Raw genomic sequence first — 69969 nt, 5'->3', positions numbered from 1 at the left:
AATGCACAGTTCACACAAGTGTTTGCTTCTTGAGGTAGAGAGAAATAGGTGAACTGACTCAACATAAAAGTAAAAGAATGGTCCTTCAAAGAGGAAAGCATCGATTGCTATATTTGTGCTAGAGCTTTTATTTTGAAAACGAGAAACAATTTTGTCAACGGTAGTAACAAAGCATATGAGTTATGTAAATTATATCCTACAAGTTGCAAGCCTCATGCATAGTATACTAATAGTGCCCGCACCTTGTCCTAATTAGCTTGGATTTACATGGATTATCATAGCATAGCACATGTTTCAACCAAGTGTCACAAAGGGGTACCTCTATGCCGCCTGTACAAAGGTCTAAGGAGAAAGCTCGCATTAGATTTCTCGCTTTTGGTTATTCTCAACTTAGACATCCATACCGGGACAACATAGACAACAGATAATGGACTCCTCTTTTAATGCATAAGCATTCAACAACAGATAATATTCTCATAAGAGATTGATGTTTGTTGTCCAAACTGAAACTTCCACCATGGATCATGGCTTTAGTTAGCGGCCCAATGTTCTTCTCTAACAATATGCATACTCAAACCATTTGATCATGATAAATCACTCTTACTTCAGACAAGACGAACATGCATAGCAACTCACATGATATTCAACAAAGAAATAGTTGATGGCGTCCCCAGGAACATGGTTATCGCACAACAAGCAACTTAATAAGAGATAAAGTGCATAAGTACATATTCAATACCACGATAGTTTTTAAGCTATTTGTCCCATGAGCTATATATTGTAAAGGTAAATAATGGAAATTTTAAAGGTAGCACTCAAACAATTTACTTTGGAATGGCGGAGAAATACCATGTGGTAGGTAGGTATGGTGGATACAAATGGCATAGTGGTTGGCTCAAGGATTTTGGATGCATGAGAAGTATTCCCTCTCGATACAAGGTTTAGGCTAGCAAGGTTATTTGAAACAAACACAAGGATGAACCGGTACAGCAAAACTCACATAAAAGACATATTGTAAATATTATAAGGCTCTATACCGTCTTCCTTGTTGTTCAAATTCAATACTAGAAATTATCTAGACCTTAGAGAAACCAAACATGCAAATCAGATTTTAGCATGCTCTATGTATTTCTTCATTAATAGGTGCAAAGTATATGATGCAAGAGCTTAAACATGAGCACAACAATTGCCAAGTATCACATTATTCAAGATATTATAGCAATTGCCACATATATCATTTTCCAATTCCAACCATATAACAATTTAACGAAGAAGAAACTTTCGCCATGAATACTATGAGTAAAGCCTAAGGACATATTTGTCCATATGCAACAGCGGAGCGTGTCTCTCTCCCATACAATAAATGCTAGGATCCAACTTTATTCAAACAAAACAAAAACAAAAACAAACAGACGCTCCAAGTAAAGTACATAAGATGTGACGGAATAAAAATATAGTTTCATGGGAGGAACCTGATAATGTTGTCGATGAAGAAGGGGATGCCTTGGGCATCCCCAAGCTTAGACGCTTGAGTCTTCTTGATATATGCAGGGGTGAACCACCGGGGCACCCCCAAGCTTAGAGCTTTCACTCTCCTTGATCATGTTGTATCATCCTCCTCTCTTGATCCTTGAAAACTTCCTCCACACCAAACTCAAAGCAACTCGTTAGAGGGTTAGTGCATAATCAAAATTCACATATTCAGAGGTGACACAATCATTCTTTATACTTATGGACATTGCACAAAGCTACTGAAAGTCAATGGAACAAAGAAATCCATCAAGCATGACAAAACAGGCAATGCAAAATAAAAGACAGAATCTGTCAAAACAGAACAGTTCGTAAAGACAAATTTTTAACAGGCACCAGACTTGCTCGGATGAGAAAACTTAAAACTAATGAAAGTTGCGTACATATCTGAGGATCACTCACGTAAATTGGCATAATTTTCTGAGTTACCTAGAGAGAATTAGACCCAAATTCGTGACAGCAAAGAAAACTGTTTCTGCGCAGTAATCCAAATCTAGTATCATACTTTTATTAGAGACTTTACTTGGCACAACAATGCAATAAAACTAAGATAAGGAGAGGTTGCTACAGTATTAAACAACTTCCAAGACTCAAATATAAAGTAAAATTACTGTAGTAAAAATATGGGTTGTCTCCCATAAGCGCTTTTTTTTAACGCCTTTCAGCTAGGCGCAGAAAGTGTGTATCGAGTATTATCGAGAGATGAAGCCTTGACATTCTTACCAGGGGTTTTGCTACCCTTCTTACCCTTTGATTTAGGGAATATATGATGGCATCTAGGTATGGAGGAGCCTAGAGTGCCTTTTTCCACATCTATGATTGCTCCGAAGAGCTTTAGCAGGGATCTTCCAAGTGTGATTCGTCCTGTACCTACACATTCAATAACGAGATAATCAGTGGATACCGTTTTTCCAAGAAGGTTTGTGAATACTCCTTCAGCTACTCCCTTGTGAATTATAACAGAGTTATCAACGAGAGTTATTCCTTCTCCTCCTTTGGTAAGTCCCCAGAGTGTCAAAGATTTATAAATACTTTCAGGCGTAAGGCAGAATTCAGTCATAATATCACAACGAGCATCAATTTTTTTACCATCAATAGTAACTTTAAGAGTGGGGTCCCACATTGAGGGTTCAGAGTTTATTGGAACATAATCAAAATGCTCACGAATTCGACCATACCCTTCTTTTAAGCAAGATACATTTGTCTCAAGAGTGTTCAATCTATTATAAATACTAACAAGGGATGGATCATAATTATTAGTGGAACTGGATGATGCAACCAATTTTTTTATGGCATTAAAAGCTCTATCCCCGTCGCAATGAAGGAAATCTCCTCCCACTACAGCATCTAAGGCATATCTATAACGAAGAATAAGCCCAAAATAAAAATTACTAAGAAGCAAACTTAGCGTCATTTTAGGTTCAGTTTTACTATAAAAATAAAAAATTCTAGACCAAGCTTCTTTAAAACTCTCTTCACCTCCTTGTTTAAAAGTGAAGATTGATTCCTTAGGTGATAGAGTAACAACTACGGGACTAGTCATGATAATAGAAATAAAGCAATTGCGAGTAACTAATTTTTGTGTGTTTTTGATATAGAGTGCAAGACAGTAAATAAAGTAAAACTAGCAACTAATTTTTTTGTATTTTGATATAATGCAGCAAACAAAGTAGTAAATAAAATAAAGCAAGACAAAAACAAAGTAAAGAGGTTGGATTGTGAAGACTCCCCTTGCAGCGTGTCTTGATCTCCCCGGCAACGGCGTCAGAAAAACTGCTTGATGGCGTGTAACTCACACGTTCGTTGGGAACCCCAAGAGGAAGGTATGATGTCGTATAGCAGCAGGTTTTCCCTCAGTAAGAAACCAAGGTTTATCGAACCAGTAGGAGCCAAGAAGCACGTTGAAGGTTGATGGCGGCGAGATGTAGTGCGGCGCAACACCAGGCATTCCGGCGCCAACGTGGAACCTGCACAACACAACCAAAGTACTTTGCCCCAACGAAACAGTGAGGTTGTCAATCTCACCGGCTTGCTGTAACAAAGGATTAGATGTATAGTGTGGATGATGATTGTTTGCAGAGAACAGTAGAAACGATGTGCAGTAGATTGTATTCGATGTAAAAGAATGGACCGGGGTCCACAGTTCACTAGAGGTGTCTCTCCCATAAGAAATAGCATATTGGGTAAACAAATTACAGTTGGGCAATTGACAAATAGAGAGGGCATGACAATGCACATACATGACATGATGAGTATTGTGAGATTTAATTGGGCATTATGACAAAGTACATAGACCGCTATCCAGCATGCATCTATGCCTAAAAAGTCCACTTTCAGGTTATCATCCGAACCCCTTCCGGTATTAAGTTGCAAACAACAGACAATTGAATTAAGTATGGTGCGTAATGTAATCAATAACTATATTCTCGAACATAGCATCAATGTTTTATCCCTAGTGGCAACAACACATCCACAACCTTAGAACTTTCTGTCACTGTCCCAGATTTAATGGAGGCATGAACCCACTATCGAGCATAAATACTCCCTCTTGGAGTTACAAGCAATGACTTGGCCAGAGCCTCTACTAGCAACGGAGAGCATGCAAGATCATAAACAACACATAGGTAATAGATTGATAATCAACATAACATAGTATTCTCTATTCATCGGATCCCAACAAACACACATGTAGCATTACAGATAGATGATCTTGATCATGATAGGCAGCTCACAAGATCAGACAATGATAGCACAATGAGGAGAAGACAACCATCTAGCTACTGCTATGGACCCATAGTCCAGGAATGAACTACTCACACATCAATCCGGAGGCGACCATGGCGGTGTAGAGTCCTCCGGGAGATTATTCCCCTCTCCGGCAGGGTGCCGGAGGCGATCTCCTGAATCCCCCGAGATGGGATTGGCGGCGGCGGTGTCTCAGTATGTTTTCTCGTATCGTGGCTCTCGGTACTGGGGGTTTCGCGACGGAGGTTATTTGTAGGCGGAAGGGTAGGTCAAAGGGCGTCACGAGGGGCTCACACCACAGGCCGGCGCGGCCAGGGCCTGGGCCGCGCCGCCCTGGTGTGTCGCCATCTCGTGGCCCCACTTCCTTTCCCCCTCGGTCTTCTGGAAGCTTCGTGCAAAAATAGGACCCTGGGCGTTGATTTCGTCCAATTCCGAGAATATTTCCTTACTAGGATTTCTGAAACCAAAAACAGCAATAAAACAAGAATCGGCTCTTCGGCATCTCGTTAATAGGTTAGTGCCGGAAAATGCATAATAATGACATATAATGTGTATAAAACATGTGAGTATCATCATAAAAGTAGCATGGAACATAAGAAATTATAGATACGTTTGAGACGTATCACATCTGCAGGCAAAGAACTGTCATCCTCAGTTGCACGGCCTTCATCTCTATCATCAACTGGAATGCCAAACATTTTGGCCATTTCAATGTCAGATATTGGTGCAATGACTAAATCTGTTTTTTATTTAACTCTACTACATTCCAGTCAACAACAATCTTCTGAGCACCATGGTTTCCCTCCTCTGCATCTGCATCAGCCCCTGTATCTTCAGCTAGTATTGTCGGTTCAGTGAACAATGCCAACATCTGCCCCCTCCTTTGTGAAGCCCACTCATCATCTTGCATCTGTGCAGCCATCTTTGATGGCACATAACCTACTCTGGAATTTTTTTGTAGATCAATAAGCTCTGCATGAAAACTTACTTGATTGCTTTCCCACCCTTCTTGACGATCAATTTCAGCAACCATATATTCTCCATCTTCAATTCTCACATATTCACCCTTATAGTTGTCAAACCGTAGCACAGACACCTCTTGTTCTGGACCCCAAACAATGTTCTCCCCGATCTTCTCCACCAGATTGCGCACGGCCTCCTCCTCCTTTCCCTCCAATTCCTGCGGATCAACATCTTCAAGATCAAGAGCCAACCTCACGGTGCTATTTGCAATGTCTTGGACGCTTCCATCACTCAACTTGGCTTTACATGGAAAAAATTCGACTGTAATTGCGAATGTGCTGGCAGAATCAGGCGCAGCATCTCCCCTGTCAATGGTGGGCAGCGGCGGCGTAAGCAATTGATCCCCAAATCGGCCCCAAATCGATAACAATAACATTAAAAGAAGGGGAGCATTACCGATTTGAAGCACCGTCTCGTCCCTCCATCCGATTAAGCCCGCGCTCCTCTCGATCCGCCCAGATACGCAGATTCTAAATCGGCAACAAAAAAGAAAATCAGGCCAAGATCCAGGGGTATGAGACTAGGGTTTTGCAATTACTCACCGGCAATAGCTCCGCCGCCGCCGAGATAGACGCTCCGCCGCCGCTGAGATGAAAAAGGGCCGCTGTCGGAGAAGAAGCCCAGGGCGCCGCCGCTCGCCGCCGTTCCCAGTTCACCACGCGCGAGTCGAGCAGACCGTTGAGACGTGCGGGACCCTCACTCGTGAACGGTTGACTCTACATGACCTGGACCATGGTGGACCCCACTTGTTATAACCCTCACTGTCCTAACCTAATCGCATCCTAACTAAGTTTCTTAACCCGCGTCAGCTGCCTATCGCATGCGAGCTATTTGAAGCAGAAAAAACGACGCATGGTAGCTATTTGAGCCAACAACGTCGCACCGTGGAGAATTTCACTCAACTGTGTCGCATAGGAGCTATTGGCCCGCATAAAAAGTGCAGCGTGAATTGGGGTTTTGGCTACTAATTGTTGGAGATCAGAGAAGAAACCTATAGAGAGGAAGAAGGAGGCATGGTCACGCCCGGCTGAAGGTATAACCAAAATAAATGTCAATGCAACATATGATATTGGTCAAGGAAAACGAGGTATGGGAGCCATAGCAAGGGACACCAATGGGAAATTCTTAGTTGTTAGTTGCAAAGAAATACATTTTATGACTGACCCATCTATGGCGGAGGCGTATGCGTTGAGGGATGGGTTGAGTTTAGCTTAGTACCTCGGATCAAACAACTTTATTATCCAATCGTATAATATGCGTGTGATTGATAAAATGAAGGAGGGAGGCTTTTCATCGACATCTTTAGTTGTGACTTCTAAAGAATGCATGATCCTCACTTAGGGTTTTAGGAATATTACTTTTGAGCATTGAAATAGGGAGGCCAATGAGGTATCTCATTCACTTGCTAGGTATAATTTTTTGATCATGTTGATTGTCTTTTGGACGATGATCCCCTTAGCTTTCTACTCCCTAAACTGAAAGTGGTGTAAGTTTATTTGACAATCAATAAAGTGCGCCAAATGGCTTTCCGTAAAAAAGTATTGTAACCAATTATGTCGAGCCATAGCAATTGCTGGTGCCAACCCTTTGTAGCGATACCGCTCGTTATTCTATATAAATGACACATTTATCAACAAACAAAAGCATCACCTCAACACGACTCATATAATGAGAGTAGGTGATAAAGGGAGCGCATCATTCACATCACTATAGGAGTAACGATAGTCCATAACAACCCGACGACACTAGGGATAGTCATCAAGGCCCTTACGAATAGCTTTACTAACATAAAAGAAAAAAAAGTGGACATTGGTTGTCCAAGCGGTCGACAAAAAATAGACATGGGTGGTTTTACCGCCAAATCTTTCTGTCAGACACAAGGCAATCAATCTTGATTTGATTAGGTAAGCTTTTATGTTGTGAATTTCTCCTAACATAACTTGATCGACATGTAGCACTGGCAGCAAGTGATTATAACAACGTGAATTGTAGTAAGGAATTGAGTGGGACTAGGAACACATAGCCATAAGAAACCCGGTCAAAAGAGGTTTTGTCATGTATGAGAGGAACTCGAAAGATGTCGTGTGAGACATCGATTGTGAAGAAGAAACCAACCGCGGAAAAGGAAATGATAGCAACACATGCGCTCAATTTATAAGAAAGCATATGCTGATATGCACACCTAATAGTGCGAATAAAACATCTTACATGGTCCATATATTCATGTAGAATTACGAGCATGCAATGCAAAAATATTATATGGGTGAAAGGCAACAACATAGAGAGAATCACGATCGTTGGATGGATTCTCTCATGTAATTTGCACCGTAGATTCCATGTTGGTTCTGCATCAAGAATACGCGGAGGGTAAGTCTCGTTGTTGGGATCACTTTTGTATAAATGACACTTTTAGCGGTAAATAAAAGGGTCATGTAAACAAAACTCGTATAAAGAGAGCATGTGATAAATGGAGCGCATCAACCATTCACATAAGTATAGGAGTAAGATAGTCCATAACAACCCGACGACACTAGGGATAGTCATCAAGGCCCTTAGGAATAGCTTTACTAACATAAAAGAAAAGAAAAAGCAAACTGGACATTGGTTGTCAAAGCGATCGACAAAAATAGGCGTGGGTGGTTTTACCGCCAAGTCTTTCCATCAGACACAACTAAGGCAATCAATCTTGATTTGATTAGGTAAGCTTTTATGTTGTGAATTTCCCCTACCATAACTTGATCGACATGTAGCACTGGCAGCAAGTGATTATAACAACATGAATGGTAGTAGGGAATTGAGTGGGACTAGGAACACATAGCCATAAGAAACTCGGTTAAAATAGGTTTTTGTCATGTATGAGAGGAACTCAAAAGATGTCGTGTGAGACATCGATTGTGAAGAAGAAACCAAACATGGAAAAGGAAATGACAACAACACATGCGCTCAATCTATAAGAAAGCATATGTTGATATGCACACCTAGTAGTGCGAATAAAACTTCTTGCATGGTCCTTATATATTCATGTAGAGTTACGAGCATGCAATGCAAAAAATTATATGGGTGAAAGGAAAGAACATAGAGATAATCGCGATCGTTGGATGGATTCTCTCATGTAATTTGCACCGTAGATTCCATGTTGGTTCTGCATCAAGAATACGCGGAGGATAATTCTCGTTTTTGGGATCACTTCTATGTAAATGACACTTTTAGTGGTAAACAAAAGGGTCATATAAACACATGTCGTATAAAGAGAGCATGTGATAAATGGAGCGCATCCCCCACTAACAACATCTTTATAGGAGTAAAGGTAGTCATAACAAATCGGCAACGCTAGGGATAAACATCGAGTTCCTTACTAATAACTTTACTAACATGGAAGTAGATGCACTTCAAAAATGGCATGCCTTGCCATTACTGAAAGACATTTGGTCATTGGGCAACCCAACTGAAAAAACGGTTGTTAAATCAAAAGGATCGACAAAATATAGAATGTGCGTGGTTTTACCATCAAATATTTCTTTCGAACACCACTAAGGAGAGCAATCTAGATTTCCTTAGGTAGCTTCTATGTTTTGAAGTTCCTCTACCATAACTTGATTGCCACGATTCTCTAGCAACGAGGGACTATAATGGCACGTGTGGTGGTAGGGAGTTGAGTGAGGCTAGGATCACGGGGCCATAAGGAGAAACTAGTTTTTTTTTCATGCATTCGAGAAACTTCAAAGATGACGTGTGAGAAATCGAATGTGAAGAAGAGAACCAGCCACGAAAAAGAAAACAACAACAATGGAGTCGCAACTTGTGGAACCGATTTATGTGAAAGCATATGCGCAACGAGTAGCATGGAATGATGGTTCTTCTATATATGTCATGCATGTAAGGAATTTAAAAGATGTCGTTTGAGACATCGAATGTGAAGAAGAAAACTAGCCATGAAAAATAAGCGACAACAACGGCGCCACAACTTGTGGAGCCGATTCATGCGAAAGCATATGCGCACCTATGCTCGTGGAATATATAGAACTTCTTGGATGGTCCTTGTATATATTTTCGTGTAGATTTTTACAACCGGGGTGAAACAAAATTATGTTCGGATAAAAAGGCAGCAGCATGGGAAGCATCACAGCTGTTGGATAGATTCCCTCACGCAATTCAGGCCGTAGATTCCACGCTGGCTGTGGATCAAGAACTCGTGGAGGGGAAGCCTCACCGTTGACGTCGCTTTTGCCCCGTTGGAATGCATGATGTATATCATAGCAGAAGCTCCACGTGATCGATTAATGGCCTGCTATACACACATGACCTGTAAAATTATCGCTTTTGTATGCTGACAAGATTGCTTATACAAAGTGATAACACGCCATGTCCTTTCCGTTGAACTTTTTCACTTGCTTCTTCCTCTCATTTATAGCCCAGTTTGCTTATGAGAGTGAGCGTAGCAACAGATCTGGAAAATGCATGGGGGACAGCACTGCAAAGATCGGATCTAGATACGAGTTAGCAGAGAACTGCGCTTTTCTATGTTTAGGTTGGGATTAGGACATGATGATTAGACTAATCGACAGCAAGCAAAGCTCGAATCTGATCCATCTCGTCCATGGAGGAAGAGGAAGCGAGTGGAGCCCAGCTAGCTAGCATCCGGTATCGCGCTGGCATGCATCCGCATCAAATAAAAGATGCCGAACTGGAGCACGCATCATTCTATGGAGAGTTAAATCGGAAGATATCTTTTGCGAGAATTTTGTCATCGTCCACCTGTTGCTAGGATGAGGCTGCTATGCCCTGTACGTATGACGATCGACTTGATGGATTCCATGAATGCTTTTGCGTGTGTGGAGCAGAATGAGAGGCGATCGAACGGAACAAAAGTTCGCGACGTGACACTCGCATTTGTGTTCGTTGGCGCTGTGGATTTTAGCAGTGCGTTTGGTCTCGTGGTAGTACACAAACTTCTAGTGTGGATTCCAGCAGTGCTTTTGCGTGTTTCGTACTGCGTTTCTAAAATAAAAGAGTAGACAACATTCAACATAATCAAAATTTTAGGTTTGTCCTAATTCAAACTACTCTAAGAACAATTTACCCAACACGATCATCCGGGGTGAACAAGAATTGGGGATCGGATGCGGGCGAAATTCCCGCCAATGGCTGAGATGTTCAGTCGACTCCCTCCCCCTTTGTGGGGGTCTGGACCCCTACGAGTGAGCAGAAAAGGGAGGAGGAAAGAGGCCCTGGTGAACCGTTGTTCATTTCTTAGCCACACATTTTTTTCCGAAAAAGTCAAAACTAAAAGTAATTAAAAATACAGAAAGTTTCTTGGACCACCTAGCGATGAAGGCGTGCCGCCATCCTCGTCCTCTCTCATTGGAGTCGGACAAAGCTTGTTGCAGTATAACTTGTTATAGTAAACATATATGTGTCATCATGCTAAAACCTGAAAGGACCAACGTGAGAGAGCAGCAACCATCGACGATAAAGATAAGCGTAGATGAGAAGGAACATGGACCAAATGCAGCCAGAGACAAACCTGCACATGCTCTTTGACGAAGCTAGACTCATCATCGAAACAGAGGATAGATGTAAATGGCTTTATTCCATTTTCAGGGAGTCGCCACGACCACGCCTTTCTAAGTAGGACACAACCCTAAAGAGACTAAGGAAAACAACAAAAAAAAGGAGCCCTCCCAAGGACCGGGATCCAACGCGGTGAGACAGATCGGCCATTGCGCCGGTGGAAAGCAAGAAAACCCTAGTCGCCTCTCAGATGTTTTTTTTACTTGGTTCTTAATTAGCCACACTTTGCCAAGTATAAGGTTGGCAAGTGTGTTTTTTAAGAAAAGAAAAAGTAGAGGTTGAGCCCTCCATTGAAGAGAGGCATTACGCCATTTAGTTAGAAATTTGGCAAGTGTTGCAGCTATAAAGAAGTGGTTGAGAAAATTGAAAGCCACATGCGACAAAAGTTGGCATTTCACGCTATAACAGGTGGATCACATATAGATAATGAAAGTGTGGCTTAAACCAAACACATACCAAACTATCACATTTTGGCTTGGAAAAATATGGCTGAAAACCAAACGCCACCTAAGTCTGATCAAAATTTACAAAAAAGAATTACAACACCAAATTAGTTGATTCATCCTACTATATATAAATTTTACGTTATAGAAATGGACACATTGCCAAACTAAGAGAAGTTTGACTTCAGAAAAACATTGGACTTTATTTATTTTGAAACGGAAGGGTACAAGGTTTAAACTATGGGTGCACACATATTTTTAAATATGAATAATATGATTTTAATCTTGGTGACACACGAAGACTGGTTTCTCAAATAAGTAGGATTTAAACTAAGGTGTTGAGTTTATACATTCAGTAATCAGCCAAATAAGCTAGGATCGCTTTCCTAATATATTTGAGAGAAGTAAAAATTCCCTCAACGTCTACATCAACTAGGATACACACCATTTTAAGCATGAGTACAAGAATTTTAATCTTAGCGTGTGTACTCTCGACTTCTGTGTCAATACACACTATTTTAAGCACGAGTACCAGAATTTTAATCTTGGTATGTAATTCTCTCGACCTCTTTGACAACTAGGATATACGCGCCATTTTAAACATAGTACCGGGATATCATGTTAGTAACACACCAAGACTAGTTCTTAGGTGATAGATATGACAGAGTACTAGGATTTTAATCTTGATTATACACTCAGCCTTGTTCTGAAAAGTGAACCCACATTCCCGCCATGAGAATTTAAACTCTGGTTTTAAGTTTGTACAGATCTACTCTCCACTCTCTAAAATGAACTACGGTTATATTAATATAAGAAAATTTAGCTTGTCAAAGTGTTTTATACTCCTTGAGTTGCTGCAGATTTGGTCAAATTAGTCTGCAATAACTAATTTGAAATGGAAGGAACAAAGAAAGTAGCGTGTTTCACGGAAATACATATGTACACGCAAGGATGGGTGTGAGTGCTATCTGTACCGTTGATATGCTAGTGGTGCTTTAAGATTTGGAGAAAAGAGCGGACAGGAGAAACATTTTCTATCTCCAGGTAAAGCCACCAATCACGCACGTCCATCAGACCAATACTCCAGCTAACGACAAACCCGGTCCAATCATTCCTACGAAGGGAGCGGAGCAGCTGGTGGTGGTGGGGCGGCGACGAGCTGCTTGTGGTGGTGGTCGGCGGCCATGCCTCAAGCTCGCTGCTGCCGGCCCCTCTGCCTCATGCTCTCTACCCGGCCGCCGCCGGGCACTCTCGCACAAGCTCGCCGGCGGCTCGCCCCGCTGCCTGAGCCCCGTCGACATGCTCTACCCGGCCGCCGCCGGGCACTCTCGCACAAGCTCGCCGGCCGCTCGCCCCGCTGCCTGAGCCCCGTCGACATGCGCCTCCTCTGCTATGGCGTCAACGGTAGGTGCTCTGGCAGTCCGGCTCCGCCGCGACAAGATCGAGAGCAGCTCTCTGTCGTGCATTGGACTCCCTGTCCCCGAATGACGAGCTCCCCATCGGCTCACCGACTCCAGCCGTGGTCTCCGGCGTGGTCACTGGGAGAGGCCAGGTCGTCCACCTGCTTGAGCGCGCCGGTGACGATTGACGACGCCATCCCCCGGACGAGCTCGCTCTCGCTAGGGCTGGCGAACAACGTGGACGCGGAGACGCTGAAGATGAGCCGCGTGATGTCCGGCGTCGACGCGCTGCTCACTTGAGTTGTGCTTGCTAGCTGCTATCCGCTGGTGTGCACTAGCAAACACAATGGCCTCTCACAAACAATTAATAAGAGCAAGCGAATGGACGAGCTCTAGTAGAAGAGAAAAACATCAGTTCACCATCGCCCTCGATCAAATCGTTAGTCCAAGAATCAACATTACAATGTGGTGAGCTGCCGGCTGCCGCCACGGCGCCGTCGCCCTATGCTGCTGCCTCCTTAGCGGCGCGTATATATGTACGCAGCTGGCTCGTGCCAGAGATGGGACACATGATGCCGGTGGCGGCCCGCAGAGTCCGACAACGACGTGCACCTTTCCTTGAGAAGCGTCAACAGCACTGGAGGCGGTGGTGGTGGCGGAAGCATCCACTTCAAGATGCTCTGCAGCTTCGGCGACCGCATCCTCAACAAGCGTCAGCAGCAGTTTCGGCAGCAATGGTGTCCACGGACTGGAGCCGATGGTGTCTGTCACCTGCGACGAGGAGCTGCTCCAAGTTCGCGTCGCCGCGCTTCCGCGTCTACGTCTTTGGGCCGCAGCAAGACGCGCTGCGGTACGAGCACAACACGTTCCCATACGGACAGCAACGCGGGTAAATGCAAGCTCCAGGACGGCCACCTCCAGGCACGAGCTCCAGGACGGCGCTGGCCTCCGATGGGGCGGGCCGGCGTGGTGGACTGAGGCGGCGGCGCGGAAGTCCTCGGTGTACCACACCGTGCGCGACTCCTTGCCGACGCAGGCCGCGCTCAAACGCCGCCAGTGCCGCCATGGACTCGCACCCACCATCGTACGCGCCGCACTTGCCCTCGAGATTGTCCTGCAGTGGCTGCACGCCAGCGCCTCCTCGTCGCCGACCTCCGCACACGCCGGCCGACGACGACGGTGTGGAAGTCCACTCTCGACGGGTCACCGCCGGCCTCATCACACAGCACCACCGTGTTCTCCGCCCCAGCCTTGAGGAACGGCAACGGCACGTGGTAGAACCGCTCCGACGTCACCCTCCGCCTTGAACGTGTCACGGACGAGGACGGGAGATGGAGCAGCCACGCCGGCGGACCAGCCGCATCGGCCAGATTAAGGGGCCGCGAAGCGGAGATGACGGGAGACGGAGCAGGCGCGCCGCCGCCGGCGACGGAGGACTTTGGAGTGAGAAATTTTGAGGGGAGATGGGCAGCAGTGACCGCGGCAGTCACTCCCTTTGTCTGGTCTGGGAAGGAATCTCCGTGTCGGGCGGAGCAAAGGCCGGGAAAAGACAGGACTAAGAAGTGCACACAACTGAATTCCTCCTCTTCTTTTCTCCGGATCTCAAAGCAACCTCATATTCTGTACGGTACAGATTACTTCCTCACTCATTGCTGCGTGTACAAAATCCACACTCCGTGTTTCATCTGAAAAATGTAGCACCTTTGTTCTGCCTCAAGCCGGCGTTGCCCCGCAACGGAGAGCTTCTAAGAGCATCTCTAAGAGATTCCTTAAACCAGTCAAACCTGTAAAGTAAACTAACTGCTATTTTACTGTTTTGTGTGAAAGGAAATCCATTTCAGAAGCTGAAGCAATATTTAAAAAAATTCAAACGCCCTTCAAAATGAGTCTCCCGCCCATTGTATCTAAAGTTTCGGGTACAATTTAGTCCCCATAAAAATCATTAACTGTTTGTTGGCACAAGGCAAATTTCAGCCATACCGTCAAATGGACCGCCACCAAACTCGCCGAAATCCGGCCATATTCCGCCATGACACCAAAATCTTCACCTTCCGCCGAGTTGGCTTAATTATGACTAATTTCCACCAAAATTGAAAGCTCGCACAAGCACATTCATGAATGGAAGCACCACAGAACGTGCAGAGGAGTAGAGTGCATCGGGGCCACGACACGGGGCGCCTCCAATGGTGCACCTCCAGAAGGATGGGCGGAGCTCGGGAGTAGGGCTGCAAAAAACCTAGAAACGTGCGAGCAGCTCAAGATCGTCTCAAAAATAAAATAAAATAAACCAAGTAAGAGTATTTTAGGTAGCTCGATGTAAGAACAAGCTGATCTTAAGCGACCACTATCTAGCAAGGTCCCAACGGAAAAGTCCCAGTTGAACCTGGGTGCACGTGAATTCAGGTGGGAAATGCATTTTCCAAATGTTAAAAAATTCTGAAATAAAAATAACAGGGTCTGTGTGCATGTTCTATGTGTGCGTAGAAAGTTTTCGCGGAGAAACCACTTTTTTATTTCAGAATCTAAAAAAGACAAAATACGTCACATATATACTGCTATATAGCCCTGCAAAATTTTACTTTTTTGCCGAGGCAAAATAAAAGATTTTTTCGTCACAAAACTCATGTCGAGGGTACATGTTTGAGATCACCTTTGCACGCCTTGATCTTCGCCTTGATCTTCCTAATACGGATTTCCTCAGCGAAAAACTGCCGTCGAAGACGGGCGCGTAAGCACAAAATGGCGTCGTCTGACGGGCCCACGCAGAAGCAAATCCGGCAATGACCATGAGCGCCCCAACGCCCGCCATCCACTCGCTCAGCGCGCCGTCGCCGGCGACGCCACATCTCCGGCGCGCCACCTGCGCCGCCTCCACCCTCCGGGAGTCCTCGCAGAGTCCGCAATCGCCTCTGAGCGCCTTCTCTCGCCGCGCCGCCCTACTCGCGCTCGTCCTGGCCGCCTCGCCGGCCCGGCCCGCCGCAGCCGACTTCTCCTTCAGCTTCCGTACGGACACCATAATCGTCTATTCAACCGCCGGTCATGAATCTTTCGACAGCGTACGCGCTCACTTCTCTGATTGCTTTTCTTGCTGGTGCGCGCAGCTGGGCCGAAGGAGATGCTGCGGGAGCAGAAGAAGAAGTCGGCGCGCTACCTCCTCGCGCCCATCGCCGCCTCCCGCGAGACCCTCGTCAAAGCCCAGGCCCTTCTCGGTATTCCGCCAATTGCTCAACTTAGTTCTTAGCCTAATGTGGTCCGCTACGCCAGTACGGTTCTCTGACAACTGTGACTTCGCAATGCAGCTTCGGAGAACGCGTCCGGTGCGGACGCCGAGGAGGTGAGGGGGCGGCTGAGCGCGGCGGGGAGGGACTGCGTGCCGCGGGAGAGGAACTCAATAGTAGCTTTCCAGTCACGGACCGGCGTCGAGGTCGGGAAATTTCAGTAGCCAATGGGTGGTTTTGTCTTTGCATTTCAAGTGTTTGATGGAATTGCCTTGTAGGTCTGCACATTCAGCTTGATTCTGAAGAATGCCGCGTCGCTGCTCGACAATAAAGATCCTCTCAAGGTTGAAGCTGATGCTAGGCTTGCCGAACTAATAGAGTAGGTTTATCGTCATTGCAAACATCCTCTTTCAAGAAACTTGTTGAATTGATGTATGTTTTGTTGAGTAAAACTGATGCCTTACCAACCTTGTGCAGGTCATTCGCTGACCTTGGAACTGTGGTGGATAACAGTAACTTTGAGCTCAGTGGTGATAGGTGAGTAATGTGCCCATGCCACTTAACATGTATTTTACTCAATAGGGAAAAAAATGTCCATAAACGACCAGCCACACCGGTTTAGCTGGGTTAAAAAGACCAACCAAATACCAGTTTCATTACTAATGGTTCTACTAGTGTTTCAATTTTTTTTAATTTGCTAGTCAGGTAATGGTTGAAACTGTTTGAAAAACAGTATTTGAACAAACCTAGGTCTCTATTGCCATCACATGCTATTTCACGCATTTTCTGTTTCTTTGGCGTGGAACATCTTTTCATGTTCCCATTGAATAATTTTACACTTTTGATCATCAATACTACATAGGAACTCAATAAAAATGGTGATATACTCATTCCTCGATTTTCCTTACAAGAGGAGTTTTAGAATGTAAATTATAGTTCTTGATTTTCTATGGAATCACTTTGGAGTCTTTGTAGCATTGCAAGTTCAGTTGACTTACCAAGTTCACTGCATTGCAGAAAGAAGATGAAGGATGACCTGCTGAGCACTATCTCTGCTCTTGATAAATACGAACAGGGTGTTAAGGATTGTTTAGGTGTATAGAGTATTATTGAATAATTTCCATTAAGTTCAGTATGAAGTACCTCTTGAGGCCTAAATCATTTCAGAATGGTAATTGTTTCCGTTCTATCTGTGTGGTAAGCTTTTGTTTGCCTCTGGCCGCCTTCTCTCATCAATGCCTTTTCTTGTCCAAAACAGTTTTTATATTTGGTTCGATATATGGTGCCTTTAATAAATAGAATTGATCCCCTTAAATAGTAGCGCAAATGAAATAAAAGGAGCGATCAGGGAGGTTCTGTCTGTAGACTGTTTGTTACTTACTTCAATGTTTTCTGTCTGCTGTGTTCCGCAATTATCGTTCTGGTTGCTTCCTCCAATATTTTCCTTCAGTACTCCCTCTCTCACAGTTTATTAGGCGTGCGCGTACCCCTAGGTCGCAAATTTGATCAAGTTAGCATTAGTTATATGTTATAAAAATTATATCATTAGAAAGCTTAGATGTTCTATTTTCTAATGATATAATTTTGTGGAAGTGTGTATCACCTTCTTTCACTTAGGTATACCACTTGCTTGTTTCATGCTCACAATTATTGATGTTTTTTTAAACTGCGGTTACTTGGAAGGTATTATAACTGGATGAAGAACTGGGCAAAACCTTGGCAGTATATTGTTTCTCTGACAAGATTTTGTGGATTATCTCAGACTGGGATGTATTACACAAAGTCACATATGTGTTTGAGTGCTAATTGATTCTCCAAGAAATCAGAAGAAAAGAAAGAGGCATATAATTATTTCAAACAGCGACCCAATGGACGTACAGTCCTACAAGATGGTATGATCATCTGGAGAAGCGGAGGCTTCTACTAAGTACAATCTGCGGCATGGTGTGCCATCCTCTGGATTTGTCTCCATTGATCTTGGCAATCTCCTCAGCTTATCAAACATATTTTGTGGGTGATTTAGCAGACCAAAATGTGCTTGTGGATCTCCAATTTGTGACAACATGGCCTGAGAGAACCCGATAGAAGGCAATAGGAGATCAGGGTTGTCATGGTAAAAATGGTACATCGTCTGAGACAGTGCGGTGGCGTTCTTGTTCATGAAGTCAGCCAGGAGGACTGTGCAGGCTGAGGCGCGACATGCTGCAATGGTTTCGAGGACTTGCATTGCATGCACATGATGAAGGTAATAGAGGATTCCTTCAAGAACCCATATGGTGTTTCTTTCAGGAACATATCCACAGCTCTGTAGCTTGGTCATCCAGCCAACATCTCGTATGTCGGCAGGAACCCTGATCAATGATTTTGCCATCATGGTGAGTTTCTGATGATTTGAGGAACTGATTGCTTCATGCAGAATATCAGATTTCATTTCTAGGAGCTCCGAGAAGTCTAGTTCAAATACCGTGCATTCCTTTAGGCAGCTCAGTCGATAAGCCCTTGCATCCATTCCTATGAAAACATTATTTATCCAAGTCAGTTTTTCTTAATCTCAAAGTAAAAAATGGTGTACATATGAATATATCTGCTAATGAATGAATTTCCTCCTAGTGCTTCATCAAGTTCTTATGCAATTCTTCAGAAAACATGAGAAGGTAGCTCACCAACATTGTTGGATTCATACATGTTGACGGATTATTGTATTGTCTCAATGTTACACATCCAAATGGAAAATGCTAGAATTTACTCGTACAGCTCGAATTGTTTCATCGGCTGAAAAATGCTCTATGTCTCTATAAGGTTTGGTTTTGTGCAATTCCTGAGAAAGCATTAAAATGTTTAATGATGAACCTCACATGCATACCCAAAATGCTGAATACATAATGATATTCAATGAACCATCATGTATCCAAATGAAAGTTTTCTTGTGTGACTTTGGATTTCTATAAATGCTCACCCATAGCTGATGAAATCGATGAATTGTCTTATCTTCGAACATTATATGTTTATCCTTTTGTCCCCTTAGATAGATGCCAGCAAAATATCTGGTATATTTTATTGAATGAAAAATAAAATATCTGGTCTACATGGTGCCAACTGATGATAGTATCTAACAACAATCCAAATGGCAATATTATGGAGGACATAAATGCACCAGGGTCTTGAAGACATGAAGTTGATAGTGCCATACTGCCATGTGCTCTCTGGAGTCTTGACAAATCGCACTCAGAGACTCACAGTGCTTATACTACCTACAATTCACATCCCCACATTGCCGGATAGCTTTATTCTTGCTCTAGTGTTGCCGGGTGTCTGTATTGCCAGCCACAATTGTATTTTGTTTCCCTTTGCGTCTACATGCACCATGATAACGCCTCTCGTGGTCCTTGTTTTTTTCTTCCAACCTCTTACGGTTAAGACCGGAGTTTATTGTTTGATCAATTATTTTCCATAAGTGGACCACATAAGTTTCTGCCACATGTAAGATGGCAGCGTGGAAAAAGACTAGCCGGCCAAGTCAGGTAGAACGGCACAAGGGAGGGACCGTTGCCTACGAATGAAACTCCTCTTTGAGATTTTGTGGCATAATTTTTCTATAGATTTTAAGTTGGTTTTGGAACTAGCATTGTGACAATCTAGTCTACCAATGGATTGTGACAATCTCGTTTACCTAAATGTTTTTGTTTTGTTTTTAGTACTATCTTAACTAAAGCACACACAATATTTTTGTATTTCCAGTGAGATGAATCATGAAAAACCTTTGGACAGTAGAATTTTAACAACTTTCATATGATTTAGTAAAATATGTTATAAAATAGGTGTAACTCTATCTTCTTTAAGAACAGACAATCAAATTATATTTCTACATTTTTAGCAGTAAGAAGGTAGGAAATGTGATTGCACACTTCCTAAATGCCATCTATTTGGGCGGAGGTAAGATTGCTCTCGGCTAAATATAAATGAATATTAGTAATTACGTACAGAGAATGGATTATGTACATACATGCATGCATGTGGTGTGTTCTAGACCGTCGATACCTTACTTTCTGAAACTCAATAAGTAGGACAACTTATCTTGTAGCCAAATGACATGTCGACACCAAGTCTCGACTCATTTTTTATTAGATTGTGTTGTGTTGAAGTAAATTGATAAGAAAAAAAAAACTCTAGCGCAGAGAGTTGGGTCATATTTTTCATAGATTTCCCCGCAAAAAAGTTACCGTAGATAATAATCCAACTAAAACCTAAAGCACCAAAATAGAACACTAGACTTGCCACGATGATGAAATATATTTCATTTTTCTTTTAACCGACATAAATTAATATTTTTCCTAACGAATCATAGACTAACTAAAAGTAATTAACTCAATGGCAAATCATGCAAAGGCGATACCACTGAATAGTTGAGTACAAAATAAACAAATAGTCGACGCAAGGGCATTTAACTAGTCGACTGTAAAATAAACAAATACAGTAGTATAAGCATGATCTGGTCCTCTGGATGCATGTTATCATCGATCACACATGCATGCAGCAATGCATCCCTATAATAAGCATGATCTGGTCCTCTGGATATGCATAGTGCTTATCAAGAATCACTGTATACTAGCTCAAAATTTTGAATTCGTGATACTGCAGCAAGGCATTTCGTGAATGCACGAACCTGCGCCGAGGAGGACGACCTGCGGGGCGCCGCCGAGGTTGCTGACGGCGGCCTCGATGCGGGCGTCGAACCAGAGCGTCCGCACGGCGATCATGACCCCGGGCACCTCTCGCGCTCCGGCGCGCTCGTCACGGCGCATCTTTTCGTGGAGCCCCCGGAGGTGTTTCTCCCCGGCCAGCACCCCCGCCGCCGGGTCCCTAACCGCGCTCGCCCACAGCGCTCGCGCCGCCGCTGTCTGGCACGCGCTCTGCAGCACAGGTCCCCACTCCGCCTCCACCCGCGCGTGCAGCGCCCGCACCCCCTCCGGCGCCTGCTGCTCCATCACCGCCTCAAGCTCCCCCTCGCCTTCGCCATTGACCCCGCCGTCCGCCACCAGCTGGTGGTCGCCATTGACGCGCACGTCCTCCTCCCTGGACGACATGATCGACCAGAGCTGGCGGCTCCCGGCGGCCTCTGCTTTCGTGGGCACGAAGAGGTAGCGCTGCGCGGCCAGCCGGCTCCGGCCACACAATGTCCTAGCTGGACGCACATATAGTGTACGCATAGACGCCACCAGCTTCCGGGCCGGCGAGCGAGGACGTGTGACGACGTTCAACCGGTCGGCCGATAAACCTCCCTCGCTTTACGTCGATCGCTCGTTGTATGGAGAGGCGCGCGAGGAAGGGATAAGGAAACAGGACCACTCGTCCTCACGGTGGGCTTAGCCGGCCAGCTTGTGACTTGCGCTCGCGATGTCAGATCAGATGTGTGTGCGGGTGGTGCGTGTTTTTCCGGGAGCTCGCTCGCTCGCTCGTACGGCATGCGTCGGCCGGCGAACTGTGGATCGACGGCGACGGCACTAGCGACGGCGCGCGTCGGGTTGCTAATTAATAGGCGACTGGAGCTGTCGTCCGGAGAGGGCATGCAGGCACGTGCGCGCGCGGGCGCGGCCGGTGGGTTGATCCGGCCGCGACAAGATCGGCGGCGCCCGCGCCCTTTTGTTGCCAGCTATGCATATCACTTTTCTTTCGGATGTGCATCTCTGGAAGTTTTAGTTTGACTAAATTTATAGAAAAAGCTGCGAATATCTAGAACACCAATTTAGTTTTATTATATTAAATTTTCAAACTATATAGATTGGATATTCTAAATATTGATAATTCTTCAGTTCAATGTTTTGTCAAACTTAGAGAAAATTGACTTCGGAATTTTTTTAAAGAAAAGGGGCCTCGATGCATTTCCTTTTGTTTCATTATCTCAGAATTCAAAAAACTTTACAAATAACGGGTCACAAAAGATCGATACATGAATCAACCATTTAAAACTAGAAAAAAAACATGTTGCACCTATGAATCAACTGGTAAGCATACTAACAAGCAGTCAACCACACTGGTTGAATAAATCTTGTTTGTTGTTTCCAATATATCGGCTGCATGCAGTCTCCATGACTGCCCTCTACTCCTCCGACTGGAGATATAACCAAATATGGATCCAATGCGTAGCTGATGAGTGCAGATTGCACACCGTTCGGAAACCCCAAGAGAAAGGTATGATAAGCACGGTAGCAAGTTTTTCCTTAGTAAGAAACTAAGGTTTACTCGACCAGTAGGAGAAAGGCGTGACTTCTGAAGGTGTTGCTAGCTGACTAGTGGTAGGGCGCACTACCGGCGTCAACAACAACATGGAACCTGCACACGATACAACCAAAATACTTTGCCACAACTTAAAATGAGGTTGTCAATCTCACCGGTTTTGCTGAACATAAAGTATTAAATGTATCGAGTGGAAGGAGATGTTTGTAGTAATTAAAGAGAACATAGCTTGCAGTAAGTAAACAAAGCATGATTGCAGTGGTTAAATTTATCAGTGTAAAGGAAAGGATCGGGTCCACAGTTCACTAGAGGTGTCTATACATAAAGATAAATAACATGTTGGGTGAACAAATTACAACTGGGCAATTGACAGAATATCGACCATACATGACAAGATGATTACTATGAGATTTGTTTGGGCATTACAACATAATACATAGACCGAATCCAACTGCGTCTATGACTAATAATCCACCTTCCGGTTATCGTCCGAACCCCTTTCAGTATTAAGTTGCAGGCAACAGATTATCGTATTAAGCAATGTGTGTAAAGTAAACAATAGAATTATCCTTGGATATAACATTGTTGTTTTGTCCCTAGTAGCAACAAAATATCTACAATCTTAGAAGTTATTGTCACTCTCTCAGAAAACTAGAGGCATGCACCTACTATCGAGCATAAATACCCCTCTTGGAGTCACAAGCATCTACTTGGCAAAAGTATCTACTAGCAGCGGAGAGCATGCAAGATCACAAATAACATATGACATGAATATATAATCAACCTCAACGTAGTATACAATATTCATCGGATCCTAGCAAACACAACATTTAGCATTACATAATGATGATCTTGATCATGTAGGGTAGCTCACAAGATCTAAACATGAGGCACAAATTGGAGAAGATAATCATTTAGCTACTGCTATGGACCCATAGTGCAAGGATGAACTACTCACCCATCACTTCGGAGGCGGGCATGGTGATGTAGATGCCTCCGACGATGATTTTCCCCTCCGGCAGGGTGTCGGGAAGAGCTTCAGAACCCCCCGAGATGGGTTCTCCGATGGCGGCCGCAACGGAACTTTTCGTGGATGGAGACTCAGGTGTTCAGGGTTTTCCCGAGATCGTGCTTAAATAGGTGGAGGACTTAGGTCGGTGGGGTGCCGGGGTGGCCCACACCACCCCTAGGCGCGGACCCAGGCCTGGCCGCGCCTAGGGTTGGCCTGGCCGCCCTGCTGCCCCTCTTCGACACCCATCCGGTCTCTGTATTCGTTACAGAGAAATAGGCACTTCGGCTTTTGTTTCGTCCAATTCCGAGAATATTTTCTGTACAATTTTTCTGAAACAAAAAATAGCAGAAAACAGGGAACTGGCATTGTGGCATCTTGTTAATAGGTTAGTACCGGAAATCATATAAAAGTGCAACGAAGTGTAAGCAAAACATATATAATATAAATTAATGTAAAATAAGCATGGAGCATCAAAAATTATAGATACGTTTGAGACGTATCAGTAGCCAACAGGATAACCTGCAAAAAATAAGGATTTAATATTTTTAGAATACAAAATCATTGTGTGTTCTATATGGCCTAAAGTAAAGCGCAAACTCCCACCCAAATTTGCACTTTATGTTTCTTATTGACCCATGCAACTTATCCTGAACAAGTTCATTATATTAGTTGAGGGTGACATGTTAAAGGTCTGATGAACAATACACCATATAAGTTTGGCAAGAGGCTATGCTATAAAAAGTTGTTAAATTGTTTCGTCCTGATTATTAAAACAACACTTCATATGCCCTCATCATATTCTCTTTGCTAAAAGTATTTTGTGATGTAGAAACCATATTAAAATCCTAATTATTAGTGACACTTTTATTTTCCAAATATATTTGTGGAGGAAAGCAGTATGGCCATTCATGTGGTCTAAAAACAAAGATTTTACTGTGAAAACACCTAAGCTAGTTAGCTTCCAAACAATAACATCCTCATGTTCCGACACATGTAATGTAACATCCCATGATTTGAGGTTACGAAAAAGAGGAAACGGATGTGTGCATTGCATTCATGCACATGAATTTATGCGCTTTTAAATAAAACTTATCACGATAACTGAAGTTTCACTTGAGTTGGTGGAATTGAAGTAGGTCATCAAGTAAAGTGTTGTAAACTTCAAAGTTACCTTTGTTAAACCCTTGTATTGTATAGGGATGAATTGATTTATGGGTTAGATAAAATGGATTTAGATGGATAAAATACCAAATCAAGAATCATAATATGGTATTCCTTGTAACAACATATGAATATTTATTCAACTGTAAACTCCGATTGAGGTGTTTTTGTGCACATTGAATTTGTATGGAGGAGGGTTACAACACTGTGGTCTTGTATATTCATTATATTGTGATGGAAAATTGCACTTTCCACCTTTAAAATGGATAAGTTCGGGTACCTTAACTCCTCCATATTGCCTCCTTTCTGCATGCTTTATCCATAGAGGTTCATAACACCGACACATACCAAAGACAAGTAAAAGTGATGGATTCCTAATAAAATTACTAGTTGTGCAAATCTCTCATGAATATGAGTCAATATTTGTAATCATCCATTTTAGATATAGTCAAAGCTAGATAGAGCATGTAATGAGACAAAAAGCGTATGTTTATATAGTGAAAAAATATCGATTTTTTTTATCAAGAACTGTAAGGCTTGAGCCCCACAATATTTTATTAAGGCAAAAGGAACACTTTAAAAATATTTACAAAGGAAAAAAGAAACTAAATGAGAGAGCCAATCCATCTTGACAAACTCTGAACATGCTTCTCTTTCACTCTATGCTTATGCAGAGTGATCTCCAAAATAAAACGCCTCTTCCATCCCCTAAACGATAACAAAACTCCTTAAAAAATAGACTCGTTTCTCTGCTTCCAAATATGCCAAGCTGCTAGAAAACCCACTTCGGAGAAGAAAGGATTACTGAAATTTTATGTGCTACTGAAAAGATTATCTCAAAAGTTGACCCAGGCTCCCACTCAATCTGCAAATAAGTCCAAATACGAATGCTGAAATTACAGTGGAAGACCAAGTGCATCCAATATTCTGTGGCACGTGTATGTCAAAGCACACAGTGAAGAACATTTGAAACATTCCAATGCCTCCTCCGGAGCATATCTTGAGTATTAAGTCTATCACTAACCAGCTAGCCAAGAAAAATTCTCAGCAAAACTTTAATCTTCCATATCCATTTGAAAATACCACCCGCAGGTAAGTTCTTGAAACAATCTTTGTAAAGACAGATGGGAAGTGAATCCCCCTAGACCATACAATAGACCACCTATCATCCCTTTCAACATCTAGGTGAAGTTGAGAAAATTATGAGTTGAACTTAGAAAATTCATAACTAAATCATACAAAAAATACATATAATATACCAAAATGCTCACAAAAATAAATCCTATCTAACTACATGGAAATCTCAACCAATTTAATTAAAAAAACTTTGAATTTGAATGAGACTTATTTATATGTTTCTTGAACTCGAAAAAATAAGGAAAATAAGATGAAAACTAAAATGTCCAAATATGAATCAAATGTGATCTTGTATTGAGGAAGGGACTAAAACACAAAATCCTAACCTATTGAGTCATATTAATACTAAACGGAAAACATGTCATACTTGAACTTTTAAATAAAATAAACACTAAATGAAATTAGTAAAGTCAAGTAGAGTAAATAGTTGAGTGACGAATTCTTTGAAATGGTAATTGATTTTTGTCTAGCTTTAAAAAGTTGTTGAGTCGAGGTTTAGGTCATAAAAGTAGTACTAAGAGTCCAAATAAAATGATTAAGCCATGATCACAACATTCACATTAATAGAAAATGATAAATAAAATGGTAATAAAATTGACTAAAAAGTTTAAAGTCATTTCCCCATATCCTTATACACCAAAATAAATGGCCATTACATTTCCACCTCATCTAGAAATAATGCTTACTAAAAATAATTATGGTTAACTCCCTACCTTAACCTAAAATAAAGTAATAAAGTAAAATCTAAGAAATATTTTTAAACATAATAAATAAGGATTAATCTCAACCCTAAAACTTGAACACACTTAAGCAAAAACTATCAGGTGTCACTAAGATAGTCATCAGGAGTAATAGATTTGAGATATAACCTGAAAACGAAGTCATCATCTCATCCTCATACCATTACTTAATATGAAGCAACTTAATTAAAAATATTATTTTTTATAAGTAATGATTGTTACCACTTAAAAGTTATAATGCCATGCCCAGTTTGATGATTGTGGTGATGTGCTTTTATTTAAATATCAATCATCCAAGCCTTCTTTAATGATGAGTGAAGTAAACTGAAACCTAGACCCCAATCCTTAAGAAATCACCAATCCTAAAATTAATCCAATTCCATAAACAAAATAAAGGGGGTTGAGTTCGAGGGTTTATAATGCGTGCATATCATCTTCCGCATCACAACATATTAACCATCTTCAAACATTAGTCCATAATGGACTAATGATGATCTTCCATCCGGATATTATGAGAACGTTAAAGCATGTTGATTGCCTAATCTGGCACCCAGGAGGAAAGTTCAACACTTGCATAAAGATCTATTTTATTTGTTTGCCATCTTTCCAAAATTATGTACCTTATCACCTGCATTCAATTAGAAAAACTATTTTCTAAATAAATTGAGGGTTACCGACAAAAGGTCGTGTAATGTTTTGGGTGGGTAGTGGAACCATGGTTGAGGGCAAAACCCTATGGTTGAGGTTCCAGTGTACTAAAATCACTATTAGGATTAAGTAACAAATGTAGTCACCATTCTAGCGCCGTATAAACAACACTAACCATAGATCTCGGAACGAGACATGTAAGTAAGCTGGATATTCTTTCTTTTGCATTCCTCGGATGTTTGGTTGGGCTGGTTTCATAGGGGAACTCAACATGGTGGGAGCTTGTAATGTCCCCTTACGTGTTGCGGAATGAAAACTATGATATATTGTAGAAGGGAGGGCAATTGAACGTAGGTCTCAGTGACCGTAGCTCGTTACACTGGGTAGAATGAGGGGTCACAGAGAAGGAAAGTGATTGGCTAATATTTAAACCGGCCCTCAGATTTTGGAAGTATGAACATGAATATGTTTGCAAGCATTTCCCGAATGTGTAAGACAACGAAACATATGTTTGTGGGCAAAGTAGCGTACCTCTCGAGAGTGTAGAAAATGTGTCATGGTACTCCATGTTCCTGGGCAAAGAACCACGACCACGATGGAAAATGAACTCCATTAAGTTCTCAAAATCCATGACGGATGATGAACATATATAGTTTCATAAATCTAAAACTTACCTTTTGTCCTAAAAAAATCGATTTTGAAACCCTACATATGCATAGGACCCCATGATCCACAGATGCAGATATTGCATCGCCACTCTTATAGTTGAGCTTGCTGAGTACGGCCGTACTCAATCTATCTTTTTACCCCTTTCTAGACCCTAGAGGAGACAGAACATCCATCCAAACCCAATAGAACGACCAAGAGGACCACTTCAGTGAGTGGACGTCAGACAACCAAAGTAAAGTAATAGATAATTGAGTTTAGATATAGTGGAGACTGAGATAAATATAGGAGGGGGCCACTTCCCCCAAACCCAAGAACCTATCCGTTGAAGTCTTGTTGTAGCATCAAACGTAAGCCTCGTAGTACATGAAATATATCTTGTCGTGGAATAGTCGATGATTCGGTTCTTCTAGATCTTGGTTTGAACATGAATTTTACCTGGAAAGTTCACCGTGCCATGGAGATTTCGGATGTCTTATGTATGAGATCTTTTGAAATGAAATACTATAGTTAGGCACCTTTGGACCGCGATATTTGTGTTGTCACTCTGTTGGGTGTAATGTTCATTGAACGGTGTTCCATGAGTGTTATGCCAATGAACTGTACACTATAATATGCAGTGGTGTGCGCGAGCACTATAATTCATGCGTAATTCTACAACATACGAACTTTATCATATTTTATGGTATAGACGTATTACTAACTCTCTAATCTAACTTTAGACAAATCTAAGACATCCCTTTATGTACGGAGGTAGTATTGAAATATAAACAAATCTATTAATTATCATCAACAATAGTATGAAGATTCTGAAAACAATAGAAACACAAATAGGTTCTTATACCACCTAGTGACGACTACACAAGCACCAAAACAAGCCGAAGACATGTCGTCATCCTCGCCCTTCCTCATCATAGCCTGACAAAACTTGTTGTAGTCGACATATGTGGAATCGTCATTGTAAGGTCCTAGAGGACCAATGAGCAACAACCATCACCAAATATGGGAGTGGTCCATACCTGAAAACACACCAACGAACACGAAAATCGCTAAAATTCTAAGAGATTCATCGGACACACAACTCTACACATTCTTCATCGTCACTAGGCACACCACCAAATTGGGGATAGGGTGGGCATGACCTTATTCTAACATCGGAATGTCACCACCGCCTCACTACCCGACGAAGACACATAAATTAACTAAAACAAGAAGCAATAACCCTCCCGTATACGAGAGGTAAGTGTTCGCCCCACCTCCAAGGCTTGGCGCACGAGGCAGACTAGCAATGTCGTCGGAGAAGGGGGTGGAAACCCTAGCCGTATGTAATGCTTAGTGTTCTCATCTATTTAAGTCTTATACCGATTCGGTATATGGCCAGTTGTTAGCGTGGAGATTTAGATTGTGTAAGACATGAATATTAAACATGCTTTGATGTTCCCCCATATTTTACGTCCCATTTATTCTTTAATTTTCCTCACTTTTTCTCTTGGATGTTGCGAATTAAAGGCATATTTGGACAGATAATTAATATATAGGAAAAATACAATAACCTAACATGTTAATCCATGCTTTTTTAGAAAACGCATGAAAACATATGAATAGTCATTTGGATGAATATTAAGAAATACTAAAAACATGTCCCGATCCTAAGCAACTGGTTTTAGAATGAGCCTATAGTAGAATGTTCTATCTTCATATAAAATTAAGACATAGGAATCTAATCCACAGGCATTTCCCCCCGAAAAGAATCCATAGGCATTTGGATAGTGCCATTCGTTTGATAGAACACACTGTAGGAAAAAATCTAAAAAAAATTATGACATGGAGTTGCTCAACACTCTTCCTCATAGGGACTGCTTATCAACCTGCTGGTGACATGTCCAGCTCGCTCACCAGCGGGTACACCTCAGGGGAGATATACTATCACCTCCTCTACTTCACTTCGTAATTACTCATTCAAAAACAAAAATATCGTCCCATTTTGTTACTGGCACAGTGGCATTAATTACATTCCTCTTGCAAGAACATGTGCCCCTTCGCGCCATGATTTTTTAATTAACTTTTTAACAGTGGATTGCATTGCTAAGCTCACTCACTCACTCATTATTGGAGGCTGATAGCTGGAGTAAGTTCTCATTAAAATTGACCACCGACTAACCACGCTCAAGAACAAGTTCAAGCAAAAAAACAGAAGGAGCAAAATGCCTCACCAAAAAAACTGAAACAGCTCCAACTAACTTGTTCTTCCTCGATCTTCTTCCTCTCCACAGCCCACGCCACAGTCCACGCCACCAACCGCTCAGCTCCACTCCACCGACAGCCGCGCCGCCGCCGAATGACGGTGTTCCGGGGCCCTCCCGGGCGCCCCTCCGCCCTCGTGAGCTGGTGGAGGAGGCGCCCGCCGCTGGGCTTCGCCGCCAAGGTCTCGATCGCCATCGCGCTCGGCCTCTCCTTCGTCATCACATGGACCACGCTCTCCCCAACCTCCTCCTCCCAGCAGATCTCCACCGAGCGCACCTACTTCGCCGCCGACATCGCCGACCCGCCACCCACCTCCCGCAACGCCACCAGCACCAGCGGCGGCCACAGGAAGAAGCCCAGCCCCCGCGGCCACAAGAAGCGCCATGCTCCAGCCAGATCCCACCGCCCCAATGCCACCCCCTCGCCGGACGCCGCCGCGGCGAAGGCCAATCGCACGGAACCGGATTCGATGCCCGAGCAAGAGTCCAATGAGAAGGAGCGAGAGCCGGCGTCGGAGTGGGAGACAGAGCCGGGGGAGGAACATGAGCAGGAGCAGGAGCAGGAGCCGGAATTTGCCGTGCCAGAGGAGAACGTGGAGAGCAACGGGAAGGCGCCAAAGGAGGAGGAGGACGGGAATGCGCCGGAGCTGGAATTGGGCGACGATTCGAGCGAGCTAGACGGCGACGAGGATGATTTCGCGGAGACGACCAAGAGCAAGGATTCGAGGAAGAAGAAGAAGAAGCTGCCGCCGTTGTTCAGCCCGGCCGCGCATTACCACTGGAAGCTCTGCAGCGCCAAGAGCGGCCACCACTATACCCCGTGCGTCGATTTCGATGGGGATGGGAGCCAGCGGCACCACGAGCGGAGCTGCCCCAGGTCCCCAGTGACATGCCTGGTGTCACTGCCCAAGGAGTATAAGCTGCCGGCTCCATGGCCGGAGAGGAAGGAGAAGGTGGGGAATTGAGCATAATTTGATGGTAATTATGAATTTATGATGTTTTTGTTACTGTGGCTGAGTTGTTGTTATGAACTTACACTTGCAGATTTGGTATGGGAATGTTGGACATCCCAGGCTGTCAAGTTATGTTAAGGACAACAGTTGGCTCAATCGGACCGGTGAACACCTGTTGTTCCCGGCCGAGGAATCGGAGTTCAAAGGTGGCGCGAAACATTATATCGAAACAATCGACGAGGTAACAAATGATGGGTATTTCACATTTGCTTTTGATGCAAGTTAGTTGTATGCAGAAAGAGCTCTAGCACTTAGCAGTTACTGGTTACTACTAGCGAAATGCTTTCAAACCAATTCCTGCACATTAACCTCTAGCTTGCATTATAAACAAGTACAGTAATAACTGAACAATTCATTGAGCGGGATTGTCTGATTATAAACTTGAATATGGAACCGATGTCTGGGAAATCTATGGACTCAGCTGCACTTGTTAATATTGATCATTTTGCGTGGAAGATGATTAATGTCTTAGTGATCTGTCCGGATGATTTTCTCCATAGTTGATCGATATATTGAAACTGCAATTCTTGTCTTTGGTTTAAATTTTCTCTCTCATTTAATGCACCAATAGGTTTTTCCTAAATTCTGGAAGGTCATTTCTAGATGGTTCCATCAACTGTGAAGTCACTTACCATAGATATGCAATCATTGTCCTGGAATGATAATTGATTCTTACATAACAATACAGAATGGAACAAATGATCTGGCTTTGTCTAAAATTTAAGATGGACCACTGTTAACAGTTTTAAATGGAAATACAAATACTCTACAAATTTTATATATTCTTGTTACTTAGTGCTTAACACAATCTACACCATACTTTGTTTGCCACGTAGATGGTACCTGATATTGACTGGGGCAAAAATATTCACATAGCATTGGACATTGGATGCAAAAGTGCTGGATTTGGAGTAGCTCTTCTCGAGAAGGATGTGATTACGCTTTCATTAGGCCTTACAAATGACCAAACAGACCTTGCACAAGTTGCCCTTGAACGTGGCATCCCTGCAACAATTGGTAGTCTGGGATCAAGAAGATTACCCTTTCCTAGTGGTGCATTTGATGTTATCCACTGCAGTGAATGCAACATACCGTGGCATTCTAATGGTATGTATCTGCTTCTTCTTTCCTCCCTGTAGACCCAGTATTCCACCATCCTGCGTATTCACATCTTGAACAACACTATGTATTGTATGTATTAGGTGGAAAGCTTCTCCTAGAGATGAATAGGATCCTTCGCCCAGGAGGATACTTCATTATATCGAGCAGACATGGTGACCTCGAGAGTGAAGAAGGTATGCCACATTACTATGTATGGAGCAAAGGCTGGAATTGCTAAAATACCAATGCTATTATAAACGGTCAAGCATGTCCAAACAGCTTTCACCCACACGATTTAAATGCCTTTCTTTCAATATCTTGACAAACTTTACAGGAATATCGGCTTCAATGACTGCGGTATGTTGGAACACAATAGCTTACAGTAGTGATGATGTCAGCGAGCTTGGAGTAAAGATATTTCAGCGACCAGCCTCAAACGAGGAGTATGATCTGAGAGCAAAAAAAGATCCGCCGTTCTGCAAGGAAGCTCAAAACAAAGCTACTGCATGGTACGTAAGACACTTGGTTTAATCACTACCACGTTTCCTTAATTTTATTATGTGCACCAGAGTTTGTTTGGCTTGTAAAACAGAAAATTTATTCCCCCCCCCCCCCCCCCCCCCTTTGTAGGTATATTCCAATCAAGCATTGCCTGCACAAAGCTCCTGCTGGTATTGAAGAAAGAGGCAGTGACTGGCCTGAAGAGTGGCCCAAGAGGCTTGAGACTTTTCCCGATTGGCTTGGGGACTTGCAAACAAGGGTGGCTGCTGATCATAGCCATTGGAAGGCCGTTGTTGAGAAATCGTATCTGGATGGTTTGGGTATTAATTGGACAAATATCCGAAACGTATTGGATATGAAAGCTGTATACGGAGGGTAAAGTCTCCTTTCTTAATTTCCATTTCCCACTATATAAACTGAAGTCCTCTCAGTGGTATTTTCCAACATTATTTTGTAAGATATTTAACGAATTAAGCGTGATTATTTCCTTGCAGATTTGCTGCGGCTTTGTCATCTGAAAAAGTCTGGGTCATGAATGTTGTTCCTGTGCATGCTCCAGACACCCTACCTGTTATCTTTGAGCGTGGGCTCATTGGTGTTTACCACGACTGGTGTGAGCCATTTAGCACATATCCACGGTCCTATGATCTTCTCCACGCTGACCATTTGTTCTCACGCTTGAAGAACAGGTATGTCGTTGCGTGGATTACCCTTACTTGAATTTCGACTTCAAATAACATTTGGTGTGCAGTGTGCTTACAGTGTTTGGTATGTTATTGCTCAATGTAGATGTAAGGAACCAGTCACGATTTTGGTCGAGATGGACCGGATTCTGAGACCCGGAGGCTGGGCCATCATCCGGGAAAAACTCGAGATTCTTGACCCACTGGAGGTGATTTTGAAATCGCTGCATTGGGAAATCGTGATGATCTTCAGAAAGGATAAGGAGGGCATTATGTCTGTGAAGAAAACAACGTGGCGGCCATGAGCTGATCTGTCGGGTCACACGGCTTCCAGCACACGAATTTTTGAAGCGGTACAGTTGTTGATATGGGATGAAGGACACGTGATTTGTTCATTTGTTGCCTCACACGACCATCTACTGCCTGAGTTTGAGCACACGACTGTTGGCAGGTGGCCTTTGGCGTTCCACCTGCCAGTTCGTCTTCAGCAGCATCCAGTTCTATGTTCAGACAAAGAGCTCCCTAGAACCTGACTCTTGGATTGTGTAAACAGGGCTGAGGAGTGTACTTTGTTGTCTCAGAACATTGTAAAGACGTGTAAAGGATGTAGAGTCTAGGGCATGTGTAAATGATGTAACATTGTACCAATGTATGCAGGATGTAAGCAATTGTCTGGTGTTTCTGAAAGATGTAACAACATGTAAAGATTGAGTATTTGGATACCTGTCAAGTGTTCCTGGATTGCGACTGTGTGCAACAGCCAAACAAACTTTTGTCCTGAACAAACCTGAAAGTTGTGACGCTTTTTTTTTGTTTTTGCCTTTTACTCCCTCCGTTCCGTAATTCTTATCGCAGATTTGAATGTATCCATTTACAAAATGGAACCAGAGGAAGTAGATAGAAAGAACTGAAGAACAATTTCCGTTTCTGAAGTTTGGCGTGCACGGCGTTTTCAGTTTCAGCAAAGAACAGCAAAACCCCCTGGCAAAGGGCGCACAAACAAAACCCAAGGGGGGCAAAACCGGCAACCTCCCCCAAACCCCAGTTCACCCTCCCCACGCGCGCCGCCGCGATGCCTCCCTCCCCGGCGGCCACCGCCGCCTCCGCCACCACCCACCTCGCCCTCCTCCTCGTCCTCTCCTCCTCCTCCCTCTTCTTCCTCTACAAGTCCATCACCCTCCGCCGCCGCCTCCGCCGCATCCCCTCCTCCACCCCTTCCCCCACCCCCACCCCCACCCCCGCCGCCACCCCGACCCTCCTCTACGCCTCGGTCACCGGCACCTCCAAGGACCTGGCGGCGCGGCTCTCCCTCCGCCTCACGGACGCCGGGGCGCCCGCGCGCGCCACCGACGCCGCGGCCTTCGACCCGGACGACCTGCCCTCCGTGCCGCTCCTGCTCCTCGTCCTCCCCACGCACGACGCCGGGGCGGCCCCGCCCGACGCCGCCTTCCTCGCGCGCTGGCTCGCGGAGACCGCCGCCGACTTCCGCGCCGGGGCGCTGCTCCTCTCCGACCTCCGCTTCGCCGTCTTCGGGGTCGGGTCCAGGGCCTACGGCGAGACCTTCAACGCCGCCGCCAGGAGCTTCTCGCGGTGGCTGCGCGCGCTCGGAGCCGTCGAGGTGGTGCCCGTCGGGGAGGGCGACGTCGATGGCGGGGACCTCGACGGTGTGTTCGAGGAGTGGTGCGGGAGGGTGCTCAGGGTGGTCAAAGGGGAGGATGAGGATGGAGATGGGGTCAGTGGGGAGGCCAACGGATTTGAAGAGGTAGATGGCGAGGAGTCCGATTATGATGATGAAGATGATGATGAGGAGGAGGAAGAGGTGGCGAGTGGGGAGGTTGACATGGAAGACATTGCGGGCAAGGCAATAGCAAAGAAGCAGAACGGGAAGGTCGATGGTGGTTTGCCGAATGGAGGGCAGAATGGTGCCAGGGCGATGGTCACACCGATCATCAGGGCCAGCTTGGAGAAGCAAGTGAGCATCAAGTTCTTCTCGCTACATTTTATTATGCATGATGATGCTCTTGATTGCATATGTCAAAGTACATCAGCTCTATATCTTTGAATAATCAGATGATGGTAGCAAGTTGGGTTATGCATAGTTAAAATAGACTATTGCACATTCCGTTATCTTTGATCTGTGCGTACATTACATAACATCAGTGATAGGGAATTAGAGCAAAACTTGAAGAATTGTGTGGGCGCAGAACATTTATAAGCATAGCCAGGAGGCAGCAAATAAGTAATTTCCTTCAATGAATTTATTGAAACTAATGTATGCCACGCTAGTGGAACTAATGCTTCATGTAGAATACTTAGTTTAGCAATTTGCTATGATAGAGTGAGATCGCTGAAGCAAGTGCCAAGTAACCAACCAAGCATCTTTGTGAAACTTCTAATTAGGATCTAAGACAATATTTACTAGCGCCAAACTGATGTTGGTTAACACTAGGGCTGTGTATTTTGTACCCAGATCTCTGTGGTCCTTGCCTGTGAGGTAGACGCATTATCTGTATAGATGGGGTTAGCAGCCAACTTATAGTTCTTGTCTGTAGTGTACGTGTTTTGTCTGTGTCTATTTTAATTTTAAATCTTCATATTGTGATCTAGTGCCCTATAAATCAATCCTTGTGTTTTTTCAGGGATACAAAATTGTTGGCTCTCATAGTGGAGTGAAGATCTGTAGATGGACAAAGTCACAGCTCCGAGGTCGTGGAGGGTGTTACAAGCACTCATTTTATGGCATAGAAAGCCACAGGTGATTTTTCTTCTGCCAGTGTAACATGGTAGTATTTGGGATGCTGGACTTAGTTCATAAATGTTCTATGACACGGATCTGTCTCATGGCATAGCCCCGTAGAACATGTTGTTATGTGGTTTGCTTCCTTGAGTGTTTTTTTTTTCCTGATTATATGCTCAATTTGGTAGATGTATGGAGGCAACTCCTAGTTTGGCTTGTGCAAATAAGTGTGTGTTCTGTTGGAGGCATCACACGAATCCTGTTGGCAAGAGTTGGAAGTGGAAGATGGACGATCCTCTTGACATTGTTAATACTGCAATTGATGAACACAGGAAGATGGTTAAGCAAATGAAAGGCGTGCCAGGTATCCATTATTCTACCAAGTCCTATTAAAGTCGCACTGCATATTTTAGTGGCCAAACAAAAGGTAGATCCATGACAAAACACCTGTAACTTACCTAAACGGATGCAGCATTTAGAAGGTCTCCATGCATACGCCAGCAGTAACCATGGCGGAAGTGTTAGTGTTCCATTAAAATATGCCAGGGTCCAAATGTGAACTTCTTTTAATCTGTTTACTTGATGTGCTCGGCTTGCAGTGCTAAGAACCTAGGCTCTACATGATTAATGGAACCTCATAAAATGCCCTGTAAAGCTGTTGATTACATAATAGAGAGTTTCTGTCAGGAATATTTGTTAGTACCATAATATGTGTATCATCAAGCAGTACACTGCAATCTTTAATTATGCCGTTTCTTGCTCTCTTTCTTTCAGGAGTAAAGCCAGAACGACTAGCAGAGGGCCTATCTCCTAGACATTGTGCATTATCTCTTGTTGGTGAACCTATTATGTACCCAGAGATAAATGCTCTCGTTGATGACCTACATCGCAGACACATTTCTACGTTTCTGGTTACAAATGCTCAATTTCCTGATAAGATCAAGGCGCTGAAACCAATCACCCAGGTCATATTCGTAATAGATTCAAATTAAGACCCAGACCTTGGCATTTTGATGCCCAAACAACACATTCTACAGATGATTATAATGCCTCTATGGTTGCAGCTATATGTCAGTGTGGATGCAGCTACAAAAGAAAGCCTGAAGGCTGTTGACAGGCCACTCTTCTCGGACTTCTGGGAGCGTTTTCTGGTAAGGTTTGCAAAAATATTTACAGATGCACATCATGAAATTATGGTTTACAAATACTAACTATATCGGTTTATTTTATTTACTTTGATACTGCATTAGGATTCTCTCAAGTCCCTGCATGACAAAGATCAAAGGACAGTGTACAGACTGACATTGGTCAAAGGCTGGAATGTGGAAGAGATAGATGCGTACGCAAACTTACTAGAACTTGGGCAGCCTGATTTCATTGAAATCAAGGGTGTAACATACTGTGGCTCGTAAGTGAATTTGAAGAAAAGAACGCTCACCTGATGATTATGTCTTAGCTTTTCGGGTTGATGAGTTTCCCATTTGATATTTTCTGGTAATGCATACAGGTCAGCAACTTCAAAGTTGACAATGGAAAATGTCCCCTGGCATGCTGATGTAAAAGAATTCTCTGAGGTGTTGGCAACCAAAAGTGGTGGCGTATATGAATTAGCCTGTGAGCATGTGCATTCATGCTGTGTGCTACTTGCAAAGGTGGATAAGTTCAAGATCAATGGAAAATGGCATACCTGGATAGATTATGACCGATTCAATGAACTGGTGAGCTTTCTTTTAGCAATAATTAATACTGGGGCTGAGTATTTGTTTTGGTAAATAAGTATCACTCTGTTACATAATATAAGCCGTTCTAGCAAACTAAAATAGTTTACTAAAACGGCTTATATCATGGAGCAGAGGTAGTAATATTCTACATCCATTGGCAGGCTGCCACATGAAATCGTCTTGTACATATGAGCCTATGTCACATGCAAGTTTATTTATATTTATACAATGCACTAATGCAGTAAAAAAATACAAAATTACAGCACTAGATTATAGAATATGTGTACATAACAAATTGTGCAAAAAAGAAATACTGTTGGGCACTTTTGCACACATGCAAAATGTGTGCACAAATATGACCATATTTTTGCACAAACTTTTGTGTGTGTACATATCCTAAGTTTCTAACATGTTAGTACTATGTTGCTTTGGGAAATTTAATGTTGCACAAGTACTCAAACTAGCAGTAGGTGCATATGAAGTTATGAACCGATGTTCAAAATGATACTGTTTTGGGTTCCATATTTGTGCATTGTGCATTGTCGTCCTTTACTATATACATTTGCGGCCATTGGAAGGCAGGGAGAAACTGTGATTACAAGGCACTCCCATAGATCATTGTTTATACCAAGGCTTAACTAGTAGATGGAGACTAAGATGTCACACAGATAAGAAGATAGTTTGCACATCTAGATTGACAATTTATTCACCAATGCAGGTGATGTCTGGAAAGCCTTTTAAGAGCAGCGATTACATGGCTATGACACCTTCATGGGCTGTCTACGGCGCAGAGGAGGGCGGCTTCGACCCAGATCAAGCTCGCTTCAAGAAGGAAAGGCGCCATGGAGCTGCAGCACTCAAAGGCTAATCTTTGACCAATCTTGTCACCGAACCATGGGACTGCTGCTTTCACAGACTAACATATGCACCACATTCCAGGAGTGAAAATTCCGGAATCAAGAATTGTGAGAGAGTGGGGCTCCTGTGCTATTTGTTTGTCTCAGTACCTAGAGTGTATGCAACATGTACCTCTGTTCTTTTGACCCCTGAAAACTATCTGGTATAGTGATGTTTTCATTATCCTATCCAGTGCGGAGAATGTAATACTTTGTATCAGTGATAATTCCTATCAAGTCAATCAGAATTTTGAGAATTTTGGTGTCCAATATAACTGACATGCACACATGGTTTGCTCTGTCGTGTATCATTATTTATAATCAGCTTTAAAGTAGATTATGAATTTTTAATACTTTTTAATAAATGGCTGTGTGCATCTATTGATGCAGAGGCCAGGCCGCCAGGGTATTCCCCATTTCGAAAAAAAACATATAAATTGACAATTTAGTCACCAACGTAGGTGATGTCTGGAAAGCCTTTCAAGAGCAGAGATTACATGGCTATGACACCTTCTTGGGCAGTCTATGGCGCTGACGAAGGTGGCTTTGATCCTGATCAAGCTCGCTTCAAGAAGGAAAGGAGCCAGCACTCAAAGGCTAACCTTTACCAATCTTATCTGTGAGCCACGGGACAACTGCTTTCAGGGACTAACTACCTACCACATTGCAGGAGCCAATTTTTTTGGAATCAAGAATAGTGAGAGAGTGGGCTCCTGTAGTCCTGTGCCATCAGTTTGTCTCAATACGTACAGTGTTCACAACGTTCCTTTGACCCCTGATTTTTCTTGGTACGACTTGTTCGGTTTGTTAGGGATTGAAGTGGATTGAGGGGGATTAAATCCCATCCAACTCCTCCTAGCTAAAGGTTTTTAGATGGCTGGACATAGATTTTCCTTTCCTGGAACGAATCATAGTCAGCACTCATCGTGTATCAACCAGCGCAGATTCATCTAGCTAAGGTGCCCAACCATACTTTCGCCCATAGACTAAACATGACGAAAATATCACATCAGTGGGATCATTAGGCAGAATTCTTTAAAACAGTTTTTCCATAGGTTCCAAACTAGTCCTGCAGTACTAATAATAACAACTATGTCTCTTCCTGCGAATCTAGGCAACCAATCCTGGCACAAACCATAGAATTCACAGAAAGAAACAGACTAGTGGTTAAGAGTCTCTGTTTTAACGTTTTTTAGATAACTTATCCTTACCCAACACTCTCTTATTGTCCAGCAACCAAACAAAAGCCTTGATTTTAAGAGGCAGTTTCATCTTCCAAATCCTCTTCTAAGGGAACAAAACATTTCTAGCCACAAGGTAAATTGATTTAACTGAGAAACTACTTGACTTAGTCAAAAACCAACTCACTTTGTCAGGCCCATCAGTCAATGAGGCATGACTATGCATATGAAGCAACTTATTCAACATCTCCATAGTTTCTCCATGCAAAGATATCCTGAACCTAATGCAATTGCAACTTCGTGCAAGAACTTCGGCCACAGTAATGTTCTGGGTAAAGGTTAGATTGTTACATCATTTATGAGAGTTTGGATGGTAAAACCAGGGAGCTCATTGACCCAATTACAAGAAATTTGAGAACTAAAACAGTCCCTAGCTATCTCATGAGCCACTGAATTTTCTCTCTCCCATAATGATTGAATTCGACCTTCCCAATGGATCCTGCATTTGACATAATTTTAGCATAAATGACAGTACGGTATTTCCCCATTTGGCTCACTCATGAATTGATGCTTCCAACGAATAATACAAATCGTTGTGCTATGTTTACACTCTATTTTAATTTATCACAAGGGCATTCCAAAATTAGCAGTATTATCCAACTTTGCTGGTTTAACGTGTGCTGACACTTTGGCTTTGTTTTCGAGGAGCGGTTACATCTGCAGGAATGAAATTTCATTATTCCTTCCTCGGTAACCAATGGTTTTCTACCAATAATCTTTACACGAGCATAATCCATCCCTGAAATGATGAAATCTCGTTGCGTCTCGCAAAATGATCTCCCTGTCCGCAACCTTGGAGATGAACTTGATCGCGGTGTGGCAGTCATTGCATACACGCAGGTTCTTCATGATTCGCAGCGTCGTCCCCTCCGGCGTGCTGATAAGGCCAAATGCAATGGCGAGCTTCTCACTGTGGCGGCTCAGCATCTCCTCCTTGAGCTCATCGTCGACATCGTGTAGGACAGACTGGAGGTCAGGCACGAAGCCGGCCTTCTTGATATCCTCCCACATCTTGGCAGCCGTCCTGTAGACGGCGTCCCTCTGCGGATGTAGGACGTCGTCTGCTCCAAAGACATGTACTCTGTTCTGTATGTGAGTCCAGCTAAAACCCGTCTCCTTCTTCACAGCCTTGTCCTTCCTCCGCTTCCATATCTTCGCCGCGTCGTTCCACCTCCCACAGGCAGAGTAGACGTTGGAGAGAGCGGTGTAGGCACCACTGTTATCGGGATCAACTGACAGCAGCTTCTCCGCCGCCAGTTCTGCCAAGTCTGCATTCTTGTGCATTCTGCAAGCTGAAAGGAGTGATCCCCAGGCTATTGCGTCAGGCTCCACAGGCATTTGTTGGATGAATTCCTGAGCTTCAGAGAGTAGGCCGCTGCGGGCGAGGAGGTCAATCATGCAGGCGTAATGGCTCATTTCAGGTACAATGCCGTGCATGTCCTGCATCTGCTGGTAGTATCTCTTCCCTTGGTCCACAAAACCGGCATGAGCGCAGGCTGAAAGCACACCAACATAGGTTATGCGGTCTGGTTTCACACCAACACAAAGCATTTCTTCAAACAGACCAACAGAATCTTCTCCCAGGCCATGCTGTGCTAAAGCTACGATCATCGATGTCCATGTGACCTTCTCCTTGCGCCAGCGGACCCAATCAAACACCCTCCTTGCCCATGGCAAGTTGCCTGACCTTGCATACACGGTGAGGATGGCGTTGGTGACAGAGCTAGATTGCTCCTGCCTGGACCTGATAGCCTTGCAGTGGATCTGCTTGCCGTACTCAAGACATGCTAGGCTTGCGCAAACACTAAGAACAGCAGCAAGCGTGTAGCTGTTTGGTTCAGGTCCACTTCTAATCATCGACCTGAAGAGCTCGATGGCCTCGTCGTTGTGACCATTCTGCTGATAGCCGACAATCATCGCAGTCCAGGCTACGACATCTCGGTTACTCATAACATCAAATATTTGCTTTGCACGCTCCATATCACCAAGCTTAACATAGCCTTCCAGGAGAGCAGTGAAGGATATCACATTGAGATCGGCCACCACTGCCTGGTCCATGACCCCTCTGGCATTCTCAACACTGCCAGACTTGGCATACATTGAGATGAGGGCATTCGTGACCTGGCAGGTGTAGGGCGTTCCACACCTCAAGATATACGCGTGCACCTGCTTTCCGATGCTCATCATGCCAAGGTTGGCGCAAGCAGATAGGACGCTGGTGATTGTGATATCATCAGGCTCCATGGAAGAGTCTCTCAGCATCCGCGAGAAGAACCACAACGCCTCGGCATCAAGCCCATTCTGGTTGTACCCTGCGATGACCGCGTTCCACGAGATGATGGTCCGGTCTGGCATGCTCTCGAACGTGGACAGAGCAAGGTCCATCCTGCCCAGATGCGCGTTCAGCGACACCATGGCGTTCCAGCTCGACACGCTCCGCATCGGCATCCTTTCAAACACAGCCCTCGCCGTCTCGGCGTCCCCGCTCTTGCCGTACATGTTGAGCACCGAGTTGGCCACCGGCACGCAGCTGCTGAGGCCGAGTTTAACGGCGAAGGAATGGACCTTCCTCCCGGCCCTGCCGGCCTCCGTCGCAGCGCAGGACGAGAGCACGTTCGTGAGCGTGAACTGCGTCGGCGCCAGCCCGTCCGCGACCATGTCCAGGAACGTCCTGACGGCCTCCCCGAATAGTCGGGCGCGGTTGAGCCCGACGACCATGACGGTCCACGACACGGCGTCGCGCTCGGGCATTCCCGCGAACACCGCGCGGGCGTCGGCCAGGCGGCCGGACTTGGCGTACATGGACAGCAGCGAGTTCCACGTGAACACGTTCCGCTGCGCCGCGGGGATCTCGTCGAACAGGCGCCGCGCCTCCGGGAAGCCGCCGCTGCCTCCTCCAGGGCCGGCGTAGTAGGAGAGGAGGTTGTTGCAGAGGTAGGCGCTGGCGAGGAGGCCCGCCTTGACGGCGCGTGCGTGGATGGCGCGCCCGGCGCCCGGGTTGGCGGCCGTCCCGCACAGCCGCAGGAGGCGCGCGTAGTGGTCGCCGGCGGAGGCCGCCGCCATTGCCGTCCGCGGCGCCGGCGGCCCGGCGTGGAGCTCCAGGGCGGCATCTCGCATGTCGCGGAGAAGTCAGCGGGCTTCCGCGTGCGGGCCGCGGCCCACGGGATTGAACCAAAGCGAGGCTCGCTCACTCACTCGCTTCACTTTTCCCCACAAAACAGACGGAAGCTCGCCAATAATTTTGTCCTCATCTTCTTCTCTCTCCCCGAAGTCGCACGCACACCGGCCGGCAGGAAGATGACGGTGGGTATGATCAACGCGAACCCGGTGGTGCACGAGCGGCCGGAGCGCGCCGCCCACCACGCGCACGCCGCGGCGGCGGCTCTCGATGCGCTCGATGTCTTCGGTAACTGAAGCACAAGCTCCCGTTCCTCAATTTTTTTCCCCTTCATTGCTTGGGTTGGAACTGATTTTGGTGTCCAGATACGGTGCGGGACATCAAGGACCCGGAGCATCCCTACTCGCTGGAGCAGCTCAGCGTGCTCTCGCAGGAGTCCGTCTCCGTCGACGAGAAGCTCGGCCACATCCAGTACGTATGCGTGGAAGGAGCTCGGGGTTTCTAGTGATTGGGCTACGAGGTTGTCAAATTAGTAAGGGCTGGGTGTAGGAGTTAGTGCTTACCGTTAATTTCCCATGTTATTGCTTAGTTCCACAAAAAAAAAATGCTTAGTTCTAGGCAATGATTGATACAAATCAGAATATGAACCTTCATCATCCACAGTGGAGATCATAAGTGTGATCTTCAAAGAAGGCTGCCGACAGAAATGCAACGCACTTACTGGTTGGGATTTGATTTTCCTCTAGCTTGCCGATCCATAGTATGCATTTGCTTGTAGATGATAAAGCATTTGCTTGTAGATTCATAGCATGTCTCCATTCTGAATACAGCATCTGCGAGTGTCAGGATGCATTTGCTTATTGCGAGCAACCTTCATTACTCCAATTTGTACAATACAGTCTGCTAGTGCAATAAAGATGTTTCGCTTTGTGCAAGGATTATGGTCCAGGTTCAGTTTTTTGGGGCCACTGATCACACCTTACAATTGCTTGCAGGATAACCTTCACCCCAACTGTGCAACACTGCAGTATGGCCACAGTGATTGGTCTGTGCCTCAGGCTTAAGTTGATGCAAAACTTTCCTTCGCACTTCAAGGTACTTAGCATGTTCTTATGTTCATGGAGTTCTGATTAAGTCGAATATCTGGAATGCTATTATGTTATGTGGCATACTTGCCAGTAGCAGCCATTTATACAATCTGATGGAGTTTACATGCATGCTCATTCTAGGCAGCAATTTGATTTTTTTCCGTCTCTGTGTGGTGAAATATGGGACAGATGGAATGTCATAAATTTGACAATTACTTGTACTTGATACAGTTTTTAAACCCGTCAAGACACCTGCTGCATATGTACACATGTACATTTTATGCTTGCAATTTTATGAACATGATGTAGATCAAGGAAAGCAGACAAGTATCACAAGCCATAAACTGTAATATGCTTGCACTTGGAAGATATTATAAAGATTAACATTATAATATGTTTGTAAACCTACTGAACTCCATTGATGGTGTTTTTTTATCCGCCTCAAAGGAAATAATGTAAATGACCTCCACAAAAATAGTCCCGTCTATAATTATTTCTACTCCATTATTTTCCTCAGTCGTTAAGCATTTCAATAGGACTGTGATCCTTTTTGTTTGAGGGAAACCGTGTGCTTTATTGATCATAGAACAAAGTGTTTACATACGTTTGCGATCAGCTCCAACACACAGGTTAGCACTGACTCGCTTAACACCCCATTAGACTCACGGTTCCCAAGCTGCGATAGATGATCACAACCTGATTACTACACCTATCAAACTTCTTGTGAACCTTTTGTTTCTTGTGTATGAATATGCAGATTGACATTAAAGTTGCTCCAGGGTCTCTTGCTAACGAAGAATCAGGTGTGTAAGATGACAAATATCTAATTCATGTCTAAGCTTGTTGTCAATCCAATATGATTGGGTATTCTAAGAGACATGGCATTATTATATCATCCATAAAACTAAGCAATAAACCCATTTCAATTTTTACTCTCTCTGAACTCAGCAAAAATGTCTGCTTAACTAGGAGACTGAGATTGGCAGTTGCATTGTATAACTGTTTGAACAATGGTTATTTAATATTTATATTATCAACATGCTGAATTGGCAGTAAACAAACAACTGAACGACAAGGAGAGAGTCGCTGCAGCCTTGGAGAATCCCAACCTTCGCCAGTTGGTCGATGATTGCCTCTGCTCGGATCATTCATCCTCATATTAACCTTTCACTGATACCCCACATCCACAACCTGCCTGCTGTACAGAAATAATCAGGCATTTTGTTTTACCCTGTAGTTTACCTAATCATGTATGTCCCGTTACCTTTTGTTTGTCTGCTGTATGTTATCTCCGTCATACAGCAATGTTTCTTCATGCCTGCTTATCCACCAGTTCTTCAAAGTAACAGTATGATTTAGCGTCCAGTGATGTCACATTCCTGAACAAAAGGGAGGAAATAAAAGAGAGTATTTTGTTGTAGCATGATTTGGTCCTATTTTACTGGTTCTTTGTTGATTATCATATTGTGGGCTATTGCCAGCAGAGTCTACTATGATGTGCTATTAAGTCCTGTCACGCTCTGGTTTTGATTAGTCTCTCAGTTATGTGGTGTCATCGTTGCTCTCGACGCATTTAGTCGCTGGTTATCAACTTTGTTAAGAAGGGGAGCCGTGTGGTGCTCTCTACACCTCTTAGCATTATCAAACGAGGCATAATTGGTGTGTTAACGTGCGTGGCGTGCTATCTTTGTGTACCACTGTCCTTCCTATGAATTTGTCTGCACCCTGTCTCGGGTCAAAGCATGACTCGGATGAGTATCGATCTTGTGAACTGGAAGAAACCTGTCTCTTTGACTGCTGCCATGGTGACTCCCTCTGATTGCTCTGTTACTGGTTCGATGGGTATTTGGCATCAGATGACAGCTTCCATGCGATTTGGCTCTATCCTTGATGAGCACGACAGAATTTGCTAGTCAGTTGCAACTTGCTTCGCTGACGAGAGAATGGAAAATTTGGTGAGTTTTGTCCCCCCGAAATGGAAGCTTGGCCGATTGATGCATACGGCTTTTATTTATATTTTATTCAACAAAAATCTACCAAAAGCATAAATCATAAAACTCAAAGCCACCACTTAACACCTAAAGACGCAACAATGGTGAAGTAACATGTTGTCAGGGCCCCATGCCCTAAAAACACAAGCAACGGCCCACTAGCTAATTATCGGGGCATCACTGAGCTACCCTATGGTGAAAACATGAGCACATATCTGGTCTAGCAGACCCTTGGTGAGTTCCTCATGTCCTCGCTCCAGAAACCGTCACAATCCTCAATCGTTGTCCATCTTTAGGGCATAGATAAGAATATCTCTTGCCAGACTATCGTCGACACTACCATGATGCCCGACAACGCTTTCACCCTGCACGAGTCCATCACACAACGTCTATCTCCGAGGCCCCACAACACTATGCTGCCGAGACTCGTCGTCGACGCTGTAGATGCACACCACTCCACCACTACCATCCGCCATCTAGCCTCGCTACTCCAAAAAGCGATGCCCCAAGAGGTAGCACGACACAGAAATCGCTGCCATCATCCGACGCGTGAGACCCATATCTGGTTTTCCCCAGGAGCCGCACTAGTTGGTGGACAGTTGGTGCAATTGACGCCTTCAACAAGGTAACGATTTTCTCACACCGCCATCGCCCATCGTGACTGGAGTATAGGGCTCAACTTTCATCGGCATATGCGCCTTCCCAACTCGTCGTCGAGGCCACCTGGCCAACCACCTCCGGCGGGGGAGGAGGCCAGCATCCGTGACCCGTCGTTGATGACGACACAATGCAGCAGGCACAACCATGGTCACATCCATACAAGGCCCATCTAGGCCTAGATCGGGGCGAACCACCACCGCCGCCTGTTGTCGTCGGCCGTTGTCGAAGAATGCCATCGAGGTTCGCTATCCGCCGCCGTCTGCTAGGTCGGTGCAGGCGAAGCCGCCAGGAGTGAGATCCGCGCCCCCCATGCCAAGTCTGCGGTCAAGGAATCCGCTACCGCCACCATGCCACTAGGCCTTTGCCCGACGACGCCTCCAGGGACGGAGCCAGGAATTATCTACAAGGGGGGCCAACTGAGCATTTTTTACATAGAGGGGGCCATATAGGTAAATTTGGAGGATTTTCTACATTTTTTTACATAATCCATAGGTGTGTTTTAACAAAATCTCCATTGTTAGGGGGAGCCATGGCCCTGGCTGGCACCCCCTGGCTCCGTCCCTGGATGCCTCCAACGGTGGTGGCGGGAGGGCAATGCACATGAGAGGAGGATGATAAGGGAGGAGCCGGGGTCACCCCAGGCGCAGTGTGGCGCCGCCACGCGGGGTGATCGCTAGAGCATGGCAACCTTTTTTAATAGCAGACATATAATGGTCTCAGGGTCTTTTTTTTGAAATTTAAAACTACTATATTAGGTCAGCAAGCCGCCTCGTTAAAAACCTTCTAGTCCCCTTAGGTATCCTGGTAAGGAAAAGAGTGCATAAGAAACTTGTCGCCTTTCAATCATATCACCGTTACATCATCAATGAGTTTAGCTAGAATAAAACTAGAGGGTTCATCGACCTAATTACAATTCACTTTGTTTAAAAAACACTCTCTAGCTAGCTCATGAGCAACTTCATTTGCTTCTCTATGCCAAAACCGATAATGGACATTCCCAATATTTGCAGCATAGTCGACACAATCAGCATATATAGCCGATGATGTAGTCCACCATGTAGTTTCACCAGTACAAGCTTCAACAGTTTTCAAAGAATCTGACTCCATAACAATATTATTGCAGCCCATCAAATTGGCAAGTTTAAGCCCCTCCCTCATTGCATAAGCTTACGCAATGGTTGCAGAATCAATATTTGCTAAATAAGAAGAGGCGGCTGCAACAAATTTACCTTCAAAATCTCTCATAATTGCTCCAGTTGATCCTGCATGTGAGTCAGGGTGAAACGAGCCATCGACATTAACCTTCAGAGTTCTAGGTTCCAGTTTCATCCACTTAACCTTCAGAGTTCTAGGTTCCGGTCTCAGAGTCAGGTCTTAATATGTGGAGTAGTTAGTGTGTGTAAGTGATGTGAGAAAACATAACCCAAACATAGGATGTGCGTATTTGTGGTTATAGGTGTGAGTGTACGGACGTGTATATAAGCATCTACGTTTATATTGTATTTTAAAAAAAATAATACCAAACATTTCAGGTGTTAGGACAAAATAAATGGTAAATAGCCTAACTTTGTTTAACTGGAAATACTTCCATTGCGGAGACCAGTATTTTACCTGCACCGCACACGCCTGCTGCTGCTGCATTGGCAAATCGATTCGTGGCAGGACAACCACACACACCTGACAAGTGACTGTAGGAGCAAAAGGACAAGCCCCGGATCTAGTGCAGATAGGTGCGTTGGATTTGGTCTTGCCGACGTGAGCTTGCGAGAGCCTCAAGTTAACTGGGGCAGCGTCGATTAAACTACTCCGTAGATCAACATAGTCGTGGACGGAGACAGCGAAAGAGATACTGTATTTGTTTTGGGGTTGAGATGAGCTCCGGCTCCTTGGATTGCTGTGGGCACAACCCACGTGTGGGCACAGTTGTGTTGCGTGGATACATCTTCCTGTCGCTAATCCGGTCCCACGGGTCCACCTGCATTTCTCAAGTGGATAAGGTATTGGTTAACTGGTTACGCAGTCCATGGTTTAGGTCCAAAACTTTGGACCTATAGTAGTACTCCCTGTTCGGGTTTAGAGGTCCGGAGAGCAGAATCGCTAATATCAAGATGCTGCGCTGGAAACAAGGAGCTAACGTCGGGGTCGGTTTGGATTCTGTTAATTGCAACTATAATCTCTCCACCTAAATAGGTTAGCTGATCTCCTTTTCCTCCTTCCTTTGCATCGCACGGTTGAAAGAAAGGTAATCCACGAGGACGGTTACTCGCCAATCCATCACCAGGAAAATAGCGCATGCATTGGCAGTTTTGTTGTCCATGGATCGCATGCATAGAGAGGAAAGAGGAGTTATCGCTGGGTAGTTAATTTCACACGGGAATTAAGGGGAGTTAATACTCCGGACTAGTATTGTCGAACAACCTGAAAAAGCTCTCCGGACCTCTAAACCCGAACAGAGGGAGTATTTAAGAAAGAATTAGATAAACTAGTACTACTACTTCATATGATCCAAATTAATTGACTCTCCTGTCTAGATATGGATATACCTAAATATATTTATTGAGTAGATACATCGTATCTAGATAAAGTGGAGTCAATTAATTTAGATTAGAGAAAGTATTGAATTTATTAGTACTGCTAGAAAAATGACATCTAATAGAGAGGAGAAGAGTTTTTTGTGTGTGTTCTTAAGGCTACTCATAATGGGAGTAAACATAGTTACTAGTAACATCACACAAGCCAACACATTTTGGTGACATGTTAGACTAGTTATAGTGTGGAGTAACATATGAGTGTATTAATTACTTGTAGACTCATTCTATCTTGAGAGACTGCTCATAGTGCAAGTAACTTCACTAGTAACTTAGAGTCCAACTAAGCAAATTTACTTATGTGACAATGAGTTAATGAGGAGAGAGGAGAATAGAGTAACATAGCTAGTTACTGTAACATCACAGTTTTCAAGACACAATGAGTCTACAAGCTAATTAATGGAGCCATCTACTCCCTCCATCACAGTATACACTGCGCCTCTCCAAAATCTCTAGGACCAAGGTGGAAAGTGATCGGTTGTGTATCTGGGCGCAAGACGTGGGATTAGTTAGTGATCTACGCCTAATTAGGAGAGAAATTAGCGCCTAGTAACCCCCCAAAACTGATGCGCATGCATATCCCAAAACTGTATCATGTTCACACTTGCATGCACACAGCGGAAAGTAAAAGGAAAGAGCTAAACCTGCGGGCCTAATTGCTTTCAAAACGCCCCAATTAATTGCCTAATCAATTCTTTGCACCTTAAACAGCTCCTATTATGAAAAAGTATGGTTTTAGAGAGGCGTCGTGTATACTGTGATGGAGGGAGTATGATACTACTTTAATGTTACTATGCACTATATGAAGGTGGTAACATAACCTAGTGTTATCTGCATGACACTAGTTGAAGTTACTATGCAATATGACCAACAACCTGAAAAGTGTGATATTGTGGTAACATAGCTAGTTACCACAACCATCTCTTTCTTCATTTAATACCATGTCATGTCATCAATTTGCCTAGTTGGCAATGCATGTAGCTCTATGATATTACCTTAGACTAGTCACAATGCATAGTATCATATAGAAGTATCATGTGAATGATACTACTACATGTTACTATCTCCACAATGCATGGTATCATATACTAGTATCATAGTCTTCATATATTAATTGTTTTGTAGAATCTCAATGCAAATATATGTACAAGATTTACTTGACATTAATTTTTTTAGTAGTATGTGCTATGATACAGTATCTACCTATGATACTAGTACTCTCTCTCTCATCCTTAATTGCACTGCCACATCAGCATTTTGCATGCATGGAATGCATGATACTACTTATGATACTCCCATTGTGGGTAGTCTTAGTTACTCCCACTATGAGTAGTCTTATGGCAATCAATGAAGAAATAAAGTGATGTAGTAACTAGTTATGTTACCATAACATCACACACCCCAAGACAAAAGGAGTCTACAACATACATAATAAATATGAGTTTGCATGATACAATATATTTGTTACTCCCCACTATAAAAGTAGTAACATAAATTAGTAATATGTGTATGTTACTTTCCACCATGACTAGCCTCAAAATTAGGATGTAGAGTAATATGGAACACATGTTTGACCTAGAATGAAGATTTTTCTTGGATCAAGAAAGAGATTATCACCAACTAAGCAGTACAAAGCAGTTAACACAGCATATAAGGAACCCGTACACAGGCAATTGGCGGGAGTAACGTAATAACGACGATATTTTTGGTGAAAAAGTGAACTTTTACAGGAAACAAGGTGATAATAAGTTGATTTAGAGCTTTAAAAAATGCAGTTCTCATCGTGGTGTTCCACAAGTTTTCATTTCAGATCATGGCTCACCAATACGTGCAGAAGAATCTTCGAGCTTTGAGATTATTAATTTTCTTAGTACTTTGATGGCAACAGTTCAAAATTACCCTTTCTATAGATATAAAACAAAGTAAATTCAAATTCGCCCCCATGGAGATTTTAACTCTAGCAACTGGATTTTACATCCACGACCCTTACCAAGCAAGGTTTGGCTCACTTCTAGATCATGATCCTATTAACACTCATTAAACCGTTTTGGTGATACTTTGACAAATTTTGATCTTATTCGTTAAACTTTTGATGCATCGACATACTCTCTAGAAAAAATCCTAGTCCACGACTGCATTAGGGTTAGGACATGGATCCGCACTGGGTACTCGTAGCTATCACCATTACCTTTTCGTGACCTTCGTGATCGAAATTCAGCCTTCGCTAGACATCAACTAAAATACATGGAAGTCATGGAAACGATTCAAAAGTTGAGGTGGGTCGATTGGGCCAACAACCACGGAGAAGGTTCTGCTCATAGTCCTAGAAAAGCAATAGAGTAGCTCAATAGAGTAGCTCATACTCTCTACTTTAGGGACCCTGGTCAATTGTTCGGTATGAGGATCCGTCTAATCTTATGCATGGGTTGTTAGCGGGACGATAATAAATAAAGTCGCTAGGAAGCCTTTCTCTAAAAGAAACTAAAATACAGGGAAATTGACGTTTTCTCCCAAATTCATGTGTACTATCAAGTTGCAAAAGGCAGTATGAAGATAAACAATCCCAAGCAAAAAAGAAAAACGAAAAAAACTTAGTCAAACGGTTAGATAGATGGGCGGGCCGCAAGTACCTTCTTCCAATCCGTCCACATTATTACGTGCAAAAACGACCGCAAAATATCGGAAATACCCCCCGCCAGTCCTTATCCCTCATTCCTTTCTCTCTCTTCCTCTCGCGATCCCCTGGCCGCCCCGCCGAGCAGCACGCCTCTGCATCCTTCCACCGAAGCGCTCCAAGGGATTCTCCTCGGCTCCACCGGGCTGCTGCGCGGTGGAGATCCCTCCGGAGCCCGCTCAGGGATCGATTTCTCTCTGGTGACGATCCCTAACCTGCTCCTTCTGTTTTTCTTTCGTTCTTTACGGTCAATCAAATTAGATTTTGCTTTCTGGGAAGGATGCGACGATCCGTGCAGTGCGTCGCGGATTTGTGTACCTGATTGTGTAGCACTTACTGTTAGCAGTTTAAATTTCCCAAATTTCCCCTGGTAATTTCAGTCAATCGAAATGATGTTCGAGGTGTTGTGCCCAATAAGATTTTTACGATTGATGTCGCCAAAACCCAATTCTTTTGCACTGACCTAAAATTGATTGATTGATCGATTAGTCGGCGTGTTCGTGCTGAATTCGGCCAGATAAGATTTTTACGATTGATGTCGCCTAAACCCAATTCTCTTGTACTGACCTGAAATTTTCTGTTACAGGCAGTGGAACTGAAGAGTTAGTGGTGCTGTGAGTTTACCTAGTGGCGGTGCTATAAGATCAAGATGGGGGACGGGGTGGCTTTTGAGGCCGCCAGGAAGATCATCATGCACCCGCTCTACGCGTCGAGGTCGTCACCCTGGCTCGACCTGAGGGTGTTCTACGTGAGGGTCAGCAACTGCGTGGTGGACGAGTCTGCGCCGGAGCACCTCACGCTCAACCACATCCCGCTGTCTCCTGATACCGTCATCGAGGTCAATGGACGGAGGAGCAGCATGCACACCGAGTTCGTCTCGTCGTCCCTCAGAAGGGACAGGATCGACAAGAAGACCGAGGAAGCCACGTATGTGAGCACGGATAGCATAAGGATGACAGGGAGCGTGAGGTTTCAGGTGTTTGACAAGAATGATCTCTTGCTCACTGGAGACCTGGAGTTATGCAATGCCAATGGAGTGGTTGGGGAGCCGAAGAACAGCAGCAAGAAGTGGAATATGAAGTGCCAGTCGTCAGCATCGTGCAATGGTTTCTTGAAAGGGAAGATGTCCACAGGCCCGGAGTCTGCCCATCCTGTTGTCGAGGTTTATGTTGCTGGCACTTTCTCTGGCACGCCTATTATACTAACCAAGACGATCCAGTATATTTCACGAAGGAAGTCCCAGATGAAACTGAAGCTTGATTCCATCCCTGAGAATGAAGCAACTGAACTTCAGAAAGAGAACTCACATGAGGACCTGTTGAAGGTACTTATCCACTTTTAGGTTTATAAGCGGCATGTCCAGCACAATAGTGACTCACATATGACATATTCGCTATAGTGAAACCCATAAATGGAGATGTATTCTCTCTGGACTAATTTCTTGCTTATCCAGCCCATTTTACCATATTCAAACTGCATACCATAGAAAAATTCCTGCAAGTATGCACAATCAAATTTCAACTTAACAAACAATGATAAGCTCATGTATTTTGTATTTGTGTATGTGCTGCTCCCTCTGTTCCCTTTTATAAGACATTTTGGCAAGCCAATTAAGCCTACCAAAACTTCTTATAAAAGGAAAGAGAGGAATTACTATCTATGGCCATTTCTCACCATGATACTATTTCCACAAACCCCACTTTGCACATGGTTTGTGCATGGTACTCATTGTAGCATGTTGTGCAACTTCTATCTTTTATTTCTGGATGTTGTTTCTGGCTTGCTGCTTAATTATTCTTCTAGGAGGATGGCTAGGAGATAACATGTGACCGGATAACATTCACTATTTCCCTTTTCTAATGATGAAACTTCTTGTTATGGTGTATGTGTGGACATCTGCTGGTGCGCATGCTCGTAGAATAAAGTGAACGGTAGAAGAAACTGAATATTGACACGTGTGAATGTATGCCCATCGGAATTAGTAACTTATTAGGTAGCTGATTGGTATGGTACCTCAAGACATGTTGCCTATGGGAATTTCCAGTGCTAAACTCCGTTAGCTCAGATATGCAGCGATGGAATCTCATTTAGTGGTTTATAGAGATGCTAGTATCGTCCACGTTAAAGTCAAAATCGTTATACTACACACATATAGATTCTGGATAGAGGGTGTTAAGGTTGGTAGCTCTTTGAAGTAATTGGTGGATTCATGGAATATACCATGCATTAAACTAGTTTCCAGTCTCCTTGGTTATGCTACAATGCATACGGAACAAGTTTTCTATTTCAATTCCTTAGATCATCCTACATGTGATGATTGAGAAATGCTTGAGTTCTAACCAAATGGCTGATTATACAGCATTCGGAACCTTAAAATTTAGCAAGACCATAATAAGATTGAATGTCAGACTTACCAAGGTTCTTCCTGAAGTGTGTTCATTAGTTGACTGGGGCTCATGGTTTTTGAGTTCGACTCAAAAGTGAGTCGCCGAGGCGGTGCGACTCAGTGTATAGTCGACCAAAGTCGCTGTATATTCGCCATAAGTCGCTGTATAGTCGCGAGTCGCCGCGATTTTTGGAAAATGACTTGGCCACTATACATCGACTATTCAGCGACTTGCTGCCCTGGCTTATGCTTATGTGGCAGTTATGCTGGTGCTGCTGTAGAAATCTTCGTTGCAACTTTGACTGTTGACTTATGCCCGCTCTTTAGTTTATCTGGTTTGACTAGCATCAAGTCCTGCTCACCTTTTATTTTGTAAGAACAACACAAAACACATAGATCTTTATCTTTGATTGCATGTTAGAACGGGTAATCCAGTTATTTGCTGCCATCTTGTTGAAGACTAACTCCAAATTTGAGGCATGTCGGATTTGTATATTAATGATGTGTGGTGAACATCTGCAATAAATGCCAGTAGTACATGATTAGCTTAAATTGTGGTTTTCTTTTATTTGCAATCTTGTGAAAATCCACATCCTAGTTCATATTGTGCTGATATCTGACAGTATTATTTCCTTTCCCATCTCTTGTTTCAGGTATCAGAATACCACGATCTGAAATCCGAAACAGATGTGGACGTCGACTATAACAGCTTGTATGCAAGGCAGGACTTTCTAGATGGCGAGGATGGTGCGCTTTCATGGTTTAATGCCGGTGTGCGGGTTGGAGTTGGGATCGGCCTTGGCGTATGCGTGGGTGTTGGACTGGGCGCGGGTCTGCTGATCCGGACGTACCAAAGCACCAGCAGGAACTTCAGGCGACGACTACCCTGATGGCCAAACTTCTCACAAATATAGATATGTATTTATCTCGACCTTGTAGGAGACTAACTGTCCATCTTTCATGTCCATGCTAGTGATGATAGATGAGCGAGGCCCTTTGTTCTGGTATCTGGTGCTTTCTTGTGTGAACTGCCAATCATTTTTGCCCTCTTGAGGTGTAAATGCGAGTATGTATAGTAAGAATAAGTGTCGAGTTGCTTGCTGTCACTGTGAGCATTAGATGGTTCTTTCTGAACTAAATGTGTTGATGAATGAACGTAAGTGACCGACAAGTGCAGCGTATGGTCTTTGAGGGTGATGCCACACCTAAGAATTGTTGGAAGTCACGACTTATTGTGCAGAACTCGATTAGGTGGTCTGTTGTTTTTGTCATATAGTTGTGATTTTCCAGATTTTGGTCACTTTTTAGTTTGGTGTGTTGGCCACCATACAACTTAACAAAGATCAAAGATGAGGTTGCTACGTGGAGTATGGCGGGAGCGAAAGCATTGAGTAATGTAATACCGCGAGAGTAGTTACGTTTTTTGACTTGGCCTTTTGGCCAAATATGGGAATGTAAAACTCTAAAACTTCTTCTTTATCAATGAAAATGGCAAGTCTTTTGCCTTGTTTCAAAAAAAAAGTTTATGATGCATGCTGGTATGCATGTTTTGTATATAAATTTTAAAGCGTAAACCATATTGCATAGCGTAATGAAGTGTGAAAGTCACACTTGTATTATAACTAGAGATTTGCAATGTCTCTCTCCCCGATCATAAGTACACGATCTTCTACATAATTTGACATCATCTTGAGGATTAAGGTTGGCCTTTATTGTTACATGAATATGTTAGCTGAAAGGTTTTCCATGACAGAAATAATGATGCTAAATTTTGTTTGACTAATCTCAATGATACTTCTATATATCAAATTAATAATGGTGAAAGTTCAACATCTTGCCTACACGTTTCGCCTCTTTTAGAGCATAGGTCCTATCGACAACTATCCTAATCTGTACATAAGTATCTGGATAGATGGAATGTAGGGTGGTCACTGTAGGCCCTTAATTCCGAAGATGGTATAGTACAACTGTTTCTTAATCGCCCTAACAGAAAGCCAATCCTGCAAGACCATAGCACAGTCGCATAGAGAGAACTTTTGTACAACCAAAACGTGAGCATCCTTCCAAGCCTTGTGCAGTACTGAAAATGCCTGTTCACTTGCAAGCCACATCTTAATCCATCATCTTATCTCTTAAATGATAACAAATTGCGTATACATTTGTACCCACGAAATATTAGGTTCAATAAAATTTACTTGCCACCACAATGTCACAACCAAAATCATTTACCTTTAATCCACAATGGGCATGTGCCATCATAGTCAAAAGGACATTAACCACCCCCACTACCACCTAATCAAAAGCCACAGGCCTCACGATTGTGATTATTCTTCCAAATGCACACACACTCCCCTCTGTCTTTTCTGTCCAGTTTGCTTGGAATGTGGGTGAACTGGAGATGCAAACAAGACAGAACAGAAGAGGCCACAGGTATCATACGCATGCATGTAAGTTAACTTCCAAGGCAATCTTTGCGCTCAACCGAAAGCATCCACTGACTGCCGCTTCGGGGTGACATGCTTGCTCCCCAGACGAGACACCTCACCTCACTCACCTCTCCTGGCTTCTCCTAGCAGGTCTCCTTGAAGAAAGGGGAAGAAAATAGGTCGGGGAAAACGAGAGGCCTGAGGGGCTCTCGCCGTCTCACACACCAACTCGGGGAAAAGAACTCTGCACTGCATTTTTCAGGCACCTAACCTGCCCGGTAGTTTCATGGTGCGGTGCAGGGGAGTTGGGGCTCCTGGCAGAGTTTCTGTTGCGGAGGGGTGAGAGATGGCCAAGGTGCCTGATCTCGGCTCCGACTTCGCGCAGAAGATGCTGCTGGACCTCCGGCGACGCCGCGAGAGGCTCGGCTTCGGGTCTGCGGTGCAGCAACAGCAACGCACGGCGTCAAACGCCGCCACGCCTCGGGGTACGTTGTTGTCAGTGTTTGTGTTGCACTCGCAGTTGTGTTCTTGCCTTTTGAATGATCACGTGCGGCGTGCCTATGATGAATAGAAGATACTAATCCTGATGTGCTGATATTGCTGTAATCTGGTCCAAACACACTGTAGAATTCATGTTTAGATGCTGATTTGCTGTCTATTACAGATGTTTGTTCGAATTCTCAGAAACCACTACGAAGCCAGAGGCCACAGCAAGGAGCTCCGGCTCCTCAAGCAAGAAGACCAGAAGCAACAACACCACCAAGATCATCAGTAAGCAACAGTTCCGGATCATGATACTACCTTCTATTCTAACCTCTTATCACCAATTGATTTCCTCTGCACTGGCGGTGCCAGCAACAACCCGGCAATGCCATTGCCACAGCCGGCAAGCCACGGCGGCGCCGCGAAGTCGCGCCTGTTACAGCCGCAGACGCGCGCGCCATCGTGCCGTTCCAAGAAGGAGGAGGTGCAGGGCCGAAGCATGTCGCCGCGGGCAACGTCGACGTACAGATGGCGGCTCTAGCCCTCGCGCTCAGCGACGGCGGCAAGCTCCGGAACATCGAGATCATGGCGCGCAAGGGCTCCGTCTTCTTACGAGGGCCGGACACGCCGGGCCACCACCGTGGAGGCGCCGGCGGCGTTGCAATCGGGGTGCAGGACCTGAACGACATGCTCATGGCCGCGTACTCTTCGGGAGGCGGGAGGAGGAGGCCTGACGAGCCCGGGAAGAGGCTCTTCGGAGGATCCATGGACATGGAGGAGGCACTGAGCATGCTGGTGATGCTCCAAGACGCCTCGGGGTACATGGAAGGATCGGGGAGCGGCAAGGTGCTGCTGCTGAAGGGTAAGGAGAACCGGGAGAGTTCAGCGACGCGCTCGCCCAGCTCAGCTAGGATTGTGGAGCTCGTTGAAGAAGAATCTGAGACAGAGCAGGCCAAGAATGCTTCTATGCAGATAGTTGTTCACAACAAGTTTCAGAGCCATCATAGTCCAGGCAGCTGCTCAGTCACGCAGTCTGGTCCAAGCGATTCCCAGACCAGCAATGCTTCTGAAGGCGAAAAGGATGGCTCAAAAGTGAGGATGCCGAGCGTGATCGCCAAGCTGATGGGGCTGGACAATCTTCCATCTTCGGGGAAGACCGTAGTGGAGCGCAAGGGGACTGAGAGGTTTGTTAAGCCTGAATCTGTGACAAGGATGGAGATCAGAGCGAATGCGATGGGCCGCAAGTTGCCGATACGGATTGTAGCTTCAGAGAAGGTGCTATCCAATGGACAACACAATATTATGTTGTCTGAGGATTGGAAGAATAGCCTGACAAGTTTTAGAGAATCTGAACTGTCAAACAGTTCACCGCACCCTGCAACTAGTAATAAGCACGTAAGGGTGACCATGAGAGAAATGTTGCGAAAGATGGTAGGAGCAGAGAGAGGGGCTGATGGAAGCCAAGAAGTTGAAGAGAGGATCATCCATGAGGACAAGACGGCTACTGAAGAAATCAAACTGCAGAAGCCTGTTAGTGTTGGGTGCCGAAGCGACTCGGGTAAGAAGATGGATTTTCTGAAAAGATTTAGGAAGAATTCAGACAGCAGACCAGCCATGGAAGATAAGCACATTGCGCAAGAAAAGAGTGCATCCGTTGGGAAGAAGCAAGCAACAGGCATGAAACGGTTGCTGGGGAGGGACAGTGAGGCCAAATCAAGGAGGGCAAGAGAAAAGCTTAACAAGGAAAATCTTGCCACTGCAGAAACCAAGGTTGCAGATCCTGGAAAGAATATCAAGGCAGATCAGATAAGACGGCAAGCACAGAGTAAGCACATAGAAAGACAAACTACACCGAGGAAAGTGCGGAATCGCCGAGAAACACCAAGCGAAACATCGAGTTGGAACTTAGAAGACAAGAATTCACTGATGTCAGAAGCAGCACATATGAAAGAGAAGCCTGAATATTCGGTAGTGATACAACGGGAGGATGAAGAGCCTGCAGAAGTAAATGATGTCAATCTTAGCAAACCATCAGATAGCACTAATGGTGATGGAGGTTTTTCGGAACAATTGTCAATCGTAGCGGGAGGCAGCACCACAACCAGAGAAGCTTCCTCAGATCAACCTTTACAGAAAATAACTGAAGGAGCAAGTGATCCTACAATTGCTGTACAGGCAAACGAGGAGTTAAATTTTTCGGATCAGAGTGCAGTGGCTGAGATAAGTGTAAGTCTGTCCAAACTAGGCGGGCATCTAGTAAATTCTCGTGCTCGCGCGTTATATTGTTCTAACGAAGCGTGTGTTTTGGTCTAAAATGCAGGATGGAAGGACCAGCCACACAACTAGTGAAAGTACACGGATACCTGAAACATTCACTGAAGAAGCACACCAACAGCAACAGCAACAACAACACGTGATGGTGAAAGAGCAACCGACTGATGGTAGGCATATTCTTGTGTACTGTAGTAGTAAACGGAAGAAATCGACACCTTTGTCAGAAGCTATTGAATGGACAACCCTATGCTTTCATTGCAGGTCTGGATCATACCACAACCTCCACCGATTCGACAGGTTCGCAGGAACACACGACACATGTCGTCTCATTCGATTCTTTCACAGACAACCAGCTCCTGCTCGCGAGGATGCTGGCAAAGGACCGATATTTGCTTGAAACCGCGAAGGCGATAGTCAGAGTTCACGATCCTGTCAGTTTCATTGACGATGACAATCGGCTGGACAAAGGCAACTATGATCTCCTCTCCGACGTAGCCCGGGAAGTGATCAGAAGAAAAGGTAAAAGGACCGAGGCGCTGGAGGATGTGAGCGTGGCGTGCACGGTGACCATGAAACTGCGGCATCTCGATGATCTCGTCAGAGAACTGGACGGCGACGTTGAGAGCCTCGACATTCAGAACAGCATGGCTGAAGGCTTGCAGAAGATACTTCAGAGCGACATTCAGAACGACCACCCCGACGCCAACTCAACGTGGGATTTCGGATGGAACCGCGTGTCGAAGCTGCCAATCGAGAAGAACGAGGTCGTCAAGGACCTGGAGAAGAACATACTGGGCGGCATCATCACGGACGTGGCGAGGGATCTCATCGGAGTATCGGTGCGGCATGGCCCTTGTGCCTGCGTGGCTTGACTCTTGAGTGGAAGTGAAGAGATACGAATTTTAGAGTGCCTGATGTCACTACGTTAGCCTAAATTTTTGTTATGTGCCACATTTTTTTCGTTGTAAAGCTTTTTTTTCTTGTATAAAGGAAATGTGTCGTGCTTGAGTTCTTTTCCATTTTCAGACATGCTCTAAGTTTTTTAGGTCTTAGGGCGTGTTTGATTTAGAGGATTTGAATAGGAAATTTATATGATTACATTCTATAGAAACTTTTTCTATGATGTTTTTTTGATTTCTATGATTGATTCCCATAGAGCATGACCGCTTTGCACTAGATTTCGCAGGAAATCAAAGATCCACGCATACCTCTTTTTCATAATCCTTTGCTTTTCCTGTTGTGAAATCAAATAAATTTTGGTTCATATGAATTTATGTAGGATTAGGCTGAATTTATGTAGGATTAGGGTGGGCACGAGTGTCTGACATTGCAATTCTACATTTTTCCTAATTCTATGGTTTTCGTATCCTCAAAACATGTTGGACATCCCACGACACAGATGCCCTTGCTGATACATCTCAAATGTATCTACTTTTTCAAGCACTTTGCTCAAGAATTTGCTCCGAAATCTCAACATACTTGGATAAAACTGGTGAATCTGAGGTTGATTTTAGCAAAAGCCTTCTTTCTGTCTGTTTTTGCATGAATTAAAATCGAGGAAAAATACCACAAATGTTTTTTCGCCAAAAGATGAGGCCTGGAACTTGGAATCACACGAGAGGACCCATGAGGCCCAAACGAGGACCAGTGGCACGCCCTATGCTGGTGGGAGCGCCACTAGGGCCCGTTTGGCCCTCGAGTGTCGTCTCACCTCCTCCCTTCGCGTGTTGCCTTATATACCCTAAAAACCTACCCCTCCAAAAGCACGAAGCTTTTCGCGAGACAGAGCACCGCCACATCCACGATCTTCGTTTTTGGGGTCAGATTGATCCTACTCTCCACCCTGGAGAGGGTGATTTCGAGGGCTTCTTCACCATCACCGCCACCAACGTCATCACCAACAATCATGTGCTCACTCTCCATCATCATGAGTGAGTGGTTCTCTGCAGGCATAGGAGGTGGATGGGGTTTGGACGAGATTGATCATGTAATCATCCATATGTGTCGAGATTTGAGGTGTTTGTCTTGAGGATGTTCATGTACGAGTATTGGTACACCTTTGCTATGTTTAATTCTTGTTAGTAGAGCCCGAGTGACATGATTTCAGTACTGAACATATATTGCTCTATCATATATATGAGGTTGGTATTTATGTGCTAAGTGTATTGCTTATTATTATGTTGAACCCGTGAATCCCTAAAGTGACAATTAGGGAAATACAAGGGAACATGTGATATATTGAGTATATTGTGTGTTCATGAAGTCTAATGCTTTGTTCATCGCGAAAGGATATACTTTAATTGCCTATAGTTCCAAGTTGAACCCGGTAAAATAGGCAGGCAAGACAAAATTAAGATGTTATGCTAATTCTTTGTTAGTATGCACAACTATATTTGGATCACACACCTACACACAACTAAATTAGAGATGAATCATATGTTATTAGATTACAATATATGATCAATATCATTAATGCAACACCTGCTATCACCTCATGCCTATGCTTTTAGTCATTGAAAGTTAAGCATCACTACTTCCGGTGAAAAATGAGAATCTTTTATTATTGTTTACTATTTTATTCTACTGCTTTGAATCAACAACTATAAATCACCACTTGCTATATGAGTTTATTGATATCTAGGTGTGGTTGAGAGTGACATCTCAATTGCTAAAGTCTTGTTGGTATTCTTATGTTTCCCTTGAGTCAAACTATAAATTTTGGTAATACTTCCCATCAAAGATTTCAGCGATCCCCTATACTTGTGGACGTCAAGACATTTTCTGGCGTCATTTCCGGGGAACCTAGATTTATTGGTAAGACCACTTATTATCATTTACTTGTTGTACTTACTTATTTCTCATTATGGGAGAGGATAAGGAACCTGCTAAGAACAATATTGTGCCTTCCACTACAAGGAGATATACGAATCTGCCTTCTAGGCCATATTTTTCACCTACTGCCGCTTTCCGCTAGTCCTGTTATTAAAAAGGAAACTACTATCCTAGAAAATTCACCATTATCTAGGATGTCTACTAGTACTGAAAAAATTTGTTGGGTGATGGCAAGGATAAAGAGGGGACACTTAATTTATCTAAGTCTTTATCTAATGATGAAATAGAATATGAAAATGAAGAATATGAACTTTATGATGAAAATGATACTGCAATTATCCTAAAGTAACATTCTCTGAAGAAGATATTGCGTTTACTGAAGTTTTCATGAACATTGATTTAGATGATTTGGATAAATTTGATGCTAGTCTGAGTTCTTGTCTACAAGATTTATTCCATGTGGCTAATGAAAGTGAAGTACCTATAATATACATTAAAGATAAAGATTATGAGTTCATAGTTGACCCTGAGAAAATAGAAAAGGCAGAAGCAATTAAATTCTATGGTAGAGGAAGAACAATTTCCCTATGAACACTTAATGAACCTTAATGAACTAGCTAACATATTTGGAAACACTAAAATCCAATGATGTTATTACTTCTTGAAATTGTTTCCTTTCTTTTTGGGAGGAAAGGCAAAAGCTTGGTATAACTCTTTAGCACCAAATTCAATCACTAGCTAAGAAGCATGCATTTACTTGTTTTATAATAAATATTTTCCTGCTAGTAAAATACATGCTATGGTTGCTGAAATTAGTAACTTTACTCAAGGTAAATAAGAAGGTATTTCCCAAGCTTGGGGGAGGTATTGTGCCCTTGAGAGAAGGTGCCCTGCACATGGTTTAAAATATAATTAGTTACTTGACATATTTTATAATGGGCTGACTGAGAAAACTAGATCTTATCTAGATAGTGTTCCATGTAATATTTTCAGGCACATGATTGTGGATGAAGCTAAAGAATTACCAAACACCATCAAGCAGAACTATGATGATTGACATATTGAGGAGGAAGAAAATATTAAAGTGAGATATAATCAGTGAGGTATTCATGAATTATCTGAAGAAGACATGAAAGAAGTCTCAAGGTCTATTAAAGAAAAGGTTATTAAAACTTCTCACTTGAAGGAACTTTTTGAAATGGGTATCAAGTTTCCTATTGATAAACCATGTTTTCCTATCCAAGTACATGTTATATGTTCTGCTGAAGGTAATGAAAAGGTACATCCTACTGAAGTATATTATGTTAATGGTTTAAAGGATTCTACTTATGATCAAAGAGGCTTTGAGCATGATATTGAAAGGGGTGTGATGGAAAACTCTCATAATATAGAAATTATTCATGAAAAATTGAGCTCTTGTGTAAATTCTATTAAAATGGCTGTTAAAATTATCAAATGATGAATAATCAAGTGGAGCAAATGATTTATCTTCAAAATAAATTATATGAGAAGCTTCTTACTAAGAAGAGGCAAGTTTGTGGAGTTAACACTTGGGGAGGCTCACGCACTCAGGACCCTGAGGGACATCCAAAGAGAAAAGAGCAAGAGGCTCTTAAGGAGAAATCTTTTGCAGGAAAATCTCCCAATGAAAGTGAAGAAAATGGGAATTCTTCAGAATAAGAGAATGATATATATATATATTTCTGATGTTGAAATTGAAGATAATAATAATGAAGAAGATGATGTGGAAATGTCTCATCCACATGAAGAGCCACATGAAGATGAGAATAATAAAGATTATGAGCCTATTATAATGGAAGATCCTCAATCCTCCAAGGAGAAAAGTAAAAAGAAGAAGGATCCACCTCAACCAAAAGGTAAAGAAAGGGATCCATGGGTTCAAAGACCCATACGTACTATATCCTCAAGAGGTAATGAAAACTTTAGACAATGAAAGGTTTGAAAAGCTTATACTTGCAAATTCCTTTAGTTGATGCTATTAAGATCCTCCCTTGTTCTAAATATATGAAAGATAATTTCAATAAAAAATAAAAATACCTAATGAAGCTATTACTACCATGCTTGCTAACTATTCTTTTAAGGGAAATCTACAAGAAAAGTGTGGAGATCCAGGTATTCCAACTATTCCTTGCACAATTAAAAATACTTATGTGAAGTATGATCTATATATGTGACCTTGGAGAAGGGGTAACTTTCATGCCTTTCTATCTTTATAAGAAACTCAACTTAAACAAGTTGGTCCCCACCGAGGTTTCACTTCAAATGGCTGATAAATCCATTGTTGTTCCTATTGGTATATGTGAAGATGTTCCTATCATGATTTCTAATGTGCAAATCCCTAAAAACTTTGTGATATTAGAAATTCCTAAAGATGGTAATTTATCTATTATTCTTGGTACACCCTTTTAAATATTGCAGTGGTTGTGATAAATTGTACTGAAAGCAAGGTTACCTTCCATGTAAAAGGGAAAGAGCACACTATACCTTTTTCGAAGAAAAAATATGTTGATTTACCCAAGGAAAGTGTCAATGCTATTGAACCATGGGTTCTTAAAATTGGAGGATTTTAAATACTAATTCCTCCTCTAAAACCCAAGTACCAAACATTAATGGTTGGAACAATTCCAAACGATTATGAGGTACCCTGAAATTTCATTTATTATAATTGTTGAATCATTGCTCCTATCTTTATCATAGTAATAATGAGATTTGATGAACCTCATTCTTAACATGATGATGATAAGATAATGATTCCCATTGAACTGTTACTGTACTAATACCAAAGTTATTTGAATTCTCTTACTCGATATTAGGTTTCTTTAAATATTTTCTGCTTTTTTGATAGTTTTTGAGTTTTGAAAAATTTACATAGAAAATGTTCTTCAAAAATCACCAAAAAATTCACAGGTCATTTTTCTGCACAGAGGATACACCAGGCAAAAGGACAAGGCGAAACAACAAATATGGAAGAAATGGGCACTGGTAACGCGCTAACCCTGGTAGGGCGCACCACCTGGCCTTGTGGGCCACACAGGGGGAGTTAGCTGAGGAGCAAGCTCCCAGGTTCTTCTCCTCGACTCAAAACCCGACCAGGTACCACTTGAATTTTTTCTCCTACTCCGTTGCTGCTCCATTTTCGATATCCAAATTTGGGCAATTATTTTCAAATCCCTTTGGTGGGATTATTCCTTGGTATGTGACTCCTCCACCCATCCAATTTATTTTTGATATACTGCTTTATATTTTGAGGAGGATGCTGCTCTTGGTGTCACACATTATTCTTGAGAAATTCATGTATTTGCAAATTTTGGGTTGAAATAACTTATAGTTTCACATGGTAGAGCCTATGTGATTATTCCTAAGTGGTTATAACTTTCTATATCTAATTGTTTAGTGGTTTGTGATTAAGGTGCTGCAAGGTTTCATCACCCATGGACAAGGGAAAGGGCCTCTTTAGTGGGCTAAGGTCAAGGGGAAACTCAAGAGTTTCCATCAACCTTGATGATGAACAATAGTGGGAAGATGATATGATTTGCAAAGCGGAATGCTTAGAAGTGCACACCACAAGATGGGAAGATCCAAGCATGTTGAGTGTGCTTGATGTAAAGGAATATTTCAATCACTTATTGAATCAAACAATGTTGGGAGGCTTCGCAAGCTGCCCCCAAAAGACTTATGCTGAAATAAGTCGAGACTTCCTCGCCACCTTCAGGTTTGTGCACACAAAAGAAAAGGTAAAAGAACTCCTGGCACCCTTGATATTAAAAACTTTATGATGCAACAAAGGTTTGTTATGTCCTTGTATGAATTTTGCAAAGCTATATGTGTTCCTAATGCTGGGAATTGGAAGAAATCCCATTTGATTCTGATGCTAGCCTTTAGGATTTCTGGAGAAGCATAAGTGTAGTTTTGCCCATGGACATCCGTAGAGTAAAATTTACTCATATTCAACACCCTGGGCTTAGATATTTTGCTTTGTTCCTAGTTAGGGGATTCTTGGCTAGGAAGAACACCACTACTTGCACCGGTCCTATTATTTATTTGTTGAGATGTGCAAAGGAGGGAACATTTCCTGATTATAATATGGGTGTAATTCTTGTTAGAACATTGTCATATGTTGTAGCCCATAATGATTCTAAACATCTCTATGCTGGAGCTATTGCCACCATGATCTATGAACATATTAAAACTCAGAGGAAGTTTAAAAATAAATGAACTGAAATCCTAGAATCTATCCCTTTGGAGTCCACTTTGCTTCTTAAGATGGGAATAATAAGGATGTGGAATAATGACATTGTGACTTATAGATACATGGTTAGGTGTGGTAGCTTTGAGTGCACTGTGCTCCTTCGTCATGGGAAGAAGCATGAATGGGAAGAAGCTCTTGCAACACCAATAAATTATGCATGTGAGGAGGTTCCCAAACCTACCAACTAGGGTGCACTGGAGAAGGTTCCTGCACCACCAGCCCCAGGACGCATGGGAGTATGACGCTTCCAGCACCTGAGTACCACCATGGGTAAGGATCTTCTTCCCATTGGGGGAATGAGGGCGATCCTTCGGATTGGGAACCGTGGGGGCAGAAAGGACCCTACTACGGCGATGGATCATATGGTTGGGGGCCAAACCCCAACTACCCTGGCTACTAGCTTCCACCCAAGTTTGGGGGAGTATGTCTTCTTCCCCTCATCTCCATTGTATATTGCCATGCTAGCTTTGTTTAAGTTGATTGAATTGTAGTTTTGTAAGTTCACAATTTGGAAAACAAAAAAAGATTTTTTATTTTAGCATTTTCATGTTGTTTTATTTTAGCAAAAACCCAAAACCCAAAAGGATTTTCGTTTTTGTAAAGCACTTAAAAAGGAGTAAGAATACTCTGCATGATGATGCCCACCGTTTTATTTTTATTTCTTCACCTGTAACTTCGATTGGCCTAAATTTTTGGCAGAAACTATAATTTTTCATCCCCCACACTAAAAAAAAATGGCAAAAATTCCTTGGATGTTTAGGTAAGGCAAAACTTGGATGCATAGCTGCTGGAATTTGTTGGCAGATTTTGATTTTTATCACTAAAAGTGGCTAGTTGAACTTGCAAATGATCCAAAATGAATGATATGGTATATATGGATCACAGCCACCATGAACCACCATATGAACATCATTCTACTAAGATTTATTCTATGGGAAATTATGTATTGAGTGAAGCAAGCTAAATTCTCTTAACTCTATATGTGAGCATGCATATTGTGCAGTTCAAGTTGGGAGAGGAAGAGCAACAATGATAAATCAGCATGTGAGGATTGATAAAATAGGTATGTCACCTTTGCTATATTTATGTATGGAATTTAATAATAGAAAGTACTTGTGCATAGTTTCATTAATACTTGGGGAAGTGATATTAGATGTTTACTATCTTTGTGTTCTCCTCGCTATATATGATGCAAATGAGATATTATTGAGGAACATTACTTAGACTTGATTGAGAGATAGTAGCTTTGAATAAAAGTCTATGCATCTGATTATTCTTGTTGAATCATACTTGGCACATATTCAATGATGAATAATTATATTCCTATGTGTCTTTAAAATATGAAGGTTGATGTTTGTGTGACAGTCCAGTCTTTTAAATGGTGAACCTCATCGTTGAATCATATGTAAGTTAGTTGATAGTATATTTAGTTGACCAACCAACCTCCTGCTAGCCTTTGAACCATTAAGCTACTACCTAGAAAAATAAAAAAATGTAAAAGAAGAAAAGAAAAGAAAGAAAGAGAAAAAGAAGAAAACAAGAGAAAGGAAAGAAAAGAAAAAGATAATGAGCCCAATGAGTTGGCCATTATGATGACACCAAAGAAATAGCTAAAACTAAGAACTTCCCAAAGGCAAATCAAATAAATTCCTATACATTCCAAGGGGAAAGACCCCAGCCACTCATATAAGGTGTTAAAGCTAAGAAGCAAGCACATATCCCACTTCCACTCTACCCTTTGGTCAACTAAAGATACTAACTACTTACTCATATATGGGTCTTCTATGAGTGTTTAAATGTTAAAGGACTGAAGGACACGACATATCCCCCAATATTTGGTTTGCAATGCAAGCATGATGAATTACTAGTCAGCAATTGAAGGAATCAAAGGTCTCAAAAACCTTACTCATGATTCAGTCAAATGCGATGTGAGAATTTTCTTGTTGCTACTATCAATTAATCATGTCCAAGTAGTGTTGCCATATATTATCTCTTTTATACCGTGCATAGATAGCAACACACCAACATAGTGGATATTTAGTAACACTTTGCCATTCATTGACGAAGCTATGTATCAAATAGTAGCCATGCTAAATTTATTATGCATGCATAGAGCAAAGTTCTTGTCAAACTCTTTTGTCGCTTCTACACTATGTTTGAGTTGTTTGAGGACAAACAATGAGCTAATCTTGGTGGATTTGATACATCTCAAATGTATCTACTTTCTAAGCACTTTTCTCAAGGATTTGCTCCGGAATCTCACCATACTTGGATAAAACTGCTGAATCTGACGTTGTTTAGTCAAAAGTCTTATTTCTATCTGTTTTCGCAGGAAATAAATCGAGAAAAAATACCACGGAAGTTTTTCACCAGAAGATGGGGCCTGGAACTTGGAATCACACGAGAGGAGTCACAAGACCCAAACAAGGACCAGTGGCGCGCCCTATGCTGGTGGGCGCCACTAGGGCCCGTTTGGCCCTCTAGTGTCGTCTCGCCTCCTCCCTTCATGTGATGCCTTATATACCCTGAAAACCTACCCCTCCAAAGGCATGGTTCTTTTCGCGAAACAGAGCGCCACCACATCCACGATCTTCATTTTTGGGGTCAGATTGATCCTGCTCTCCACCCCAGAGAGGGGGATTTCAAGGGCTTCTTCTCCATCACCGCCACCAACATCATCACCAACAACCATGTACTCACTCTCCATCATCATGAGTGAGTAGTTCTCTGTAGGTATAAGAGGTGGATGTGATTTGGATGAGATTGATCATGTAATCATCCATATGTATCGAGATTTGAGGTGTTTGCCTTGAGGATATTCATGTATGAGTGTTGGTACACCTTTGCTATGTTTAATGCTTGTTACTTGGAACCGAGTGAAATGATTTTACTACTGAACCTATATTGCTCTATCATATATATGAGGTTGGTATTTATCTGCAAGGTGAATTGCTTATTATTATGTTGAACCTGCAAATCCCTGATACACGTAAAGCACACGCCCGTTGGGAACCCCAAGTGGAAGGTGTGATGCGTGTAGCAGCAAGTTTCCCTCAGTAAGAAACCAAGGAATCGAACCAGTAGGAGTCAAGGATCACGTGAAGGTGTTGGTGACGGAGTGTAGTGCGGCGCAACACCAGGGATTCTGGCGCCAACGTGGAACCTGCACAACACAATCAAAGTACTTTGCCCCAACGTAACAGTGAGGTTGTCAATCTCACCGGCTTGCTGTAAACAAAGGATCGATTAACCGTATAGTGTGGAAGATGATGTTTGTTTGCGAAGAACAGTAAAGAACAATTGCAGTAGATTATATTTCAGATGTAAAGAATGGACCGGGGTCCACAGTTCACTAGTGGTGTCTCTCCCATAAGATAAATAGCATGTTGGGTGAACGAATTACAGTTGGGCAATTGACAAATAAAAAAGGCATAACAATGCACATACATATATCATGATGAGTACTATGAGATTTAATCAGGGCATTACGATAAAGTACATAGACCGCTATCCAG

At 43.3% G+C, this 69969-nt stretch overlaps 8 protein-coding genes across 9 annotated transcripts; 6 read left to right on the top strand and 2 right to left on the bottom strand.

Moving 5' to 3' along the window:
- The first annotated feature begins 15429 nt into the window (after positions 1-15429).
- LOC127292622 (uncharacterized) lies at positions 15430-17245 on the top strand. Its single transcript, XM_051322067.2, has 6 exons — positions 15430-15715; positions 15814-15921; positions 16012-16136; positions 16209-16309; positions 16408-16467; positions 16948-17245. The coding sequence occupies exons 1-6, from the start codon at positions 15493-15495 to the stop codon at positions 17030-17032; spliced, it is 702 nt and encodes a 233-aa protein (XP_051178027.1). The 5' UTR covers positions 15430-15492; the 3' UTR covers positions 17033-17245.
- A 507-nt stretch (positions 17246-17752) lies between these two features.
- LOC127292621 (uncharacterized) lies at positions 17753-21231 on the bottom strand. The gene is made up of 2 exons (XM_051322065.2): positions 20594-21231; positions 17753-18441 (listed from the first exon to the last, which is right to left on the bottom strand). Exons 1-2 carry the CDS (start codon positions 21135-21137, stop codon positions 17813-17815), a joined length of 1173 nt encoding a protein of 390 aa, XP_051178025.1. The 5' UTR covers positions 21138-21231; the 3' UTR covers positions 17753-17812.
- An 8547-nt stretch (positions 21232-29778) lies between these two features.
- On the top strand, positions 29779-33810 carry LOC127292619 (probable methyltransferase PMT28). The gene is made up of 8 exons (XM_051322063.2): positions 29779-30724; positions 30816-30965; positions 31621-31891; positions 31987-32079; positions 32220-32394; positions 32516-32761; positions 32881-33075; positions 33176-33810. Exons 1-8 carry the CDS (start codon positions 29867-29869, stop codon positions 33372-33374), a joined length of 2187 nt encoding a protein of 728 aa, XP_051178023.1. The 5' UTR covers positions 29779-29866; the 3' UTR covers positions 33375-33810.
- A 269-nt stretch (positions 33811-34079) lies between these two features.
- LOC127292620 (S-adenosyl-L-methionine-dependent tRNA 4-demethylwyosine synthase) lies at positions 34080-38680 on the top strand. The gene is made up of 8 exons (XM_051322064.1): positions 34080-35041; positions 35709-35824; positions 35995-36170; positions 36581-36771; positions 36871-36957; positions 37057-37214; positions 37314-37524; positions 38246-38680. Exons 1-8 carry the CDS (start codon positions 34142-34144, stop codon positions 38393-38395), a joined length of 1989 nt encoding a protein of 662 aa, XP_051178024.1. The 5' UTR covers positions 34080-34141; the 3' UTR covers positions 38396-38680.
- Positions 38681-40151: 1471 nt separating this feature from the next.
- On the bottom strand, positions 40152-42879 carry LOC127292617 (pentatricopeptide repeat-containing protein At2g22070). The gene has a single exon (XM_051322061.2). It carries the CDS (start codon positions 42779-42781, stop codon positions 40370-40372), a length of 2412 nt encoding a protein of 803 aa, XP_051178021.1. The 5' UTR covers positions 42782-42879; the 3' UTR covers positions 40152-40369.
- A 55-nt stretch (positions 42880-42934) lies between these two features.
- Positions 42935-45293, top strand: LOC127292618 (protein AE7-like 1). Its single transcript, XM_051322062.2, has 5 exons — positions 42935-43070; positions 43148-43253; positions 43778-43877; positions 44628-44673; positions 44924-45293. Exons 1-5 carry the CDS (start codon positions 42962-42964, stop codon positions 45031-45033), a joined length of 471 nt encoding a protein of 156 aa, XP_051178022.1. The 5' UTR covers positions 42935-42961; the 3' UTR covers positions 45034-45293.
- Positions 45294-52369: 7076 nt separating this feature from the next.
- On the top strand, positions 52370-55394 carry LOC127292616 (uncharacterized protein At1g01500). The gene is made up of 2 exons (XM_051322060.1): positions 52370-53107; positions 54823-55394. Exons 1-2 carry the CDS (start codon positions 52433-52435, stop codon positions 55057-55059), a joined length of 912 nt encoding a protein of 303 aa, XP_051178020.1. The 5' UTR covers positions 52370-52432; the 3' UTR covers positions 55060-55394.
- A 781-nt stretch (positions 55395-56175) lies between these two features.
- Positions 56176-60492, top strand: LOC127292615 (uncharacterized). Of its 2 annotated transcripts, XM_051322059.2 has the most exons (6): positions 56176-56616; positions 56746-57080; positions 57260-57366; positions 57451-59304; positions 59399-59519; positions 59614-60492. In XM_051322059.2, exons 2-6 carry the CDS (start codon positions 56942-56944, stop codon positions 60222-60224), a joined length of 2832 nt encoding a protein of 943 aa, XP_051178019.1. In that variant the 5' UTR covers positions 56176-56616; positions 56746-56941; the 3' UTR covers positions 60225-60492. The 2 variants fall into 2 exon arrangements, with proteins under 2 accessions (XP_051178019.1, XP_071674728.1); XM_071818627.1 differs by lacking the exon at positions 56176-56616 and having other exon boundaries at positions 56660-57080.
- The last annotated feature ends 9477 nt before the right edge of the window (positions 60493-69969 follow it).

The sequence above is a fragment of the Lolium perenne genome, chromosome 4 (assembly GCF_019359855.2).
Source record: "Lolium perenne isolate Kyuss_39 chromosome 4, Kyuss_2.0, whole genome shotgun sequence".
In the NCBI taxonomy this organism is placed as follows: domain Eukaryota; kingdom Viridiplantae; phylum Streptophyta; class Magnoliopsida; order Poales; family Poaceae; genus Lolium; species Lolium perenne.
Note: the sequence above shows the minus strand (reverse complement) of the source record. Positions and strands in the feature narration are given on the sequence as shown.

What these genes read in the sequence shown, in the direction of transcription:
- LOC127292621 (XM_051322065.2), bottom strand. Translation starts at nt 21,137, where the DNA reads ATGCGTACACTATATGTGCGTCCAGCTAGGACATTGTGTGGCCGGAGC. An exon ending in GGTCGTCCTCCTCGGCGCAG is followed by an intron (nt 18,442 to 20,593) that starts GTTCGTGCATTC and finishes ATGTTTTCATAG; the next exon opens with GAATGGATGCAAGGGCTTAT.
- LOC127292616 (XM_051322060.1), top strand. Translation starts at nt 52,433, where the DNA reads ATGGGGGACGGGGTGGCTTTTGAGGCCGCCAGGAAGATCATCATGCAC. An exon ending in CACATGAGGACCTGTTGAAG is followed by an intron (nt 53,108 to 54,822) that starts GTACTTATCCAC and finishes CTCTTGTTTCAG; the next exon opens with GTATCAGAATACCACGATCT.
- LOC127292617 (XM_051322061.2), bottom strand. Translation starts at nt 42,781, where the DNA reads ATGCGAGATGCCGCCCTGGAGCTCCACGCCGGGCCGCCGGCGCCGCGG.
- LOC127292615 (XM_051322059.2), top strand. Translation starts at nt 56,942, where the DNA reads ATGGCCAAGGTGCCTGATCTCGGCTCCGACTTCGCGCAGAAGATGCTG. An exon ending in CAACACCACCAAGATCATCA is followed by an intron (nt 57,367 to 57,450) that starts GTAAGCAACAGT and finishes TGGCGGTGCCAG; the next exon opens with CAACAACCCGGCAATGCCAT. An exon ending in GTGCAGTGGCTGAGATAAGT is followed by an intron (nt 59,305 to 59,398) that starts GTAAGTCTGTCC and finishes TCTAAAATGCAG; the next exon opens with GATGGAAGGACCAGCCACAC.
- LOC127292622 (XM_051322067.2), top strand. Translation starts at nt 15,493, where the DNA reads ATGACCATGAGCGCCCCAACGCCCGCCATCCACTCGCTCAGCGCGCCG. An exon ending in CGACTTCTCCTTCAGCTTCC is followed by an intron (nt 15,716 to 15,813) that starts GTACGGACACCA and finishes TGGTGCGCGCAG; the next exon opens with CTGGGCCGAAGGAGATGCTG. An exon ending in TTTGAGCTCAGTGGTGATAG is followed by an intron (nt 16,468 to 16,947) that starts GTGAGTAATGTG and finishes ACTGCATTGCAG; the next exon opens with AAAGAAGATGAAGGATGACC.
- LOC127292620 (XM_051322064.1), top strand. Translation starts at nt 34,142, where the DNA reads ATGCCTCCCTCCCCGGCGGCCACCGCCGCCTCCGCCACCACCCACCTC. An exon ending in GCAAATGAAAGGCGTGCCAG is followed by an intron (nt 36,171 to 36,580) that starts GTATCCATTATT and finishes TCTTTCTTTCAG; the next exon opens with GAGTAAAGCCAGAACGACTA. An exon ending in GGTGTAACATACTGTGGCTC is followed by an intron (nt 37,215 to 37,313) that starts GTAAGTGAATTT and finishes TAATGCATACAG; the next exon opens with GTCAGCAACTTCAAAGTTGA.
- LOC127292619 (XM_051322063.2), top strand. Translation starts at nt 29,867, where the DNA reads ATGACGGTGTTCCGGGGCCCTCCCGGGCGCCCCTCCGCCCTCGTGAGC. An exon ending in GGCCGGAGAGGAAGGAGAAG is followed by an intron (nt 30,725 to 30,815) that starts GTGGGGAATTGA and finishes TTACACTTGCAG; the next exon opens with ATTTGGTATGGGAATGTTGG. An exon ending in ATGAAAGCTGTATACGGAGG is followed by an intron (nt 32,762 to 32,880) that starts GTAAAGTCTCCT and finishes ATTTCCTTGCAG; the next exon opens with ATTTGCTGCGGCTTTGTCAT.
- LOC127292618 (XM_051322062.2), top strand. Translation starts at nt 42,962, where the DNA reads ATGACGGTGGGTATGATCAACGCGAACCCGGTGGTGCACGAGCGGCCG. An exon ending in GAGAAGCTCGGCCACATCCA is followed by an intron (nt 43,254 to 43,777) that starts GTACGTATGCGT and finishes AATTGCTTGCAG; the next exon opens with GATAACCTTCACCCCAACTG. An exon ending in ACTTTCCTTCGCACTTCAAG is followed by an intron (nt 43,878 to 44,627) that starts GTACTTAGCATG and finishes ATGAATATGCAG; the next exon opens with ATTGACATTAAAGTTGCTCC.